The sequence below is a fragment of the Choloepus didactylus genome, chromosome 2, assembly GCF_015220235.1.
Source record: "Choloepus didactylus isolate mChoDid1 chromosome 2, mChoDid1.pri, whole genome shotgun sequence".
Lineage (NCBI taxonomy): Eukaryota > Metazoa > Chordata > Mammalia > Pilosa > Megalonychidae > Choloepus > Choloepus didactylus.
The window spans coordinates 108,270,078-108,342,166 of NC_051308.1; the positions used below are offsets into that span (position 1 = coordinate 108,270,078).

At 43.2% G+C, this 72,089-nt stretch overlaps 1 long non-coding RNA gene and 2 pseudogenes across 1 annotated transcript; 1 reads left to right on the plus strand and 2 right to left on the minus strand.

The window, feature by feature from the left end:
• Window positions 1–11,225: 11,225 nt before the first annotated feature.
• On the minus strand, window positions 11,226–37,020 carry LOC119526518. The gene is made up of 3 exons (XR_005215198.1): window positions 36,340–37,020; window positions 17,230–17,324; window positions 11,226–11,253 (listed from the first exon to the last, which is right to left on the minus strand). It is a non-coding gene; the product is annotated as an uncharacterized LOC119526518 (long non-coding RNA).
• LOC119526513 lies at window positions 24,432–25,571 on the plus strand (annotated as a pseudogene).
• Window positions 31,948–33,804, minus strand: LOC119526517 (annotated as a pseudogene).
• Window positions 37,021–72,089: the final 35,069 nt, after the last annotated feature.

Consider the following 72,089-nt stretch of genomic DNA (forward strand, 5'->3'; position numbering starts at 1 on the left):
TCAAATCTGGAATGAATCTACAGAGCAATAATTGAAGATATTTCAAACTAAGAGCTGCAATAACTGCAGGGTCCTGGTCTATCTTTTTATAACATGTAACCTTGTGACAGTTTACATTGACTTTCCTCAAACTTCATGTACAATACCCCCAGCAAAGGTGGATTTAATTGTGCAGAATTGACATATATGTGTATTCCAGTCACTAAAGTGTTTAGAATATTTTAATATATGATTTTTGTAAAGAACTGGGATTTTTATACTAAGTGTTTGTAATTAATGTGTCTCACTAATTTAAGTTTCTCTTAAAGAAAATATGCAAACTGTTAGACACATGATGAATGGTTTCTGAACTCTAAAGGTAAAATAAAGCACTACTATGGTGTTGCTAGAATACTTCTTGGTGGCTGTATGAATTCTTAATCTTTAAATGCATATTTTACAAACAATTTACAAGGAGCTTCTTTCATTTGTTATCCCAGCAACTCCCTTGGTGCAGCTTCATTCTGCATTTGTTTAATTCATATGCTTTGCTTTGGGCATGTACTTGCTTTTCGTACTTGTAGAAATTTAACTTACCTCATTATTATGTTTGCAATCATTTGTATAGTTTCTATAAAGTGTCTGATATAGGCTTAACAAATACTTAACCAAAGTTAAAATTACAATAAATAGTAAGCAGTTTTGTATATATTAAATTCTAGGGTTTGTTGTATATATGTGTGTGTTTAGTTTTTTTGTTTTTTTTTTAAAAAAGGAAGAATAGAAAGTTATAGTAAGTGTATGTCTCAAGCCTAATTATTTTAATGCTTTATTTGTTTTATTACAAAAGTTTGGCTTATAAACCCTTCCTTTCCACATTAATTAGAAATTTGCATCTTGAAGTACTTCTTTTAATGACAAGGAATAAGTTGGTATTAAGCAAAGAATAGATATCTGTTTGAATGTGCACATTCATACATATTTAATATTTTCAAGTCTTTGATCCGCTTTTCTTAAATGTCTCTAGCATTCAAGACCAGGAGGTGAATATGGACATGTGGTTCTAACATGACTGACTTTCCAGAGGGAAAGGCAGTCTTTCTATACCAAGGGATTTGTTAAAATAATAAATGTTTTCACTTTGAGAATCAGTCCAGATTCTGTTTTCATTTTTTGGCATTTGTACGTAAAGCACCAATCACATTTATTCCTCTGATAAATGATTGGTGACTGAAAGATGCCAGTGAGAAACTGCTGTGGCTTTGACCACAGTTGATAGATCTTAGAGCTTGTATTCCTGAATAGAATCGATTGGGATAGAGAGAGGTGTTTAGCTTCTTATGATTTGCACATTTTTCAAGTAAAGATCCCATTACATAGGAGTGGGCCATATCATGCAGATATTTTCCATGAAAGAATTTACATTGAGTTAAATTTCTTTATTCATCCCACTTGGATAAGCAATTCAGATGTAGCAAGCTTTTATGCCACAGTCCTCTTCCTGTGCTCTGCAATTTGGGTTCATATGGTGGTAAAAATATTTTGATATTGCATGCTCTTAGAATTATGTTTTCTAGAATATGTTATATGGGCTTTATTTTAGTTTAATAAACTGTTTTGGCAGTTAAACTGGAAATAAGGCAAATATACACTCCATTTTATCCATATTTTTTAAAAATTGAAATAATGTGACTGCCTATATGAGGTCTTCCTTCATAACCAAATTACATAAATGTAATCATCTATAGGAAGGTGAAACTGTTGTTTCAAAGATTTGTAGACTAGCAAAGATTTATTCTGATTAGAGATATGATCTGCTATCATTAAAGATACTTTCATTTTTTTAAAACTACAACATTTTTAACATTGGATATAAAGAGAGCATTAGTATTTAAAATAATTGTAGTCATCTGATCATAAATTAAGTTGATTGCAAAATAGATTTGGTCTTTGACCATTTAAGTTGTAGCTTACTGTTGTGTTTTCCAAGACTGATTTTAGGTAGTTTTATATATTATGACCAATGATACATAAAATAAAGCATCTTTTCTACTATTAAAAAACAAACAACAAAATAACAAAACCATATAATTATCCCTTTCCTTTCTCTTTCCCAAATGATTTAAGGTTAATGCCATTAAATGGGGCCAAGTCAGGCAGATGCTTGTACCAAAGAGGGAGTAGCCTAGATTGGGGTGTTGGAAGCTAATTGAGATAAAGAAGGTGTCTGCACTGGGGGAGCAGCCCAGCACTGGGGGTTGGAGACTGTGAATAGAAAAGAGCACACCACAGTAGTCAGAGCCCAAGCAGGCATCCTCCAAGGAGGAAAGCCAAGCACAGGTTATCAGATCCTCAGCAAGGTGGAGAGGACATCACAAGGACAGGATGGCAGACTGGTGAGGAGGACGTCTGTATAGTGGGGTGGCCCAGTGCAGAGTATTGGAGCCAAAGCAGGGTGAAGAAGGCATCCCCTTGGAGGGCCAGCAACCAAGATGTCCTTAAAGAGATGAGTGGATAAACAAACAGTGGTAAATACATTAAATGGTATACTATCTAGTGATAAAAAGAAATGAACTACCTTAGGGAAATGCAAATCAAAACTACAGTGAGATACCACTTCACACCCAGTAGAATAGCTACTATTTTTTAAAAAAAATAAAAGTAAATGCTGGAAAGGATGTAGAGAAATAAGATCACTTGCATATTGTTGGGAGGAAAGTAAAATGGTGCAACTGCTGTGGAAAACAGTTTGGTGGTTCGTGAAAAAGTCAAGTATAGAATTACCATATGACCCAGCAATCCTGCTTCTAAGTATACACCCAAAAGAATTGAAAGCAGGGACTCAAACAGATATTTACATACTGATTTCATTATGGCATTGTTCACAATTGCCAAAAGGTAGAAGCAACTCTAGTGTCCATCAACAAATGAATGGATAAACAAAATGTAGTGTATATATATATATATATATACAATGAAATATTATTTCACCATAAAAAGGAATGAAGTTCTGGAATGGAGGTCCAATGGATGGACCTTGAAGACATCATGTTGAGTGAAATAAGCCAGACAAATATTATATGATCTCACTTACATGAAATCATAATGCAAATTCATGGAGTCAGGAAACAAGAATATAGGTTACCAGGGGCCAGGGTGGGGGTAAGGAATGGGAGTTGATGCTTGGTTGGTGCAGAGTTTTTGTTTGGGCTGATGGAAAACTTTTGGTAATGGATGGTGGTGACGAAGGCACAACACTGAATGTTATTAATACCACTGAGCTGTATATATGAAAGTGAATAAAATGGGACATTTTAGGTTATATGTATGTTACCAGAATGAAAATAAAAATAAAAACATAGAACTATTTTTTAAAAAAATAAAAGAAATGAGTTATCAAGCCATGAAAAGATAGGAAGGAACCTTCAATGCTTATTACTAAATGAAAGAAGCCAGTCTATAAAGCCTACATACGGTGTAATTCCAACTGTGTAACATTCTGAAAAAGGCAAAATTATAGAGAGAGAAAAAAAAAATCAGTGGTTGCCAGGGTTTGGTGGTTCTAGGGGAGGAGGGATGAAAAGTTGGAGCCCAGAGGAATTTTAAGGCAGTAAAACTGTTCTGTATGACACTGTAATGGGCAAACATGACTTTCTAGATTTGTCAAAACCCATAGAACTATACAACACAAAGAATAAACTGTAATTTAAACTATGGACTTTACTTAGTAATGTATCAATATCAGTTCATCAATTGTTACAATGATGTGTAACAATGTACCACAATAATACAAGATGTTAATAATAGGGGAAACTGTGTGTAGTGAGTGGGGGAGGGTGTATAATGGAATTTTATGTCCTTCTGCTCAATTTTTCTGTGAACCTAAAGCGCTCTAAAAATTAAAGTCTATTAATTTTAAAAAAACTTAAGTAAAACAAATATAAAAAGTAAATGATTTTAATTACAGAGGAAAATAAAAACTATAGTATTTTAATAATAGCAAAAAAGCATTTGATTAAATTCAACATTCATTGATAATATTAAAATATATGACTCTTAGCAAACAAAAAGGGAACATCTTTAACATTATAGAGTTTTAGCAAAAACCTACTATAAATATATACAGAATTGTGAAAATATAGAAGTATTCCCTCTAAAGTCAACAATTTTTTTAATACTTGCTCTCATTACTTCTATTCACCATTGTACTAGAGGTCTCAGCCAATGTAATAAGACAAAAAAAATACATGAGAATTTAAAAGGCTGGAAAGAGAACTGTCCTTATCTGTAGATGATAAGATTATTGTGGTGGTTTGAAATTGTATGACCCCAGAAAAATCATGTTCTTGAAGCTAATCCATTCCTGTGGGTATAAACCTATTGTAAGTTGGAACTTCTGATGAGGTTACTTCAATTAAGGCATGGCCCAGAATGGGTCTTAATCCTCTTACTGGAGTCCTTTATAATGGAATGTAATTCAGGCAAAGAGAAAGCCACAGAAGCAAGAAGCTGAAATCAACAAAACCTGGAAGAGAAGGGAGAGACCAGCAGATGCTGTCATGTCCCTCTCCATGTGGCAAAGGGGCCAAGGATTGCCAGCAGCTGGTTTTTGGGAATAAAGCATTACCTGATGATGCCTTTATGTGAACATTTTTCTCAGCCTCAAAACAGTAAGCTTATAAGCAAATAATTTTCCATTGTTAAAGCCAGTACATTTCATGGTATCTGCTTTCAGCAGCCTAGGAACCTAAAACAATTACATTCAGAGATAACCAAATAAATTCCAGAGACAAACTCTAAAAATTAATAATAAAGAATTCAATTAAGTGTGCCGAACATATCAAAATTAATAGTCCAGTAATACATCAATTACAATCAAATAGAAAATGTGACTGAGGGAGAAAAGATCAAATTCACAAGAGAAAAAATGGTTTTTAGGAATAAATATAATAAAAAATTTGCCTTAACTGAAACCTGGCTCTCCAACCCTGCAGAGCCTGCCTGCCCTGCATCCCTCAAGGGAGGCTGATCATTGTATCATGCCCACACATGTGAGCATGGAAAGGGGGCCATGCCCTCCTTGCTCTTCACTTGTGTCCAGATCATTTTTTCTCTACCACAACGTTAAATCCCCAATCCTTTGTAATATATCTGGCTATATTACACTATGCTTCCTCATCATAGTTATCTATCTGCCAACCTCCTGATCACTTCTCATCAAAGACAGGCTCAGACCTTTTCTCCAGTCAACTACCTGCTCTCACCCTGCATAGCATCACCACCCACAAAGTGTGTCAAATAAGATGGTGGGCTGCAAATAACACAAAGATTTAATGTGACCCAAAGGTTACAAAGTCACCACCAGCACTGTTGGCTTTAGAGCCATGCCACACCTGCTAGACACACAATGGCAAAAAACCAATGCCCATTTGAATAGGATGTGAGATACGGTAGGTTAGTATAGGTTAGAGTGAAATAGTGACACATCCCAAACTAATTTGGGAGAGAATAAAAATATATCTGCAGGGCCCCCCTGAGGAGCTGGGGGAAAATGCGGAAGCGTTGGACTTCCTCACCTGGACTGATGCTGATGTCGTCACACACATTGAGGACTCGTGGTTTGATGTGCCGAGACTTCTATCATGGGACTTGCCCTTATGAAGCTCATTACTGCAAAGGAGAGGCTAAACTTACATATGATTGTACCTAAGAGTCTCCCCCTGAGTACCTCTCTGTTGCTCAGATGTGGCCCTCTCTCTCTCTCTAACTAAGCCAACTCGGCAGGTCTACTACTGCCCTCCCCCCTACGTGGGACCTGATTCCCAGGGATGCAAATCTCCCTGGCAATGCAGGATATGACTCCCAGGGAAGAATCTGGACCCAACATCATGGGATTAAGAATATCTTCTTGACCAAAAGGGGGATGCAAAATGAAATGAATTAAAGTTTCAGTGGCTGAGTTGAGAGGTCACTCTGGTGGACATTCTTATGTGCTATATAGGTAACACCTCTTAGATTTTAATGTATTGGAATAGCTAGAAGTAAATACCTGAAACTATCAAACTCCAAAACAGTAGTCTGGTCTCCTGAAGATGATTGTATAACAATGTAGATTACAAGGGGTGACAGTGTGATTGTGAAAACCTTATGGATCACACTCCCTTCATCTAGTGTATGGATGGATGCGTAGAAAAATGGCGACAAAAATTAAACGAAAAATAGGGTGGGATGGGGGGGATGATTTGTATATTCTTTTTTATTTTTATTTGTTATTCTTATTCTGATTCTTTCTGGTGTAAGGAAAATGTTCAAAAATAGATTTGGGGTGATGAATATATACCTATATGATGGTACTGTGAACAGTTGATTGTACACCATGGATGACTGTATGGTATGTGAATATATTTCAATAAAACTGAACTTAATTAAAAAAAAAAAAAAAACAATGCCCAATACCTTGTCTCCCAGTACCCATAGATATGGTGAGGACACACTGGGGCCTCTGCTGCTGCAAAAAAAATCCAGTGACTCCATGATTGTCCCTTTACAGAAACAGCAGGAAAAGCAAAGGGGCTGCCTCTACCTCTCTTTCACTTTCCAAGCCTCTCTGAAAATCAAACTTAAATCATGTCCAGAACTGTAGCTTCAAGGGAGTCTGGAAATTTGGTCTTAGCTTTCCCTCCTCTGTAGTATAGGAATCCTTTGAGTGCCTGCTCACGATATCTACTACATTTCCTTCAATACCCTTGTGCTATTTTGAAACTGTGTTGTACCCCAGGAAAGACTATGTTCTTTAATGCAATCCTGTGAGAGCAGACTTATGATGGGTGCAATTTTTTTGGTTAGGTTGTTTCCATGGAGATGTGACCCACCCAACTACAGGTGAGATCTTTTAATTAGATTATTTCCAGGGAAGTGTGACCCCACCCATTCAAGATGGGTCTTGATTAGTTTACTGGAGTCCTTAAGAGAGCTAAGAAAGCTGACACAGACCCAAATGTTTAGAGATGCAAACAGAAAGACATTTGGAGATGCTAAGCTAAGATATGAAGCCCAGAGTTTGCACTGGAGAAGTTAAGAGAGGACCCCCAGATGCTTAGAGAGAAATGCCCTGGGAGAACAAGCAAGGATGCAAAGGAACTGAAAGAGAGAAACTAAGAGAGACAAAAGCCCAGGATATTTTGGAGAAAGACATTTTTAAACTGGGACCCAGATGCAAAGAATAAGCAGGCACCAGCCATATGCCTTCCCAGCTGACAGAGGTGTTACAGATGCCATTGGCTTTTCTTCAGTGAAGGTATCCTCTTGTTTGGACACTTTTATGGACTTAGAACTGTAAATTTGTGACCTAATAAATCCCCTTTATAAAAGCCTATCCATTTGTGGTATTTTGCATGACAGCAGCTTTAGCAAACCACAACAACCCTGCTAGCAACCCATGGGTTATCTCATTGAGCACTCTGGCCAGTCTCCTAAATGCCCTTGTTCCTCTGTCCTTGGTCACACCTACTTAGCAAATCAAAAACCTTGGATTGATTCAACTGTCTTCCATCTCTGCACAACACCCAAGCTGCCTGAACCAATGTTTAAGGCCACTCAGTAATCAGATCATGTGTATGACCACTATTTAATAATAATATAAATTAATAATAGCTAACACTTATTGGGTAGTTGCTATGTGCCATGGGTTGTTCTAAGCATTCTGCATGTTTTGACTCCTTTAATCCTCATAAACTCTCTGTGAAATAGGTATCACTCTCCCCTTTCAAGAGATTAGGAAACTGAGACAGAGAAAGTCTAAGAAACTTGCTCGAGTTCACACAGCCGGGAAGTATCAGAACCAGGATTCAAACCCACATAGTTGGGCTCCAGGCCAAGCTTTTCATTACTCTGCTGCCTTTCTCTCACATTCTCCCATACCTTCCTCTTACCTTTACACTCTTGGCAAATGTCAGAGCCTCCTATTTCTCGGGAAAAAACAGAAGTCTAAAAAAGGTGCCTTCAAGTTCCTGCCACCAAACTTAAACTGACCTGCATTTATTTCTAGCTGTCCTAAATTTCTCTCCAGTCTCCACAGAAGCATTATGCTTCCACTGTCAAAGGGTGGTACCTTCACCTGTGTTTCAAGTCCCTTCTGCTCCCACCTTTTCAGGAACCTTACTCTCTAATGTATTTCCACTCCCTCTGGTCTATTCAACTGAGTGGTCCCAACTTACTCTCCCTGCGGCACATAAACTTTCTTAACACTCTCCCTTCTTAACACCCCCAAATCTCATACCCCCAACTATCACCCTATTTCTTCCTCATCCACCTCACAGCCACACTTACACCTGCTCCAAAACACTCACTCCTCAGCCTTCCTCCACCAGCCCTCCTAGGATGGTGGAAAGTTCCCCAGGTTACCAGTACCTCCCCAGCATTTGAACCTGTTGACTCCCTTTCTTGAAACACACTCTCCTTCCCTTTCCTTGTCTCCTGGATCTCCTCCTTCCCCTCTGCCATCCTGCTCAGGCTCCTCAGCTGGCTCCTCTTGCTTAGTCTGTACCATTTCCTCAAATGTTGGTGCTTCTAAGCATTTGTCTTGGACCCCTTTTCTTTTCAATCTTCATTTTCTCACTAGGACATCTACTCCCCTGGTTGCAATTAACATTCACGTGTTGCTGATGCCCAACATTCTATTTCTACCCAGGATCTCCATGCTTGGCATCAGATCCTACATTCAACTGTCCACTAGGCATCTCTGCTAGCACCACACACACTCATGTGCCCAATGCTTCATTCATTGTTTTTAACTTCTAACCTATTTTCGCATTCCCAGTCTCAGTCAGTGGCACAATCCAGGAACCTGGGCCTTATCTTTGGCTCCTTTCTCTCCCCCACTCCCTACAGTGGTCCTTCAAGTGCCTCTAACAAGCCAGGTCCTGTGCTAAGCACTTCACATGCCGTTTGTCACAATCTTAAGAGATAAGAAAGAAATGTTGATACTTTAGCTATTTCTAGTATTCATTGGTGAAGAAATTGAAGCAGCATTCCCTAAACACATTTTTCTTTTTCTCAGCTTTCCCACCCATTTTGCAGCTGTCTGGACCAGAATCCCCTAATCCCCACCTTCCCTACCACAGACCATTTGAGATGCTGCTTTGATGCCCTCCCACAGTCCTTCTATCACACCATAATGTAACATGTGAGATTCTCTTTTAATATTATATGGAATTTCTGGAGAATTCCATTTGTGTCCCACAGGAAATGAAAGCAGAGCAAATTGTTGTATAACTATAGGTTTTTTGTATATATCTTTATCAGATTTATCAGTTTAATTGATTTCTGCTCTTATCTTTATTATTTCCTTCCTTCTGCTTGCTCTGGGTTTATTTTGCTCTTATTTTTCTCATTTCTTAAGGTGAAAGCTTAAATTATTAATTTGAGACAATTCTTCCTTTCTAATATAAGGCTTTAATCCTATAAATCTCCCTGTAAGCACTGCTTTAGGTTTATCCCACAAATTTTAGTACACTGTATTTTCATTTACATTTGATTCAAATATTTTCTAATCTCCTTTGAGACTTCCTCATTGTCTTATGGATTATTTAGAAATGGGTTGTTAAATTTCTAAGTGTTTGGAGATTTTTCTGTTATATTTCTGTTATTAATTTCTAGACTTACTCCATTGTGGTCAGAGACCATACTGCATATTTCTTCAAATATTTTAAATGTGTTAAGCTTTGTTTTATGACCCAGGAGAGAACATATCTTGATGAATTTTCCATGTGCACTTGAACAAAATGTATATTCTGCGGTTGTGGGGTGGGCTGTTCTGTAAATGTCAGGTCAAGTTGGTTGATGGTGGTTTTCAGTTCTATATTCTTGGTGATTTTCTATCTACTCGTTGAATTACTGGGAGAGAAGTGCTCAAGTCTCTAGCTATAATTGTGGGTTTTTCTATTTTTTCTGTTTTTCCTTTCTGTCAGTTGTATCAGTTTTTGTTTCATGTATTTTGAAGCTCTGTTGTTATGTGCATACACATTTAGAATTGTTTTGTTTTGTTTTGTTTTCTTGGTGAATTGACTCTTTTATGACTATGTGGCTTCCCTCTTTGTCCCTGGCCATTTTCTTTGCTCTGAAGTCTACTTTCACTGCTATCAATTAGCCCACCTAGCTCTGCCAAAGAGCAGCTGTTGGTGTCTCCTATGAATGCACTCCAAGACTCCTGCTTTCCTTATTTCATTTCCAAGAAGGAAATAGACAAGATGTGTATTAGAGAACATCTCCCCTCTTTTCATTTCTCTCTCATACTTGATCCTAATGCTTTTCACAAGTGCTAGTTGTACTTATAATTATTAGTTTAGTATTATTTCTCCTTCACTAGACTGTAGAAAAATTGAGATCAGAAGCTTCATCTTGTTCACTGCTATATCACCTGTAGCAAGTAAAAGGCTTGCCACATTGTAGTTGTTCAATAATTGTTGGTGGAAGAAATGAAGCATTTACTCAAAATTAAGTTGCCCATTTGGCCAGACTCCGGGTCACTCTGGGATCCCATCCAAGCATGATACCAGATCACCTAAAGTTGAGGGTAATTGTCCCTGGAGATGAACTGCTCAGCATTGCCCACTGAGCGCTGCCAGAGAGCAGCTTCCAGGTCTTGTTTGAATGGACCTGTTCAGTATATAGCCAGCTGTGGGAACAAAGTTGTTTTTGCTTCATATACTGCTAGAATGGGGAGCACTCCTGGCCCTTCTTGGAGATACAGAAAGGAGCCCTGTGGCAGCCACAGAAGTGCCCATTTAGATCTCCCTTCAAGAGAGAACCTGCCCCGAGGAACAGGCCACCAACGGAGAGAAGCTCACAGAATAGGAGAGGGCCTTGCATCTAGCTGCCACACCATCTGTGCTTGTCCCACACCTGCATGGCTCAAAAGTCATTCCTCCTTTATATCCCTGAGTAAGCTTCTCTGTTAAAGCTACAATGGTAACTTCAAGGTGGATTGATAAAGCCTTCTGAAGTTTCATGGCTAGACGTATAGTTTAAATTAGCATTTGATGAGAATTTCGCTTCTGGGAAGATGGAGTAGATATGCTTTTCCCCATTCCTCTAGCTAAGTACAACTAAAAGCCCTGGACATTATATACAAAACAAACATAAGAAGACTCTGAAAGGTGGAGAGAAGAAGAAAGGCCAGCTAGAGAATTCTGGGTCTAAAGAACACAGTGGTGAGTTGCCTGGGTTTTCTTTTGTCTCATATATCCCAGACTTGGAGCTGAAGAAGCTGGCAACCTGGAAATGAAAATGGCCACACACAAATAAAACACTTTTGGTTAAGACCTCTGTTTCTTTCTACTTTGACTTTCCTTCCATCATTCTTTCCCTCATGTCAGGTAGCTAAGGGAATTTTGGAGGTATAGGTAAGAGGCAGTTGAGCTGGGGATAGATTTAATTTGGGAATGGAATAATGGGATATATGCCATGGTTTGCAGTCACCTCTGTGGATAAATTATTGCTGGCTGTTCCCATGTAGGAATGGCTTCCAGGAGCACTGTCCGCTCACCATATTGGTGTCACAACATAATTGCTCAGGGCCAGAGATTGTGTTGGGATGTGAATGTGTGCTTTACTGCCAACACCAAAAGTACACGGCTGTGTTAGTTCAGTCCTCCAAGAAGCAGATGCCAAGATGAGACTAAATATGCAAGAGATTTTTAGGGAAAACTCCTGTGAAAGTTAAAGGAGAGGGGCCAGGAGGAAGCAGGGAGAATTTTCAGACCCTGACTCAGATGTTGTGCCCTTGAAAGGAGAGTGGGAAAGAAGGAGGACTGGGCAAGAAGAGTCTCCAGCTGTTGTGCAGGACTAAGAAAGCTTCAGCCAGGCTGTTGAGGAGTCCTTGAGCCAAAGTGCCCAATAAAGGAGCCCCACATCCCATAGAAATGGGCCAGCACTTTTGTTTAATTTGACCAACCATGCTAAAGGAAAGACCACATTATCTTTTTTTTTTTTTTTTTTTGAAAAGGCAATTAAATAGCACACAGCCAAAAATAAAAGTAGAAAACAAATGTTATAGCAGTGTATCAGGGAATTGAGTAATTAAAATATTACATGATTTTCCTTAATTTTGTGGTGTTTGTGGTACGTCTTAGTTTTTTTTAAGCTTTGACTTAGTGTAATTTATTTTCCCATTTTAGATACACACTCTCATGCCTTATTTTCTGTTCCCAAACATAAAAGTTTGTACAAGTTTTAAATCCCACAAAATCCAGATCTGCTCCTGCCTCTCACTTCCTCGGGGAACTTGTCTCTCAATTATCCTCTCCCCAGTCCTTTGTCTTCAACTTCTCCCTCTCTTCTGAATTCTTCTCTTGTCATACAACAATAACTGAAACGCTTCCACTAAAAATATAACAATAAACCTTTTAAAATCCTGTGACCTCCCTCTAGTTCCTGATCCATCTCTTTCTGCTCATCTCAAACAACTCCTTAGAAGAAGCACCAACATTATTTTGTTTCTGCTTCTTCATTCACCTCCATCCAAGGCTCTCACTGTGCTCACTGATGTGGGATGGGAAAGCCTCACTTACAGAATTCCCCAGGGGGTGCTGAGGAAGGCTAAAAGCCTGACAAGGCTGTTCTATAGGAGCAGTAATTACAACAAGGGGCACTGGACTATCAATCTCAGAGGGCTTTACAGGGCAGGAGGGGGTCATGTGTCAGGATCTCAGGCTCTAGAATTAGGCAGAGTGATAAAAGTCTCCACCTATGTGCTACCAATGAGATCTGATACCCCACTGTGATACAGCCAAATCTACAGTAATGTCAATAAACTAACAGGATTCTTGGCTCAACTGGGACTTTTATGGAAGCCAGAGCATGACAGAGCCAAGAGAGCAGGCATGGATGCAGGTGGAAAGGGGCTAGGCAGGAACAGAAAGGAGGTGGGGGGACAATGAGACAGTAAAGTTGGATAGTAACAGAAAGCATAAGGGGAAATTGTGCTGTGACAAACCCTGGAAAGGGGTCAAGCCAAGTTCAAGCAGAACTCTGAGGAGAAGGTTGGGAGATGCCCTGAACTGCCCCTCCAACACCCTCTGCACCCCTGGTCTGGGATTCCTTCCTGTACTGTAGTGGATGAAAAGCTAAAAACATTTTCTAGATTCCTTATGGGAGTCCCATATTGTCAAATCCAGCAAGAGAAGGCTTCATAGCAAATGACTTGGAAGATTTTCTTAATTTGTGTTGCAAACACCTGGAAAATACTAGTGGGAATAGAATGTCAAGGGAGAGAAAAATGTAATTTTCCAATGGGTGGAATTTATCAACATGGATGCTCTTAGCAAGGATTCTCAATTCAATATGTTAGTTATGCTAATTACTCTATTAACTGATTAAAGTCTGGACTCACTGGTAGCTATACTGTAGGAAGTTGAGATAGCACAAATTCATTAATATACAGTGGAATAAGTAATCCCAAAACTTAGGAAGTGTATCAGTCAGGGATCAGTAAGGAAACCAGAGCAACTATGAGTGTAAGAGATGAGTGATTTCTTATAGGAAATGGGCCTTGCACAACTGAGGGAAGAGCTAGAGATGTAAAGGTCCAGAAGGGTAGATAGAGAGTCACAGTAAAAGTTACACACACATCTTCCTGAGCACTGATGTAGGTGGACAAGTCAGAACTTACAGGGGCATCCGAGAGCCCAAGCACACAGTCACCAACTGCTGGAGTGTTCTATGGGAAGCTGTTGTCCCTATGTAGCCACCAGCTAAGAGGGCTCATTGCCAAACCTCTGCTGGTGAACATGTGGTGTCCGTTGTTCATCAGGGCCAGGAGTAAAGAAGAAGAACTGGACACGGGGTGGAGGAGAGCAAGGACAAGTGGAAAGCTGCCAGACTGCTGCATTTTTCTGTTTCCGTATGACTGCAAACAGACTTGCAGCAAGTAATGGATGCTGTTTCATTTCTGCCTTCCAAATCATGCACAAGTCCCTCTTTTGCCCACCTCTAACCTGGAACCATAAGTTGAAGGGAATTCTTGGAAAATTAGTTCCAAGATTAACCAAGTTGACACAGCACAGTCTACCACAGGTTGATGGAATATTGGAGGGGGCAGGGTGTGACTGGGAGAAAAGGGAAGAGTCTTTTCCCTTAACAGATCCCTATTTGGCCTTAAAGTCAAAACCAACAGATTAACAGGTTAACTTGTAAAAAGAGGCTCAAATATGCTAATCATTAGGGAAATAAAAAATGAAGCAATAAGATGCCATTTTTCATATATCAAATTGACAATCAGATTAATAACAACTAGTATTGGCAAGGCCATGCAAAAACGGGAACCCTCCTACATTGTTAGTGGGTTTGTCAACATGCATAGCCTTCTTGGACAGCAATTTCACAGTTTAGCAATATTGTAAATGTACAACACACTTTGATCTTGAAATTCTATTTCCAGGGATATATCTTGGAAGAAGTAAAGCCACGGATATGATCATATGTTTAAGGGTATTGTGGCTGAAAATGCTAACTGCCTACTCGCTATCTATCCCCCCACTTCCTAACTACATGTGTGGTGTTAATGATAAGCCTAACTAGAAACTAACATTTCGCAAACTCCCAGTAAGATAGAGAGGGCCGATGAAAAATAACCAGAAGTCATTAGGTGGGACTTGAAGGAAAACTCTCTTGTCTTTCCCTTTTTTCTCCTTCCTGGTGTCTGGAACCTGTACATGATGTCTAGAGCTCCAGCAGCTATTTTGTGACCTTCAGGATGGCAAATATGCACACACTCACACAAATATTGATAGATAGATAGATAGATAGATAGATAGATGATAGATAGACAGATCCTGAGACCCTGTTGCTTCAAACAGTCACCATTCCTGCCCTGCACTGCCTCCCTCCTGATTTTTTTGACACAAGAAAACCATAGCCCATAATAGCCAAATGTACTTTCTAACTGATACAGATGTTTGTTGTAACATTGTTTCAAAATGAAGGAAAAATGTTAACAGTCTAAATGTTCCTAGCATCCAGCTGCCTGATATTTTCCAGATCCAATTCCAGTTCCAGTACACGTGAGCCTCTTTTTGTCTTAAGGAAACTTGAGCTTGGCCCCATGTCCACACATTCCCCACTCCTTTCAAGCTGCTGGAAAGCCACATTTATACTGCAAATATTTTTTAAACTCTGAAAAAGAATACATGAAGTAAACAAAATTTAATAATTATAAAACCCCAAATTATATTAACAAATACTGGGAAATGGTAGCGAAAGAGAGAGAGAAAAACATGCTCAATTGTCATCTAACATGGGAAAGTAAAAGTCATTAATAATTACAGGGAAATAGGTTCAAGTTTTTTTTTTTTTAATTTAAAGGAAACCACAAATAAAGTTTAAAACAGGGTGTTTACATTCAAAATCAATAGGAGGTAGAGAAGGCAAAGAAAATAGACTATCAGTGGTCTATAAACTTTTGTCAGGGAAATAAGCTAAAATATGTTAAGCAGACAATCCCACCATATGTATAATTAGTTTGTAAGTTAGGCATTTTAAAGCATATGCAAAAATAAGCAAAATCTTTAAAAGATGAGATGAAAAATATTTTAATATCTTGCACTTCGTGATGGCTTCAATGTTAGGTAACCCCAAGGCTCAATATGCGTTTAGGCTAAGGGTTAACAATAGCGAAAGCAGCTCCATAGTTCATATGGGCTTCTTGACAGTGTTGAATTGCGGGCTGGTTTCTAGTCCAATTTAGTTGGATCATATGTTTCCCCTCATAATGTGCTGACAAAGAGGAACAGTAGGAGCTACACAGGTGAGCCAGATGGAGTCCCCCAGGTATGGGATAAGGGTCAGCTCTGACTGTTTCTTCTGTCTGCATTATGTGAATGATTTTCAATCTATTAAAGTTGGGAGGAAACCTTTTTACACAAATCAACCACTCTGTGCGAGATATTCCAGCCGTCAGGACGTGATCCAGCCAGTGAGAGGCCACCCTCAGCCCTGGGCCTCAGGGGCTCCCATTCTTCTCTTGGGGGGAGTAACACAGGCACCAGGGTCTGACAAACAGACCAAGTCAGGATGCAAGGGGAAGTCCAAATATTAAACATTAGAAAGGGATTCTTTCTACTTGCAAATAAAAATATAAATAGACACTTGTGCTTGTTTGAATCTATTATGTACTCCAGAAAAGTGATGTTCTTTTAATCCAATCTTGTGGGTATAGACTTATTGTGGGTGGGACCTTTTGATTAGATTATTTCCATGGAGATATGACCCCGCCTATCCAAGGTGGGTCTTAATTGGTTTACAGGAGTCCTTAAGAGAGCTCAGGGAGAGGGAGAGGGGGAGAGAGAGAGAGAGAGAGACAGAGCTCAGAGCTGACACAGACCCATATGCTTGGAGATGCAGACAGAAAGACATTTGGAGATGCTAAGCTAAGAGATGAAGCCCCGACTTTGCCCTGGAGAAGCTAAGTGAGAACCCACAGACTCTCAAAGAGAAAGCCACTGGAATCAGCTGAAAGCAACACAACCCAGGAGCAAAGGACCCCAAATACCAGCCACGTGCTAACAGAGGTGTTCTGGAAACCATCGGCCTTTTTTCAGTGAAGGTATCCTCTTGTCAATGCCTTAGTTTGGACACTTTCTTACCACAATGTACCATCTCCCTTAGCCCACTTTGGAGACTACCATTTTATAGAGGAAAATAACTATTTATTGTATTTTTAAATGCACAGCAACCATAACCAGAAGAATGATACAAGAATGTTTATGGTGGTCACCATTGTAAGGTGCAAATACAAGTAATTTTCTTCTGTATAATTTTTGGGTTTTCCAGATTTTGTATATAATAAATTTGGATTATTTTTATCATCAGAAAAAAAATCCTTATCTTTTGTTACTTGTGTTTCATTTGGGCAATGGGAGGAAACTATGTCTATTGGATAAGGAAAGGATTCAAGGGGAGGAAAGCAGTGCTGACGGGGTGGGGTGAGGGATCTGCTAGTGACCCTCTGTGGTTAGCAGCCGCTTCTATGCTGGGTGGGGATGGGGTGTATGGGGTATATGGAGAATGCTGCCTCGTGTGAACCAGGTGCTGGCTCTGTGTCCTGGCCCCTGACCTTGTCCACAAATTCCCACTATGGTCAAAGGGAAGGCTGCACTCTGCAGCCACACCCACTAGGTCACAAATACTGGTTCTCACACAGTCTGCCAAAAATTCTTGGGCAAATTTCATTTAATCTGTGGCAAGTTCCTTTACCTTTCTGTGCTTCAGTTTCTCACCAGTAAAATGGATGAAATAGGATCACTTTCAGGATGACGGTGTGACTCGCTCCCTAGAGTAACTGGTGAAAACTATTAAAAAAAAAAAAGTCAGTTAAAACCTCTAAAAATGGTCCTAAAAACAAACAGCAAAAGAAGAAAATCTATTCAAGAAAGGCTACATTGCAAGGCAAGCTCTAGTAGGATCTCTATCAGACAAAAGAGTCAAATGACTGCTGTCTGGGCAGATGGGAACTGGGACTAGATGGAGGGGCCAGGATTCCACGGTCCCATGCAGAGAGCTTGGCCCACAGAGACCCTTGAATGACCGTGGGTTGGAGCACCTGTCTGTGTGGTGTAGACCTAGGAGAGCCTGCTGAGCTCCTCCAGAGGAATTGTAGGGATTACACAGGGGAGCCAGACTGAGGCCCACCCATGAAGCTAGAGGCTCGCTCCTGGGGGACAGGAGAGCGTAGCCCCCCAGTGCACAGAGATGGTATCACGTGGGCTCTGGGAGCAGAAACTGCCACACCTCCCATCCCTCCTTCTTTGCTGTTGTTCAACCATGAAAGGTTGATTTGACTACTGAGGGTAAATGAGCTGTAACTGGGTGCCTGGAAAGGAAACACACCTTAGGGGTCTCAGGAACTAGAAGAAAAGGAGACACATCAGGACACCTGGAACACACAGTCCCTGAACCCATGCTTCTCAGCTCCTCTGTGCCTGGGACTCCTCGGGGGATCTTGTTAAAAGGCAGCTCCGACTCAGCAGGTCCGGGTGAGACCTGAGACTGTGCATTTCTAACAATCTCCTAGATGATGCTGATGTTGCTGGCCCTTGGTCCACACTTTGAGTAGAAAGTCCTAGTGAAATCCAATGGAAGCCTGACTCTCAACCCTGCTGCACTTCAGAAGCATCAGAAGAGATCTTCAGAAAGTCTGATAACTAAGGTCCAAAAGACACAGCTAAATTGGAATATCTGGTGTGACGCTGGGCCACTGTATCTCTTAAAAGTTTCTAAGGGGCGCAGGCAGGGTTGAGAAATACTCAATGTCAATGACAACAACAAAAATAAACCAAAGACTTTCTGGAACAAAAAAGCATGTTTTCCATGTTTTAAAAAGTCTACAGATATATTTTTAATATATTTATTGTCAAATATCAAATTGGTGGCCTGGAATATCAGAAAAAAATATCTCAAAAACAGACCCAAACACAAAGAGACAGAAAAAATAAGGGGGGTGGGGTGGGTATAAGACACTCATAAGACAGAACTGGGAAATCTGACATGGGAATAATGGAAATTACAGAAGGACAGCAAATTACAGAAATAGCAGAACATTTCCCTGACCTGAAGAAAGATTTCCAGGAGACAACTAAAAGGACTCACCAAGTCCCAAATAGATTTAAAAGACATGAACTAACACATATCCTGGTATAATTCCTGAAATACAACAGAAAGAAAAAGGAAAAGAAAAAAAAACTTAGAAAGCTTCCAAAGGAAAAATACCTTGAAAGGAAAAATAATCAGATCAGACTTCTCATCTGCAATACTGGAAGCTTGAAGAAAGTGAAATGGCATCTATATATTACCAGGAAAAAAGGACAGCAACCCACAAATGCTTGCAAATCAGCCTAGGTGTCACTATCAGGGTAAGAGAAAGATATTAGCAGATTAGTAAGGAATTGGAGAATATATCACCTACAGAGTCCATTAGAGGGAAAGCCTCAAGAAAGTGCTCCATCAAAGAACAAATTAACCATAACAGAGATCTCAAAAGTAGTGAAAAATAAAGAGTAAACAGTGGTAGGCAGTGAACCACATAACAAATGTAATTAAACCACAATAGATGATGGTTATATGACTAGGAGCTTCTAATTTAAGTGATACATTTGAAATAAAGGAGTCATATTTTCAGGGAAAATCTAACAATGGTCTGGAATTAGAAGACTTAACTATCTCAGCAAAACCTCCAAGGGGGAAGGAAATTGCAGGGAGGGGGTAAGAGTTCACAAAAGACTCTGGGACGGGCAGAAAAGTGGGCTAGTAAAGGTTTGTTCCAGTTTGCTAGTGCTGCCATTATGCAAAATACCAGAAATGGATTGACTTTTATAAAGGGGTTTTATTTGGTTACAAATTTACAGTCTGAAGGCCATGAAAATATCCAAATTAAGGCATCAACAACAGTATACCTTCACTGAAGAATGGCCAATGGCATCTGGAAAACCTCTGTTAACTGGGAAGGCACGTGGCTGACAGCTGCTGATCTTTGCTCTGGGGTTCTGGTTTCAAAACGGCTTTCTCTAAAATATCGCTGGGTTTGTCTCTCTTAGCTTCTCCAGAGCAAACTCTGGGCTAGCATCTCTTAGCTAAGCATCTCCAAACATCCTTCTGTCCGTGTCTCCAAGCATCTCTAAGTGTCAGCATTAGTGCACATTTGGGCCTGTATGGCTCTTTTTAAAGGACTCCAGTAAACTAATCAAGTCCCACACTGAACGGGCGGGGCCACAACCCCATGGAAATAATTCAGAGATATCACCTACAGTTGGGTGAGTCACATCTCCATGGAAACAACCTAATCCAAATATCCCACAAGATTGGATTAAAAGATCATGGCTCTTCCTCCCCCTCCCCAGCCCCAAGGACCTAGGGGAAGGTGCAGATGTGTTGGACATCCTCACCTGGACTGGTGTTGATGTTGTCACAAACATTGGGACTGGCGGTTTGATGTGCTGAGCCCTCGATCATGGGACTTGCCCTTATGAAGCTCATTACCACAAAGGAGAGTCTAAAGTTGTATGTAATGGTGCCTAAGAGTCTCCCCCTGAGTACCTCTTTGTTGCTCAGATGTGGCCCTCTCTCTCTAACTGAGCCATCTCGACAGGTGAACTCGCTGCCCTCCCCTCTACGTGGGACCCAACTCCCAAGGGTGTAAATCTCCCTGGCAATGCAGAGTATGACTCCCGGGGATGAATGTGGACCCAGCATCGTGGGACTGAGAGTATCTTCTTGACCAAAAGGGGGATGCAAAATGAGACAAAATAGTTTCAGTGGCTGAGAGATTCCAAATGGAGTCAAGAGGTCACTCTGGTGGACATTCTTATGCACTATATAGATAACACCTCTTAGGCTTTAATGTATTGGAATAGCTAGAAGTAAATACCTGAAACTACCAAACTCCAGCCCAGCAGTCTGGACTCCTGAAGACAATTATGTAATAATGTAGATTACAAGGGGTGACTGTGTGATTGTGAAGACCTTGTGGATCACACCCCCTTTATCTAGTGTATGGATGAGTGGAGGAATGGGGATAAAAACTAAAGGACAAATGGGGTGGGATGGGGGGATGATTTGGGTGTTCTTTTTTCACTTTTATTTTTTATTCTTGTTCTGGTTCTTTCTGATGTAAGGAAAATGTTCAGAGATAGACTGTGGTGATGAACGCATAACTATGTTATGCTGTGGACAGTGGATTGTATATCATGGATGATTGTATGGTATGTGAATGTATTTCAATAAAACTGAATTTAATAAAAAAAAAATCATGGCTCTTCAAAATTTTGAAGAATGCACAGGAGCTGAGAGAGGAGCTGGAACACAACGTGGGATCAGCAAATGCCAGTCATGTGCCTTCCCAGCTAAAAGAGGTTTTCTGGACTCCACTGGCCTTCCTTAGATGAAGGTATACTTGTGTTGATGCCTTAATTTGCACATTTTCATGACCTTCAGACTGTAAATTTGTAACCAAATAAACCCCCTTTATAAAAGCCAAAAAAAAAAAAAAGAGCATGGCTCTTTTTGGGGGACAAGGTTCTACATTTTCATCCTACTTGGGGTGGTGGTGAGCAGTGGGAAATAGACTGAGGGGTGAGGGGTTATTTGAATCTTTTAATGCAATAGTAGAGAAATATATGTGTTAGGAAGGTAAGTACTAATGGAATGGAGAAGCACAAAGATTTTCCAAACTACCAAGAAGGAAAACAAGAGAATGGAAGATCACCTGCCCTCACCTCTCAGCAATCTGACACAGTTGACCACCCTTCCTTCTAGAAACACTCTCCTGTGGTATTCTCAACACCACACTTGCCTGGTTTCCATCTATATTAGTCAGGGTTCTCTAGGGAAACAGAACCAACAGGAGAGACCTGTAAGTAGTATGCGATTTTATAAAGGCATCTCATGCAACTGTGGGGATGCATGAGTCCAAATTCTGTAGGGCAGGCTGTGAGCTGGCACTCCGATGAAGGTCTTCAATGAATTCCCCAGGAGAGGCTGACTGAAGCAGAGACAGAAGTTCTCTCTTCTGACTGCTGAAGCTATCACTGCCCCCTTAAAAGCCTTCAACTGATTAAACACCTCTCACTACAGAAGACACTCCCTTTGGCCTACTGCAGATGTAATTAGCCACAGATGCAATCAACATACTGATAATTTAAGTCCACAAAATGTCCTCATGTCCTCGCACTACTGATAGGCCAGTGCTTGCTTAACCAGACGGCTGGGCACCATCACCTGGCCAAGTTGACACTTGAACCTATCCACCACACCCTCCTATGCCACTGGCTGCTCCTTCTCATTCTCTCTTGGTCAATCATCTGATGGCCATTGCTGGCCCCTGTCTCTTCTCAAACTAAAATCTCCTCCCAGGTGATTTTAGCCAATCCCACGCCTTTAAATAGCATGCCTGTCCTCTGAGCTTCAGGCCCCTACCATATTGCCTATTTCACAGCTGCTTTTGGAAGCCAGAATTTAATGTTTCAAACCCTATTCCTTGCCTACCTTCATCCCAATCCTGCTCTTCCTCCAGGCTTTACCAATGTAATAAATGTCACCACTGTTCACCCTGAAAGTCATCCTTGATCCCTCTTTTGCTTCTCTTTGACATCCAATCCATTAAGTATCTTTGTCAGCTTTACCTCCAAAATTTATCCTGAATCTCTCCACTTCTCCCCATCCCGTGTGCCCGTTTGAATATATTGTGTCCCCCAAATGCCATTATCTTTGACGTAATCTTGTATGGGCAGACATTATCAGCATTGATTAGATTAATTCTTTGAGTGTTTCTTTCAACACCAGCTGCGGGTGATGACTCTGATTGGATAATTTCCATGGAGGTGTTGCTCCACCCATTCGGGGTGGGTCTAAGTTGATCAGTGGAGCCATATAAATGAGCTGACATAACAGAAGGAACTCAGTGCAGCTGTGAGTGACGTTTTGAAGAGCTACAGCCAAGAGGGACACTTTGAAGAAAGCACAGAAGCTGCAGATGAGAGACAGTTTGAAGATGGCCACTGAAAGCAGACTCCTGCTCCGGAGAAGGTGAGAAAGAACAAATATCCCAAGTGCAACTAAGAGTGACATTTTTGAGAAACTGCAGCCTAGAGAGGAACATCCTGGGAGAAAGCCATTTTGAAACCAGAATTTTGAAGCAAACGCCAGCCGTGTGCCTTCGCAGCCAACAGAGGTTTTCCGGACACCATTGGCCATCTTCCAGTGAAGGTACTCGATTGCTGATGTGTTACCTTGGACACTTTATAGCCTTAAGACTGTAACTGTGTAACCAAATAAACCCCCTTTATAAAAGCCAGTCCATTTCTGGTGTTTTGCATTCCGGCAGCATTAGCAAACTAGAACACCCTGCCAGCATTCTTCACTCACTTACCCTAATGCAAGGGACTCCTAACTGGAATCCTTTTCCACTCTTGCCCTCCTACAAACCATTCTCCACAAGGTATCTACTCTAAAGTGATCAATAAAAAGGTAAATCATATGATATCACTCCTCTTCCTGATGCACTAGAGTAAATCCAAACTCCCACACACCTACAAAGCCTTCCCTGCTTCTCAATCTTCTGTTGACAAATCTCCTCACTCATTCTGCTCCAGTCATGGAACTTCCTTCTGTCCTTCAAGTAGGCCAAGCTCATTTTTGCATCAGAACTTTTTCATATGGTGTTTTAAAACACTCTCCATCATCATTCAGGACTCAACTTAATTGTCACCCCTTGTTCTAGTTTGCTAATGCTGCCAGAATGCAAAACACCAGAAACGGATTGGCTTTTATAAAAGGGGGGTTATTTGTTTACACAGTTACAGTCTTAAGGCCATAAAGTGTCCAAGGTAATGCACCAACAATCGGGTACCTTCACTGGAGGATGGCCAATGGCATCCGGAAAACCTCTGTTAGCTGGGAAGGCATGTGGCTGGCATCTGCTCCAAGTTCTGGTTTCAAAATGGCTTTCTCCCAGGACATCCCTCTCTAGGCTTCAGCTTCTCTCCAAAATGTCACTCTCAGTTGCTCTTAGGGTGTTTGTCCTCTCTTAGCTTCTCTGGAGCAAAAGTCTGCTTTCAAAGGCCGTCTCCAAAATGTCTCTGTAAACTGCAGTTCCTCTCTCAGCCCCTGTGCATTCTTCAAAATGTCCCTCTTGGCTGTAACAAGCTTGTGCCTTCTGTCTGAGCTTATATAGTGCTCCAGTAAACTAATCAAGGCCCATGCCGAATGGACGGGGCCACACCTCCATGGAAATTATCCAATGAAAGATCTCGCCCACAGTTGAGTGATCACATCTCCACAGAAACATCCAATCAAAAGTCTGCAACCCAATCAACACCAATATTTTTCCTGCCCACACACAACTGCATCAAAGATAATGGCGTTTGGGGGACATAGTACATCCAAACCAGCACAGCCCTCCTAAGGACGTTTTTTAACAAACCATCTCCATCTCACACCTCCACCAAAACACCACTCTTATATCATGCTACCCTAAGTATTAGCCAGGATTCTTGGGTACAAGGAACAGAAATCAACTAATTCAAGCAGAAAATATATATGTCGGCCAGGGGCGCCATGGCAGGGCTGCAAGCCAGGCCCTCAGCACTCTGGCTATTGCTGAAAACATCTAGCTCCACTTGGTAACTTAACTTCTGAAAGACGACTGCTGGAATCTTCTGATACTTAAGAAGACATAGGAATAGTCACCTTTATCATCAAAAAGTTCCAGTAGTAAGGAGTCCTTTCCAAATATAAGAGGAATAAAGCAATCACTTCCCCACCTGTCATCATCTTCTAACAGACTGAGCAAGAATATTTCAAGCACCATAGAAAAGGCAGTCCATGACATCCTAGATGATGATCAGCCGTGTGGTTTTTTCAAGAAAGGGAATAGAGTGAATGAACCTCATCAGAAAATCAGTAATATGAGTGCTGGGCCATCTTGGAATAAAGTGCAGCGTTTAAAGACTTCTTCAGGAAAAGGCAGAGTAAATCTCAAGTACCCCTCATTTCTTCCCAGCTGAAAAGCAAGCTCGTATCCCAACAGACTGAGGATAAGCTTAAAGAAAGCATTTGCCCGGAAGGAAATCTCGAAAGGAGTTCCTTTGGATCCAGGGGGCCTCAGGAAACAACTTGTTTCTTAACTTTCAGTCAATGAAAATTATTAAAGAAGATGCTGATGAAGACACTGAAAGTGATCTGTCTGATTCAGAAAGAATTCCCATTCTTCCTTCTCCCCTCACACCTCCAGATCTTAATCTGAGAGCCAAAGAAATTGATCCAGTTTATTTCGATCTTCACCCAGATCAGGACCATGCACAGCCTGAATACTATTACCCTGATCTCCTTCCACTCCCTTTTAACTCCTGGGACCTCCAGAAGATGGCCCTGCTCCTGAACTCAGAGAGCAAATCCGAGGCCATGCCACAAACAGGAGGACTTCTTGCGAAGTACCTTGATAGGCTTATTCAGCTCGAGTGGCTGCAGGCACAGACCATAAAGAGTGAAAAAGGAAAGGGAGCCAAAGCCAGACCTCCAACTGTCCCTGCAACCTTCTGGACTCTGAAAAGCCCTGGGAAAAGTAAGCTAACTGCTACTGCTTTGTCCAAGCCTCTGTCTCACCAGGAAGGGGCTTCCAAGTCAGCACCTTCACAAAAGAAAGACTCACCATGCCAAAGCCCAACCATCATATTACACATTCCAGACTTCTCCTAGACTTGTCAATGTGCTGGGTAGTAGCAGGTTATGTTCTCAGAAGCAACCCCTAGAAATTAAGACTGAGGAGAAAAAAAAAAAAAATGAAATAAGAGTACGAGGCTGCAAGGTGAGGATTTTGCCTACAGTGACAACAGTTTGAAGATTCAGACCAATGGTAACCTTCAACTTCCCAAACAGTCAGAGACTATTCTTGACAGAGTGGACTCTTGTAAGACCTCCAAAACACAAGCACATGCAAATCTTTAAAAAAAAGGGGAAATATAAATAACTGTGGTCATTCCAATATAGTGGTGAGAAAAAAACTCAAAACAAATGGAGTAAAGCAAAACACTTATAAATTCAAATGATTTTAGAAAGATCATTTGCAAAGACCTATAGATACCTAAATATCCATAGCTACAATAATATGAATTTTAAGAAATTTTATGCATACTGACATTTAAGTAGTTGATTAGTTCTTCAGTTTACCCCATCCCACCCCAACTCCAGCTGGGTTTTTTTCAAAGGGAGGTAACTTGCATTGAGTCTTTCTATGTATTAATAGTCCCAAGCAAATGAGAGCCCTTTAGATAGAAATTCACCAAAGTTAAGTGCCATATAAAGAAGTAAAATGACAGCTCTGTAGGGGAAGAGTCAACTAAACTTCTGAAATAGCAGCCAGCCTATGTGGGACAGACATATTCATTCCTGCCTCCCAGTTTTCACTTGTGCATAAGTATATCAAATAGTACATGCTGGTTTAAATGGTGTAGAATCCTAAACGTTTGAAATAATTAGGGTCCTTGGCCATCCGTGCCAGCCTCGTGCTTTTGCATAAACTATTTGAGCTGAAGTTCTTTCTGTTCATCTTCTCTCAGACAAGCTTCTCCTCTTTCTCAGGTCAGGGAGCATGGCTGTTTCAATTTTAAGCCAAATCATTTATCACTAAACTGCTTGCTCTTCAGAGACAATGGAATCTAGTGCTGTAATGTATTTCCCATGACATGGTGTTCTGGTTTGCTAATGCTGCCAGAATGCAAAACACCAGAAATGGATTGGCTTTTATGAAAGGGTTTTATTTGGTTACACAGTTACAGTCTTAAGACCATAAAATGTCCAAGGTAACACATCAGCAATCGGGTACCTTCACTGGAGGATGGCCAATGGTGTCCGAAAAACCTGTTAGCTGGGAAGGCATGTGGCTGGTGTCTGCTCCAAAATTCTGGTTTCAAAATGGCTTTCTCCCAGGATGTTCCTCTCTAGGTTGCAGTTCCTCAAAAATGTCACTCTTAGTTGCACTTGGGATATTTGTTCTCTCTCAGCTTCTCCAGAGCAAGAGTCTGCTTTTAACGGCTGTGTTCAAAATGTCTCTCATCTGCAGCTTCTGTGCTTTCTTCAAAGTGTCCCTCTTAGCTGTAGCTCCTCTTCAAAACATCACTCACAGCTGCACTGAGTTCCCTCTGCCTGTCAGCTCATTTATATGGCTCCACTGATCAAGGCCCACCCTGAATGGGTGGGACCACTCCTCCATGGAAATATCCAATCAGAGTCATCACCCACAGCTGGGTGGGGCACATCTCCAAAGAAACACTCAAAGAAATCTAATCAACACTGGTAACGTCTGCCCACACAAGATTACATCAAAGATAATGGCGTTTGGGGGACACAATATATTTAAACTGGCACACATGGGTTAAAAAACAAAAAGTCATTTCACATTTAGAGGTGGTAGTCCTGTCCATTTTTGAGTTCTCTAAACTGGGGTTAAAATAATTTGCAGACTTTCCAGCTGGGAAGTCAGTGGGTCTAAGCACTATTATTACTGTTTGGTGGGGGTGAGAATGAAATATTTGGCACACTAGAATTTCTGGTATGTCAGATTTCTCCAAAGAGGTGCCACAGGAAAACCACCTTTTAGAATTCAACGTGAAGGGTCTATGACAGGATAAAAACACATGGAACACTTGGAATGCAGCAGTTATTAAGTTACTGATTTGGGACCTGGATCTTGCTGTCCTTAGAAATAATTAACTGTTTAGTTTGCAAGAGCAGGATTTTATAATCCTGTGAGGGTTTCTTGAAGGATAAGGGTGGGGGGATGAGATTGTCAGGAGACAGATCATGATGGAAGGAACAGTGTGACATAAATAAAGTCCCTGAATATATTCTTAACATCCTTAAAAAAAAAGAAAAGAAAATATATATGTCTATCAGAGGATAGTAGGTTGCTCACACACCTTTGAAGGGTAAAGATGACCAGGCTTCAACAGAATTTATCAATAAGACACCTTAAATCATACCACCAGAGCTGGTCCAATAGAAGCTCATCTATCATCCTGCCACTGGCACCAGTGTTCCAGCTCACACCACAGAACTGCTGCCACCACTGACTCTGGCAACTGGATGTGGCTGCTACCACGACTGCCAGCATCAATAACACAGCTCCTGTGGTCCTTCTTTCTTCATGTCCCTAGCATGTGTTCAAAAGTCTGGGGTAGGTACGTCTTATTGTGCTGCCTCAGCTGCAAATGAAGTTGGAAAAGTGAGTCTCTGGCATTTGCAGCTTCTATAAGGAGAGGTGGGCTCTGTCTCACAAAAAGAGAAAATGCCATAAATATGAGAAGGAAGTTCAGATGCCAGGCAACAGAAATGAAATTTGTGCCACATCCTATTTTATTTTCTTCATAGTAGTTATAATTCTTTAAAATCACTTTTTTATTTTTTTTTCAACAGTATCACTCATTAGAATAGAAACTCCAAGAAAGTAGAGATCTTCTCTGCTTGCCCACCACTGTGGCCCCAACAACCTTATCATGCCTAGCTCATTAAATACTTATTGAATTATGGCAGACTGAGGGTCCCAGAGAAGTGAAATTTGTATCAAAGGAGTAGAGTTTCAAGAAAGAGAAATTAGTCACATGTCAAATCCATAAGCTGATCCAGTGACATAGGACTGAGCACTGATGATTGGATTTGATGACTGGGGAACTGGCAATGACCAAAGCAAGAGCAGTTTCAGAAGAGTGATAAGCCAGAAACCATGCTGCAATTGGGCTGAGAGAAAACCAGAGGCAGCAGAGAAAGCTGGAATGAATTTCTTCCAGTGTGTACAAACAAGTGGGAAAATTGGATTATTAAATATCAACTTTAATATTTTTAGTTTATTTTTTGTGCAATTTAACCAAGGGTCATCTTGTGTGCAAGTGCCAAGGAAAGGAAAGAGCATGAGTCTGGGAGGGTAAAAAACACGGGTTTGAATTAAGATTGCCATGTTCTAGGCAAGATCAAAGCATTGAGTTGCCTCTGCTCCTCCATTTCCTTGTCTATAAAAATGGAGATAATTCTCTTTTGTAAGTATCAAATTGATGTGATGTGAAAGCATATAATAGATATGACATACATAGTTGCTCAGCTCCTTTTTTTCCTCCCATAATAGCTCTCCCTTTCCCAGATGTCTAGATTGTCAAAGACCCCAGCTTCCCCTGAACAGTGGAGAGCACTGAGGGGGATCTGTTCAGCTGCAACTGAACTCTTCCTTGAATGCAACTGGGATTCTGTGGGTGAGATAAAACATGCCCCAACCAAGCATTCTGATTCCCACACTATCCAAATTAAGTTACCCTACAACCAGGTCAAAGAAACAATCCCTCCTCGGAGTTTTTACATTGCTTCTGATGTCCTAAAAATAAAAACTAAAATTTAAAGATTGTTTTAGAAATAAGTAGCTAAAATTTCTTAAATGTATAAAATGTGCAAGAAATAATAGAAGCCCACCAAAACAAAAAAATATTTCTTCAGTCATAAAAGGCACTGTAAAATTTATTAGAAACAAAAAATTATACAGTATCTGAAGTGTCTTTAATAATTGGTTCAAAATCTGATTTAAAAAGTTTTTAATGATCAAAAAACATGGCAAAAAAAAAAAAAAACTGGACATCACAAAAGATGGGAAAACTCACCTAAAAGGAGGTTGAAGTTAGAATTGGTTATTAGGTAAAATAGATTTAGACAAATTCACATAAAGCCCAACTAAAGAGTAACTCAGGACAAAGCTCTGTCCTTGACATGAGATGAAGATGTGGGAGACTCGGTCCCTGCTCAATGAGGAGACAAATACCCTCCCCCTGGAAACGGAGAGCCCTGGCAGACAGCTCAACTGGAAAAGCTGGAGCAAAGCAGAAGAGGGAGCAGAGCCTGGGGGTCCCAGCCTGCCAGAGCTCTACCACAGTCCTTCTGCCTCCATCCTTCCTCCATCACCTGTTTGAATGAGCCCTGCAGCCTTCTACTTGGCCTCCCTATCACTTCCCTCCAAACCACCCTCCACACAGCTGCCACACTGATCTTTTTAAATGAAATATTTTTCCTCTCATTCCTCTTTCATCTCCCCATTCCCCACAAGACAAATGGCCCTCCGGAAAAGAAGTTCAAGCCCGACACACACACACACACACACACACACACACACACACACACTCAGGATCAGGTCCCTGGTTGCCCCTCCAGTCTCAATTCCTGACTCTTTCCCGTATGTTCCATGCTCTAAAGTCCTTCCCCTTCCCTTCACCCATCTGACCCTTTCTTTCCCCCTTGGCATATATTAGTGGCTGTCCAGGGGATATCCATCTTCCTCTCCTCCCCTGAATAACTGACAAAACCTCATATGGGAAGCCGGAAGGGGTTGGGGATCCTAACCCTGAGATGGAAAAGCTGATAAGAAGAGAGGACTGACTAGGTTGAGTGTCCAAGCCGGGGTTTCGAGTAGGTGAGGGGCAGAGAACACACCAGCTGCCTTCCGGCCTCCAGCTCCCGAGTCCTCATCTTGTCTCTCTCTCCTCCTTGACCGATAAATCCCTTAGATTTATCAGAGTAACAGCATACAAATAAGGTCTCATCCTATGATTTGTTTGTTCATTTGGAGTGGAGGTGGTCTTTAAACTTTTTATTTTGAAATAATTTCAAAATTACAAGACAGTTGCAAAAAATTACAAACCCTACAGAGAGAAATCCAACTTAGATCTACAATTAAACATTTTGACACATTTGCCATATTCATTCTATCTATCCATCTACCTGTCTATCAATCTATTTCCTGAATATCTGAGAGTAGGTTGTATACATCATGTCCCTTGAACACTTAATACTGCCATGTACATTTCCTAAGAACAAGGATATTCACTTATGTAACCACCTTAAGCACAGTTATCAAGTTCAAAAAATTTAACACTGATACAAAGCTTACAGTATATATTCCAGTTTTTTTCATATACCCCAATAGCATCCTTTTGAGCTTTCTCTCCTCCTTTATCAGATCCTGTCCAGGATATCATATCATATTTAGTTGTTATTGTGTCTTAAGTTGTTCTTTCTTCTTCTATCTCTTTGGGTAGCAAGAAATTGAAACCTGTTCAGCATAGGTTGATAAAGAGGGTTTTCATTGTAAAGATACATAAAGCTTACAGGATCTAAGATTGAAAAGGGCATATAATAAAAATTCATAAAAGCAATTGCTGAGTGATACTTAAAATGCCTAAGAGAATAAGTTGTGCTTCAGAATACTTTATAATAGATAGTCCAGGTGGTCTTATATTTAAATTATTATCTATTCACTAAATAAAAGAAGCTATTTGAAAATATCAATTTCCCCAGCAGCTAGTTCCATGAGTCTTGAGAAGAGCCCAAGAATTCATATTTTTGATAATTGCCCTTGATCAAAAATTGGCAAACTACTGCTGCAGCCCAAATCCAGCCCAGCAGATGTCTGTTTTTGTAAATAAAGTTTCATTGGAACATGGCCATGCCCATTCATTTACAGGTTGTCTTTGGCTGCTTTGGCACTAGATCAGCAAAGTTCTATGATTACAATATAGACCATGTGGTCTGCAAAACCTAAAATATTTACTTTCTGGCCCTTTACAGAAAAAGTTTGCTAATCCCTGTCCTCAGTGATTCTGCTGACACAGCTGATCTATGTAACTCCTTACAGTTATTATGAGGGTTAAATGAGTTCATGGAAAACCCTTGGAGCAACACCTGGAAAGCCATATCTGCTCAACAAATGCTAGCTAGTTTCCTCTTTTCATCTGCTAATGGAGTAAATTACATTAATAAACTTGCTAAATACATCATCCTTGCATCCTTATAACAAATCCTATTTAATCATTATGTTCTGTTAGATTATATTTGCTAATACTAAATTTAGGAATTTTAAATTCTATGTTTAACTGACATTAACCCATGGATTTTTTAGTGTTTCATCTTGTTTTGCTTTGTTGGTTTTTAGGTACTTTCCTTGACTGATGTACTAAAGTGAAAGGATCCTTTCAGAGTGATCTAAGAAACATTTTGCCTTTTTCTAAGCATGAAACAGTTTATATAAGAATTACGTAACAAGAATTATATTTTCTTTGGTAGTACTCACCCCTAAAACCAAATGTGCATCATACCCTTTATAAGAGCAGATCTTTGGCTACCTTTCCAATATTTCCTAAGGAAATGGGTGCATTCAGGTTTTCTACCTTTTCTAAAGTGAATTTTGATCATTTGCATTTTCTTAGAAAGCATTATTTCATTTACATTTTGAAATTTATTGATATGTAATTGTACATATTTCCTTGCAAATATGAATATCTTCTAAATCAATAGTTATGCTCTGATTCTCATTCCTAATGTCATTTACATATACCTTTATTTTTTTAATTAGACATCAATTTTGTTTAAACTGGTCTTTTTGTTTTACATCAAATCTCCTTTTATGGTTTTTGTTGTTTTATTGTTTTCCAAACACAGACTATGTTTGACTGCAGTTAACAAAAAACTTGATTTTCAAAGGCTTAAGCAAGTTGGGTTTATTTTTCTCACATCACAAGAAGTTACGAGATAGCATTTGCTGGCATTGATTCGGCAGTTCAGCAATGTCATCCTAGGCCCACTCTGTCATTCTGTTCTGCCATCCTTGGGACACAGACTTTTGTCCTTGTGCTTGTTACCTCATGGTCCCAAGAGGGCTGCCACTCCATAACCCACTCCACGGGGAGGACAGCAAAAGACAGGACAAGTAGAAGGCTTTCTCTACGTGTGGTTTTGTCTTTTCTGGATTGAAAACCCTTCCTCCCACCATGCAGACTTCCCCTTCCTTCATGACCAGTGAAGAACTGTAACCACAGGAGAGGCTGAGAAACTGAGAATTTAGTTTTCCAGACTCCACAGTAGATGAAGGCAGGACAGAGAAGGAGACTGGGATGGGTGTGGCCTGAGGTCACGATGTGTTCGTCCTGTGTTACATCCTCCCTTCCAAGTCTGCGTAGGTCTATTTGCCTGCCTGATTTTTTTTTTTTTTTTTGTAAAGACAACCTTTATTATAAATGCTAAAAGTTAATATAACTGAAAAAAATAGACAAAAACTCTCTGTAAACAAAAAATAACATAACTGACCAAAATAACACAATGGCCAATAGTTATACTCTCTGTTTAAAAGATTAGAAGTACATACATAAGACCTTCAACTTGGTAACTTCTACAGTATTTCATTTTCCTAAGCATAGAAAATTTACATTAACCACAATATGTTTAAATTAATGCTTAAGTTACATTTATAATAACCATCTCCTAAATATTTAAATATCATTAGAATACAACTTTGATCATCTGAGGAAATTTCCATTCTGGCTCAATAAAAAATATCCAGATATTTAAATACTTGATTCTTTTCAGAATAGGTCACCTCCAGACCTCAGAACATTTTACCGTTCTCTACGCAAGTGTATGCAACTCTTAAGTTCTCTGAACTTCAGTATTAAGGAGTAGTTATTCATATTGTCTTTCTGTGTTTGTAAGTCCTTTTAAATCTGTCATAATATCTTTCTTTATTCAAGTCAAAATCTGATCCAGTTTTTATTAAATAACTGTCTTTTTTCAATATTTCTCTGCAGGTACTTCTGAATTTTTGCAAATAACTTTTTTTTTTTCAGATTCTTCCCTCCATATTCTTTCTCCTTTTTTTAAAATCTATTAATTCAGTTCCAAGTAAGTTTCTGTGAATTGTCCAAAAGATTTCAGAATCATCCAGACTCTTAACAAGAACAGTCTTCCAAGGCCTCTTCTCAAAATTTCTTCATTCAGATTTACATTAAAATATTTATCCTTTTAGGAAGGTAAAGATAAGGTGAGTGTGGGCTCGGGAGCCAGAAAGAGTTGGGCTTCAATACTCTTCTACTTGAGTATCCTGGTCAAGGCACTTACTTCACTAAAAGGTATCAAAAAAATGATGACTTCTCCTTTCCAAGAAGTTGCAACCACAGTAGTTGGGAAGGTTGTAACTCCTTTTATAACCATACCTTCCCACTTTCAATGAGTTCTACTCCAGCCAACTTAACCAGCAAAACACCATGTGGCTCATTTCTCCATGAAGATATAATAGGTAAAATAATAGAAGAATGTTCAGTTTCTAAGCCATTCTCTGTTATTCGGTGTAATTGTCCACGTAGCTTAACATTCCTTTTTATAAATTCTACTGGAATACCTGAAAAACTTGTGGATTTCAATGTCAATTGAACTTCTTGGAAGTAACATTCTTCCAACTACGGCCATTCCAATGCTGATGTTCCAGATGAGGAGCAGGTGGCCCTCTGCTCACTGTGAGATCCTCGCCACCGCCAGGGGCTGCCCCCCCATGTTCACGGCCTCCCAGGAGCCCACCCTGCCTGACTTTTTGAGTTGAACATTTAGTTCGTTTATTTTCAGTCTTATTTGCTTTCTAATAAACGCGTTTGAGGCAATACATTTTTCCTTAGAGAATCGTTTTGGTCGCAGCGCCAAACTTGTATTTTGTTTCATTAATAGATTGTGGTCTCCTTTTCAATTTCTTCTTTGTCCGAAGAGTCATTTAGAAGGGAATTTTAAATTTCCAAGCAGATAGGAATTTTGCATTTATTGCTAATTTTCCATTTCATTGCACTTATTTTCAGAGAAATATAGCATATGGCTTTCTACTTTATGGAATTTAAGATTTTCATTATAGCCTAATACACAGTCCATGTTTTATAACTATTCCATGAGTGCCTGACAAAAAATATATTTTTTAGTTTTTTGGGTACAAGAATCCTTTTTTTTTCTTTTTGGGATTTTAATTACTTCATCTAAATTCTGAAAGAACTTCTTAAAAATCCACCATGGTAAGAGTGGAATTGTTCATTTATCTTTGAATTCTCAATCTTTTTGGGGGGAAGGGGCAGTCATTTGGTTTTGTTTTGCTTTATACATTTCCAAATCATGGTAATATGTAGCTAGTAACGTTTTTATCTTAAATTTTATTTGTTCTGTGTGACTATTGCCATACCTGCAATCATTTTAATGTATGTATCTGATATAGCTTTTTCCATTTATTTACAATCTTTCTGTGTCATTAGGTAGTATAAACAGCAAAGAGCTGGATTTACTCAACTTGAATGTCTTCTTCTTTTAATATGGGGATATAATGCACTCAAGTATATTTCAGTTTTTTATATAGACAAACCTAATCCTGAAATCTTATTTAATGTATCCTAGTTACTATATTTTTTTTGTTGTTCATTTTTTCTCTTGTCTTATGATGGGTTAATAGAGTTTTCTTTGATCTGAACTTCTCTAGTAGTTTGGTAGTTCTACAACCTCATTTCTTTCACTTTACTTTTTACAAAACTTAACTTTTTATTTCAGCATTTAAAGATAACCAATATTCTTTTTTTGCCCTTACCAAACAAGAAATTTAATGTTTCTCCAGACCCTCCCTTGTTAAATCCCTTATAAATATGATAAATACAAATAAGTATGGTAATACATGATGATTACCATACACATGGTGGTGATTTGATTACCTAGATTTAACTGTAAGTTTCACTGGATTCTTTGATCACTGTTATATTTTTCTTCCTAGTTTTTTAATTCATTTGTCCTTTTTCTTCCACATAACTTGAATTATTATTTAGAGAGGATGATTAACTTCCTAAGCACTTGCACATCCTGAAGTCTTTGTTTTGCTCGTCTAGTTTAACGCTCATTCAGAAGGGTATAAATTCTAGGTTCAAATCCGTTTCCCCCCAGAGGTCATGGAAAATCTCTGAGCAGGGTGTCCTGAAGGAGCGGAGGACTCGTGGGAGAGCAGAGAGGCGCCGGGGCAGCCTGGGAGAGCGCAGGAAGGGATCCCGGCCTTGCTCCTTGGAGGGGATGGACATCCAGGTGGTTCACCAGGGGTGAGGTGACCCAGGTCCCTTCCTGAGCATGGAAGGGCCTCACCCATCTGCCCCTGGGCTGGAATCAGAGACCCTTTGGCCAGAGAGAGCAGGTTTTTCCCCAAGCCTTAGTTTACACAAGGGGCTCCCTCCTGGGGCTGATCACAGGGTGAGAGGTGGATCCATTTGGTGGGCCTCCAATCCTGAGCTCAGTTTCTCTTTTGTCCCCTCTTCCCACAGAGCCCATCCCTCACCCCCAGATACTGATTCATTCATCATCCAAGGCATCAGACTGGTGCAACGTCACCCTGGAGTGTGCCACCCCAGGGGCTACAGAGAACCTGACAGTGACCTGGCTGGGCAAGGGGCTTCCCAGGGAGCTGGAGCAGAGAGGGACCCTGGGGCCAGCCTCCAACTCCCGGAATCTAAGCCTGAGACTGCCCCTGGGCCAGGTGAACATCCGCCTCACCTGTGTGGTCAGCAGCCCTGTGGACTAGAAAAATGCCACCTTTTACCTGGGGAGCAGCTGTCCATGGAGGGGTGAACATGACGAAAATGGACCAAAAAGAATGAGGGAGGGGAACAGGCAGGCAGAAGAGGAAGCAAAGTTACACCAATGAGCTAAATCCCAGCCTGGAATAACAGGAAGTTATTAGGTGATGTTTCACTTTGAAAAATCCAGAAATAATAGCCTTACTAGCATTAACTAGGGACTGAAAACAACCATAGAAGAATTAAAACCAGAAATAATAATAAAGGTGTTTGCCTCTAGGTAGAGAGACTGGGGACAACAAGGGACTGAGACATTCAGGATATTTTTTTAAACCATAGGCATACATCACTCCAACTATATCGATTTAATTATATACATAGTAAAAACTTTTAAAGCCAAGTCTCCCTAAACTTCAATGCGTGGCATTCACGCGACTACCTTGTTAAAAAGGAGACTCTAAGCAGAGCGTCTGGTGGGGAGCTGTGATTCTGCGGTGCCACTGGCCTGAGGACCCCACTCTGCGGAGACGCGAGCGCCCGGCTGAGGCTCTGAAATAACTTCTGTGGAAAATCGGAAATCACGAAGCTTTTTGGCCCCGGAGAGGCATCCTGGAAGATGAGTCAGGGCGGTGTGGCTTGTTGGGAGACGCTCGGGGCCTCCAGGCCAGTCGAGAGACGTCAAAATCCAGGCAGGAGAAGGGGGCCAGGCCGGGGCCGGGATGGAGCGCGGGGGGTGAGGCGCTGCCGCAGCGGGATCACTGGGCGGAGGGCTGGAGGCAGGAAGGGCCCCACGCTGCGGCGGGAGGGGCTGGGCTGTGAGCAGACCCCGGGAGGAGGGTGAGCCCCGGCTGGGCTGAGTGTGCGCGGCCTGAGGACTCCCGATGGTTGGCGACGCCGAGCAGGAGCTCGGAAGAGGCGGAAGTCGGTGCGGAAGCGACCCCGAGGCGGGAGCTGTCCATCATCGCCGACGCCGGAAGAACGTCCTGGGTGAGGGGCGCACCCACGGCCTGCACCCGACGTGGGTCCCAGCTGGGGGTCGCAGTGAGGCCGGTGGGGCAGCCTCTTTCCTGCACACGCTCTGGCTCTTCCAGTGCTAACATGGTGTTTGCACGTCCATGACCTGAGCCTCCCCTCAGCGTCCCCCCCCTGGGTCAGGGTGAAGCAGAGCAGCAGGGAAGATGGAGACACTCCCTTGGGAGGCATTTTTTTTAATTGGGAAATTAAAATATACTTATGCATTTTCTTAAGTAAAACTAATGCATGTGTGTGGTAAACTAATGAACAAGTATTACAATAGATTTAAAGTTAAAATTGAATTCTCTCCTACTCCATCACCCGGCAATCTCCAAAAGTAAGCATCCTCAATATATTCTCACCATCTGGCTCTTACAATACACTTGAGTTTCTACAATTTCTTTTATAACTTCTCAAAAGAGAAAATAAAGACAGCTGCACCATCCTGTGTGAGATGACAGTTGGGAAGGCTGTCTGTTTCAGAGGCTGGGCAGCCTGAGAGAAGCCATTCTGGGGGGAGGGTCCCCAAAGGTGGGCAATGGGAGGTCCTGAAATGTGTCCCTGTGCCCCCTGGCAATGCGACGGGGGCCCGCCCTGGGCTACGTGCTAAGGGCTGAGGACAGGAAACGTCTGAGCCATGCCTAGTGGCGGCACTGCTTCATCTGTTCTCGTGACTCAACTGGCATTTCCCAGGCATCTCCAGTCAGAGGCAGCCAGAGATTGACCATCATCAGCACTTTCCAGTTCACAAAGCACCTTCTCGTGTGAGAGGCAGGATCGCATCCTTATGATTACCTTCCATTTCACAGGGGAGGACAGTGAGGTTCCAGAGAGGTAAATTGAGAAACCCAAGGTCTCGAATGTGAGCAAGTGGCAGAGCCTGACTAGGGCCAGGTGTCCAGCTCCCAGACCAGTGACCTTTCCAGAAACCCACAGCCAAGCCACCCCTTCAGGTGCAGTGAATGTCCCACACTCAGATGGCTTCAAGCCTAGAGAAGCCACACGAAGGGGGTGGAGGCCAGATGGGTCCCAGGGCTGCATCTCGCCCCCTCACACCACTCCCAGGGCAGAGGAACCCAAGCCTGCGGCTGCCTCTCACAGTCCCTGGGCCCTGAGGCAGCCTCCGCTGACCGCAGCGGTTCCCTCTGCAGTCAGCGTCACCAACAGGTCTGGCCACCAGCCCTGGCCCAAGCCTGCACCGGCAGCTGGCCTGAGAAGAAGCAGCTGCTGGTCTCCAGCCTGGGTACGGGGGCCTCAGGGGTGTGCACTGGAGGCAGGTCAAGCCTGCCTCTCCTTCCCTGGGGGAGTGACACTGTCTCCCGGGCATGTCCCCAACCAGCTTTCTTAGTGTCTTTCCACCATAGTGTAAACTACCCTCCCATTAGCCATACAAGCTAAAACAGCTTTTAAAAACTGGAGAAGACCTCACTGTGGAGAGAAGGCTTCCCACGCCCCATGCTCAGAGCAGGCTCACAGCCTGGGGCTCCTGCCCACCTCACACCCCAACCTCAGTCTGGTGGCTTTCTGGCTGGGTTTCCTTTATCACAAGTTTTCTCAAGCAGTTCTAATGCGTTCTCAGCATCTGTCTCCCTACAGGCTGGGAAGGACAGACGGCAGCACCCAGGGCTCGGGCTGCAGCTACTCTCCACTCCCACAAGGAAGAGGGTCGCTCCACAGGTCTTTGAGGCCCCTCTGATCATGGGAGCACGGAGGGGAGGGAGAGCCCAGCAGGAGCTGTTACTTGGGAAAATAACTCCCCATTTATGGACCTTGGAAGGACACCCCCATCAGCCTCCAGCCCAGCCACCTGCTCCAGCTCGCTCCTTCCCCACCCTCTGTCAGATGTCTGCTGACCCTTCCAGATGCTGCTCAAATGGCCCCCTGGGAAGCCTGCCCTGCCCCCAACAGTGCTGGGTGCTCTGTGCTGGGCTCTCATGCCTCTCTTAGCGAGTTGAGTGGACTTGGGAGATGTAGCCGGACTTCACTGGCTCGTGCCCTCCCCTTGTTGAAGCAAGACCCCATCCCTGCGGCCAGGGCCAGGGCTGAGGTGAAACACAGAGCCCCTGCTCTCAGGCTGTCAAGTGCAGCATCAGCACCAAGAGAGGGGCAGGTCTTGTTGACCTTACTGCAGCCCCAGCCCTGCCTGTGAAGACCCAGAGAGTGTCACACATGCTTACAAAGAAGACAAGCAGCTCTGCTAAGCTACAGATGGCATCCTGTGTTGATTTTCACCCAGCAAATATTTACTTAGCACACCTGTGCCATGGTAACAACAGGCCATGCAAACTTCCCATCCTGGTCACCATCTGCTACAGTCCCTGAGCCCCGAGGTGGTTTCACTGACAGGACTGCTTCACCCAGAACCCCCTCCTCTGATGGACACCACGGCCCCCAGAGGGCCCAAGCCACAGCGTTCCGTGGGTGAATGAAGACCCTCCTCCTGGTTGACCACAGGGGACCAGAGCAGACTTGTGTGCTTTGTCATTCCATCGCCAACACCACAGCCCCCCTGTCCTGAGAACCCTCCTTAGGACCAGGCATGTCCCCATCACAGAGCTGGACCCAGAGACAGATTCTTCTGCCAGCCATCTTGCTTTCCAGCAGAGATACCTCATGGGTATGTTTAACTTGTCAAAGTAAGTTATCTGCCATCAACAATATAATACAGGAGAGAGAGAAAAATAATAATAATTTCAGTGTGCAGCAATTGATTCCCTTCAAAGACTGAAGACCCCAGAGTGAGCCTGAGAGGAGAGCTGTAAACCCATGGGTTCCCTTGGTCCATCTCTGCTCCCACTTGGCTCTCGGGTGTGCACCTTCTGCTGCCCAGTGGACAGCTGGCTTTTCAGAAGTTGAAAGTCCTGGTTTCTAGCATTTGCCAATGTCTGCATTGTAAATACTCCGTCTCTTGCTGTTGACACTGAACAGAGCTGGGAACAGAAGTGCAAAACCAGTTCTCACAGCTGCTACCAGATGGCTCCAGGGCACCCCTGTCTGTGGGTACATCTAAGGCTCACATGGGCAGGATACACTTTTCCTGAGCACGGCTCCTGAACATAGGCCACTAATCCACATACAGGATAAGGCTGTCTTTTCCCAAAAACTTGCTGAGGGATGGTGTGTAGGTCTCCAATACAGCAATGTCCTAAGGGACTCACAAGAGCACTTTCAAGCATACCTGATTTTCAGCTTAAAACCAACTCTCCCTTCGATAACCAAAGCTAAGGCTCGGTTACTCCTCACCCACCTTCGCCCTTCACTAGACAGTCCCAGCACCTGTTCAAGGGGGAACCCCCATTTACCCCCCACCAGACTGTGTATACTTGAAAGCTTGGAATGACTTTTCTCTGGGAGCTCAGCATGCTTGGAGGCAGGACTTTGGGGCTAGACAGTTGCAGATTCCTGCTTCTACCACTAAGCTCTGTAATTGTGGACAGAGCTCCATAGCACCATCTGTAAAATGGGTTAAGTTTGTTGGGAAAGTGAAATTAAATACAGTGCCAAAAGCCTCTAGCACTGGGCAACACCCAACAGGCACACCCCCTACTACTTCCTTTCTGTTGGTCCTGGCAGGAGACGGGGCTGAGCCATGGTCATACAATGTTGCCACTTGGTGGCTGCACTCAGAATTGCCCAAGGCTTACAGCGTCCCAGGAGACCACTTAGAGAATAGAAAGGCTGTCTGGTTTCTGGTGAGATTCAAGTCCATGATTCCAGAGAGGCCTTCGGGCATTTTGGATAACCTAGTCGGGCACCGGCATCTGACAGACCCGGGTTCAGCTTTGCCAAATATTAGCCTCCATTTCTTCATCTGTACAAGGGAGATAATGAATTCTACCCACTTAAATAAACACTCAATAACTTACGCCTTTCTCTTTGCTTTTGATGCCTTTCCTGGCCACCCTTTCTCAGATCTTAATAAACGTCAACTGTCTGCCTCCTGCCCCCCCACATTGGTGGTTCTCCCATGGTCACATCTTCTCAACTCTGTTTTCAGGGACACTGACAATATCCCCCAAGACCCTTCACCCCCTCAGAGGGAGAATCTCAAAGTCACAGTCTTATCCTCAGTACTTCTGATCCAAATGCTCTAAATTCTTATAATATTCAGTGACAGACTCTTAGCGATATACTCAGGCTGACAAAGCTAAGTCAAGTAAAATGCCAAAGTGATCAATTTATAATAAAAGGCAGCCCAGCCTCGGGACAGGTGCCAAACCAGCAACCCCAGAGACCCCCTTCCCATGAACGTGGTCTCTTCCCAATAACAAGGGGGCTTGCTGGGCACAGGCCCTGAGATGCTCCGGGTGAAGGGAATATTTCACCTTCAGGAGCATCCTGAAACATCCTGGTGCCAGCAGGAAACTCCCCTCTGGATGGGAGATTGCTCATGACCCCAGACCTGAGGACGCACTCATGACCCCTGCCCTTCAGTTTATAAAGCCCCCACTTAGAGGTGCCAGGGCCACAACCTGCTCTCATGGGAAGAGCCTGGGCTGTGGAATAAGATGTAATTAGGCTTGAATCTCATCTTTTTCACTTATTACCTGACAGACTCTGAGCAAACTGCTAAACTTTTCTGAGCCTGCTAGTTTATCCCCAAAATGGGAAATATTTACCCACTTCATGGAGTCAGTTGATTAAATGAGGCCCTGTTCAAGTATGCAGTAAGGTCACTGGTAGATGATCAAAAAATACACCTATTTTATTCCAAATCCCATATGTGGGAAGCACAGCCTCTGGCGTGAATATGTTGGTTTTACTAGAACAGAATTTCAGGAGTGCCCCCTGGTGGCAATGTATTGTCCTAATTTTCTTTAAAAAATAAAATCGTCCTTGGGGATAGAGATGTCTGAGCATAGATACCTGCTAATTCCTTCTGCCAATTCATTTCTACATTTTACAGTATGAGCCATTGACACCCATTTACAATGAAAGAAAAAATGTAAATCTATAACACACTTACCCACAAACACACTGGATTCTTCACTCACCAGAAAGAAATGCCATTAAAACTAAGCAAATAGATAAGCAGAGTAAATTACACATTTGTGAACAGAGGATGGGAACAAACAAGCCCCAAAACAAGAAATGTGATTATTTCATGTATGCTGTGGAAACAAGTGTGCGGTAATTGCCAGTTTGCCCCTAGGGTTTGCCGTCTCTGGGCATGCTTCCAATCAAAAGTAAGACCAGTCTACTCATTAGGCAGAGACCCCTCCATCCCATTTGGGGATTCTTTTAGAGAAAGCATCTCTGTTCTTGGCATGATCATCATTTGAGATCACCAGCTCCATCAAGAGGCAATGCTTTCTTGCTCACTGGCCAACACCTTTAAAAGAGAACTTCACCCAAAAAAAGCCCCAGAGAAGCTGAGAGGAAGCCACTCAAGCCAGAAGCTGAAAGCAATGAAACCCAGGAGAGAAGGACCAGCAGACTTTGCCAGGTGCCTTCCCATGTGACAGAGGTATCCCAGATGCCAGCAGCCTTTCTTCAGGAAGAAGGTGTCTTCTTGTTGATGCCTTAATTTGGACATTTTCCCAGCCTTAGGTCCATAAACCTGTAAACTAATAAATCCCCATTGTTAAAATCCAGTCCATTTCCGGTATATTACATTCCGGCAGCTTTAGCAACCCAAAACAGCATCTACTGCCGAATTCCTCAAAACCTCTCAACACAGGTGGTGGAAGAAACTCTCCCTCCCAGAGATGGCCACAAGCCAAAACCTGCCATCTACCAGGATCTGCCTCCATCTCTGCTCCATCTCTCTCCCCCTGTCTCTACCCCCCAAACTCCCCCTTTCAGGAATCAAGGGCACTGTAATGCTACAACATCACCGTCAACAAATCCTGCCTACTCTTCAAAATATTTCATGAACCCACCCACTTCTCCACCCCTTCCACTCTAGGCCAAGCCACCAGCATCTCTCCCCAGACTCCTGCCGTGGCCTCCCAGGCTCTACCTTTGCTCCACTGCAGTCTATTCTCCACACAGCGCCACAGTAGACCTTTAAATCAATGTCAGATCCTGTCCATCTGCTGCTGTTTTGACCCACCATCCCACATAGAATACAATCCAAGTCCTTACCGTGCTCTTCCAGGCCCTTCGTGATCAGTCTCAGGCCACCTCTCCCACCTCATCTTTCCTGGTTTTGTCCATCACTCCGCTCTAGCCACACAAACCTCATGGACATTCCTCCAGCCCTTCAGCCAGGCTCCCAGCTCAGGACATTTGCACATGCCATTCCCCCTGCCTAGAATATCCCTCTCCACTTACTGAAATAATTCATGCTCAGACTTAAGTCAGCTATCCAGCAAAAATGTCACCTCCACAAAGAGGCCTACCTTGACCAACCATCTAAAATAGCAGCTTTCCCACTCTACTCTGCTTGTTTTTACTTCTTCCACATACCACTATCTGACCTTATACATCTACTTGGTCATTTGTTTACTTCCAGTGTCCTCCCTAGAGTGTAAGTTCCATGGAAGCTGGAAGCTCACCTATCTTGGTCATGTGCATATCCCTAGCACTGAGAACAATAGTAAAGCACCCAATACGTATGTTTCGGAGGTTAGAAGCTCTTAAATGCGTGGATTCTGGAGCCAGATCATCTGGAGTCACACCCCAGCTCTGACACTTAATGGCTTCATGACTTTGGATAAGTCACTTGACCTCTGTGAGATTCAGTTTCCTCAACTGTAAAATGGAGAGATAATTATAGTATCTATGTAATAGGATTGTTTGCATATTTAATGAGTAAATATATATAAGAGCCTTAGAACAGTGTCTGACCAAAAGTAAGTACTAAATAGTTTTAGCTATTTACAGAATTGTAGGCTATAGCTACTATTGACTTAAGCAAAAAATGTCATATATCTGTGTTAGGCAGGTGGAAGAAAGGTAAGGAGAAGCATGAAAGAGAGGAAAATCATCATGGCCATAGTAGAAAATCAATAGTTGTGGCCAAAAATTGATAAATCTTGAAAAAGTAATACAAGCACACTATTTAGAAACATGAAGATGAAGGGCAAAAGAAATAGTTAAAAGAGTTGAAGGTGATCGTCTTTGGAGAGTAGGTCTGCATTGTGAAGAAAGGTTGGCCAGGGGGTTGGTGTTTTGTATCATTTTACTGTTTTTAAAATGTGCAACTATTACTTCAATAAAACTTAAAATAAGGAAAGAAAAACTGGTTCAGAGGTAAAACTGGAAAAAGACTACACCACCCTAGTGGCAATTATGTGGTTTAAATGTACCCCAATTACGAAATGCCCCATGGGATATCCTTCAGATAATAGAAACAAAACTCATCAACATAGAAAAACATAGCCATAAGATCAAGCTCTCCCAGCGATGAACCACAGCCAGCCATGTCCAGGGAAGGGGAAGGTCAGACAATAGAGCAGGGCGGGTCGGGACAGGGGCCTTTACCCTCCGAGTGGATTTCCAGGTGGTAAATTCTGCTCTCAGGCCCCAATGAGATATTCTGCATTCGAGCTCAGCAGACATTCTGAGTGCTATGCAGAGCATGGCCAGAGCTCTGAGGCATTCCCAGGGTCTAGGAAAGGGACAGGGCACTGCAGGTTGATCTGCTTTCCGATATCACACGTCTCTGTCCCACCCCAAACCTCCACCCTCAGCCCTCACCCCTAACCTCTTCCACACATCCTCTGATTTGGGATGCAGAAAAGCTGTACTTCCCCCAGGCTTGACACAACCCTCCCACCATGCCATGTTGCTGATGCTTTATCCAAAGTGGTGGCTCCATTTTACTGTTATCAGAACATCACCCACAAACTGCGGTGTCCCGTCCATTCTCTCGGACTTCCCTCTTCAGCATCTCCCAAACATCGGTGAAGGTTGGAGGAACAGGTGGTGTCCCCAGATCTCAGAGCACCCCATTCCAACAGCACTGAAGGTCTTCAAATCCAAACATGGGGAGTCAGGTGGGAAAGAGCCCCAGTTAACATCTGTGCGAGCTCATGTATAGAAAATGGTTCTTGTGGGTCTTGGAGACGATTTCTCTGAAGATCCCTGGTTATTCCTTGTCTAAAGGATGCAGAGCCCTTAGACTCATTCACTCCATAAATAAGGCCCCTAACATGTATGTGCTGGGTGGTGGGCTCAGGAGGGGTAACTAGCTGGAACGGAGCAAGCTTCTGTGAATCGACACTTCCTTGGCATGTGGGTAGATATTCTCCCCTCTCCCCCCACCATGGCCTTCCCAAACTCTGGGACTGACTCTGGGGCTTCTCTTCCTGGGTTCCAGGTGGGAAATCATAGAGTGTGAGCAATAGCCACTGATGCCTGTGTCCTTCGTGCCCAGAGTAAGGTGCTCACAGCTTCTCAGTGATGAGGGAATTGATTTAACAAACAAGCCATGGGTTAACACTCTCAAAGCCTGTGGCTTCTTGACATTGTGCCTCTAACCACTTGTGGTTTGCCAGCTCCAGGAAACTTTGACAAGCTCTTGAATACTCAGTTCCAACTCACTTTCCAACTCCCTCCCTCGGGAGGAAAGCTGCAGGAGCTGGAGCTTTTACTGTTATCACACATGGGTGGCCTGGCTGCTTCCACTGCAGGGGCCTCCCCACATGGGCCAACTTTGTGGCTCCCCAAGTTCTCCATTCTGCTTCATGTTCTGGGGGCCTTTCAAGGTCCAGAAGTCGTAGTTCCCTGGTTCTGAATCCGTGGTCAGCAGAACAGGTGGAGTCAGGATGACATCATCCTGGTTTGGAAAATTGGCCCAGATGTCAGCTGACTCAGCAGAACCACTCCAGGATGGGTCTCTGCTGCGTCAGCCTGCCCAGGGTCATTCACAGTCTTTCAGTTCTGGTCACACGTGACAACTGAGCCAGGCAATGGCTGAATAAATGCTGAGGGTGCACAGATGGATGAGATCATCTTCAACCTATGGGAACTCACAAAAAAAAAAAAAAAAAAAATGACTATACAAATTCCTAAAAGCTTACTCCCAATTTCTGTCCCATGTGTCCACGCTGGTCTGTGGTCTGTCCTTCGGGCAGCACCATGCTACACAATTTTGAGAAGGGGGTCCACAGAAAGGCACTTCTCAGCAAATGAACCAATTGATTGATTTTGCATTTTAGATCCCTCTGGAGGTCAGGGATAGGGTGGATAAAACAGACATAGACAAGGTCAGAGAGGCAGCCACTTCAACCATTCATATGTGAGATGAAAGGGAATTGAACTAAGGTAATGGGGGGGAGGGATATGAATAGAGCAACCAATGTTTTCAGTAAATATTTTGGAAACAAAATAGGTGGGATTTGGTCATTGTGGGAAAAGAAGGAGGAAACAGGATGTCCCCCAAGGAGAACTGTTGTCTAAAGAACTTCCAGATGTCTCACTGGTGATCAGAAAAGGTGGTAGCCATTGAGATAAAAGGGGAAAAGGTTTGAAAAGTAAACTAGTTCAATTCTGCACACATTGGGTTAAAGGTGAGTGTGAAGAAGCATTCACCTGGGTGAGGTTCAGGAAGCAGAGTCTGAAATACAAGTCAAAATTGCAGATAGAGATTTGGAAATCATCAGAATGTGGATGGGTGGTGGTAAATGCCAGGAGAATGCAGGGATTTTTTTTTAAACAAGGACAGACAGCAGTATGGATACTCCCCTGCATCCACCACACACACACACATACACACGTATACACACAGAATTCCGGGTCCTGTTGTGCAGCAAGTGTAGAAGGATGAGCAGCCCCCATCTTTCAGAATGTCCCAGAGTCAGCTCAATGACCCCACTGGCCAGGGCAGCCATTTTGAGCCCACCTGCCTGGGGACAGGGCAGGAAGCCACTGAGTCCAGCAGGCAACACAGCCCCTCCATGAGCAGGAGCTCTTCCTCCCCATAGGTGCCTGGATGCTATGAGGGAGGGCCAGGTGATAAGTCAGGTGGGCCTCAGCTCCTGGCCTTCTTCAGGCCTTGCTCCAGGCTCAGCAAACCTGTGGAGCTACCTGCACTAGTTTACCTGCTAGCTCCCAGCCTGAGTTTGCACCCCACTCAGTCCTTGATTCAGGTGCTCTCCTCCAGGCTCTCTCTGCCAACCTGATGACCTCACATCTGGGCCTGGCCTTCCAGCCTCACTAGCAGTGACGGAGGTGGGGGGTAGATTCATGACTCATTGAATATGTGAGGACATCTCTCCAGACCCATCCTTCACTAGCCCCAAGTCCCAGAGGTCTGGAATCCAGCCCCAAGACACAAATCCTGGAGACATGCCCTGTTTAATTCTGACCGGAGATGCATGCTTCTGCAGGGCTGCTTCCCCTTCCTCCCCCTCACTGCCCTATTGTCAGACCCTCCTCAAGAAAAGATCCCTCAGGTGTTTGAGTCTCTCCTTTCCTGACCACTTCCCTGATTTACAACTGCAATACCTCCTTCCAGCTCCCACCTGACACTCCACTAGCCCCCAAACAGCTGGCCCAATAGATCCACTGCCTCATCTCCACAGATTTCCTCACCACCACTCACTGCTTTCCTCCGTGCCAAACATGACATTTCAACAGAACCATAGTTTCCTCTCTAATATTTCCTCCATACAATTGAGCACCACAGAAACTACAGGGGCCCCTAGTCCTACTGGAGAATAACAGATGCTTAAGATGGATGGCCTTCCAACAAATCTTTATCACCTGTCTGTGCCCTAAACTCAAAGATGACTTGCTAGAGCAATTCAAAGCTCCTGGGGTGGTGGGGGAGAATAAACAAAGCAGAAGGGTATATCTGGAAATGTGTATTTCCAGTATATCGAGCAGACAGCTAATTTCCATAATATGTAAAGAACCATTACAAACAAACAAGAAAAATTCTAACAGTCCAATAGAAAAATGGAGACAGACTACGAAAAGTCAGAAGACAAAATGTAAGTGGCCATTTAATAAATGATAGAATTTTTAAATTTTTAAACTTGCTAATATCTAAAGTCATACAAATTAAAACAATGAACTATTTTCACATAGATTGTTAGGTTTAAAAAAGTTAATAATATCCAGAGTTGTTTAGGAAAAGAACTGGAAGAAAACTGGCACTCTCATACACTGCTGCTGAGTTTAAAACAATACAAATTAGAGGATAATTTGGCAATATGTGTTAAAATACATAATGCACATACTATTTGCCCCAGCAATTTATCATTTAAGAAAACTCATGAAAGAACACAGAAATATATGCACAAATAAGTTCAATGTAGCATTTTTTTGCAATAAGAAAGAACACAAATGTCCATCAATAGGTAATTGTTTAAAGTAAGGAAGAACATTATTGCCAAACAAATGAGTAAACTAGATATATTATCAAGGTAAAGTATCCAAGATACATTTGTTACAGGAAAAAACTGCAAAACTATGCATGGTATGATCTTAATTTTGTAAAATTATTATATATATATGTAGACATATTCACAAAAATATAGAATATATTACAGATTACTAACAGTGGTTCAGTTCGAGAAGAGGAATTGCTCAGGGTTTGCTTCTTTTCACTTTCTACAAAGTACATTACTACATTATGTGAATGCATTTTAATGCTCAGTCACTTTTGTGGTCAAAGAAAATTAACTTTCAGAGGAATATCACTTAGACAACACCCATCTTCACAGGCAAACCCCTGACTGGGACGCAGAGTAAAGACCAGACCCTATTCTATCCTACACAAACATCATACATACCTTACAAGTTGCCAAGAACAAATTAGTTAACTAATTTAAAGCAAAGGGAATCACTAGTTTATACATATATTAGAGGGACAGCAGTGCCAGTAAAAGTCATCTCTCAGAATAAAGGAAAGGGTGGGACTTACTAAAGGAAAAGCCACAACATTTCAGCAGGAAGTTATTGCCTGGTTTAAACAAATGCTCAGCCTGTGAAGAGGATTGGTGGCTTGTTTAGAGCTCAGCCTGAGCCATTGTTGAGCACCAAGTCCCTTTGTTTAAATAGTTATGTTCTGATTCTCCTTCAAACTTGGTTTCTTGCTGGTTCTCACACTTCCTGAGGAGCAGGTGCTCTGTCTCCTTCTCAGGGCCCTGTCTGCTTCCATCTTCACCCTCCAGATTGGGCTTGAGCAGCGGACAAATCCCCAGAACTTCACTCAAGTCTCAGCGACAATTTCCTTCATTAGACCAAGTAGTCGATGCCCACACCCGCTTTCTTAGCTCTGCCTTAGCTGCTAGCACAAAGTTCCACCAGATAGGTGGCCTAAACAACAGAAATCTATTGTCTCACAGTCTGGAGCCTACAAGTCTGAACCAAAAATTTGGCAGGGCCATGCTCCGTCTGAAGTCTATCGGGCCCTGGTGGTGGACAGCAGTCCATAATGCTCCTTGGCGTGTGGAATAACTCCTTCTCTGCATCTATCATTTAACCATCTCACTCTCTGACTCTCTGTCTCTGTCCAAATTTCCTCTCCTTGTAGGAACATGAGTGAAACTGGATTAGGGCCCACACTAACCCAGTTTGACCTCATCTTAACTAATAACAATAACATCTTTCAAGGTCTCATCTGTGGCAAGTCCTTCTGGGGCCTCCATCCACCAAGGTCATGCTGGAGGATGGGTGCTACAGAATGAGCAAAGAGGTGGCAGGAGTTCTATTTGGCATTTTTTTTTTTTATTTGCCTCAAAAATAGATGAGGCCTATTGCATCCACTCCCTGAGGAACATCCCAAAGCTATATTTCAGCACCCACAATGCCAGTCCTGCTTGTTACTCTGGGGATGCACCGAGAAACCCAGCTCCAACGGTGGCCCTCACCTTTTTAGTCTCTGGAAGACAATTATTCCAGATGATCTTTTAGGGAACTTGAAGAGTTATTGCCATGGGGATTTCAATGATGCTAATCAATTCTCTGGTCATCTCATCCAGGCTACTGTCTGAGGGCTTCACAACACAAGGAGCCAGGACTCTTATCACTTGGAAAATATTGTCACCAGGCTGCAGGACCTGGTGGTTAAAGTGGAATCTGGACAGCATGGGAGGCCTCCATCTGAGAGAACTTCAGAAGTTCCCTGTTCTAGTTTGCTAATGCTGCGGAATGCAAAACACTAGAGATGAATAGGCTTTTATAAAACAGGGGTTTATTTCACTACACAGTTACAGTCTTAAGGCCACAAAATGTCCAAGGTAACACCTCAGCAATCGGGTACCTTCACCGGAGGATGGCCAATGGCGTCCGGAAAACCTCTATTAGCTAGGAAGGCAGCTGGCGTCTGCTCCAAAGCTCCGGCCTCAAAACGGCTTTCTCCCAGGACGTTCCTCTATAGCAAGCTTGCTCCTCTTCAAAATATCACTCCCACCTGCACTCCGTTAGTTTTCTCTCTCTGAGTCAGCTCATTTATATAGCTCCACTGATCAAGGCCCACCCCGAATGGGCGGGGCCACGCCTCCATGGGAACATCTCATCAAAATGATCACAGCTGAGTGGGGCACATTCCAAGCAAATCTAACCAGCACCAAAAACGTGTGCCCCACACAAGACCACAAAGATAATGGCATTTGGGGGACACAATACATTCAAACCGGCACATTTCCTAATGCTAAACCCAGACTGGATGTGTCCCATGAGATTGGATGTCCCCCGTGGCTGTGGCAGAGAAGGGGGTATAGAATTGTGCCTTCCGAGAGATTTGTTTCAAATGTAAATTTCCAGGATTATAGAGATGGTGCTGATCAGCAACCCCCTTTCAAGACCCACTTATAATCTTCCAACATCCCAGAAGAACAAAATAAAAACACTTTGAAATGAAAGCAGTCTACAACGACCATCTCGAGGAGCCACTTCAAAGGTATCTGACACTTTTCCTGAGAATGGAACCACTTCTGGCCTGAGAGGCCTGACTCACATCATATCTCAAGTGTCTGTGGTCTACTGGAGCTTCCCTGGATCCAGGCAAGGTAAATATTCTTACAATCTGAATTCAACTTTGAAGACCTCTGCTTATAGCAAATAATATGGTAGGACATGTTGACTGGGTGAGGGGAGGAGGGGAAGGGGTATGGGAGGAGGGAGACCTAAAGGAAGTTGCCTTCTCTCAGCAGGGATCTCCCCTGGTTTGCTATAAATTCCACCCAGGCTGAACACACCCGAGGACAGTGAGCAGCTCTGCCACACAGGCCAGCTCTGCCAATGCTGCTGTCCCCAGCCCGGCCTACCCAAAGGGTTGGAAACCTCTGCTGTCCAGGGTTCCACTCAGACCTCAGGATAGGTTTCTTTTTCTCCTTTTCTTTCATTTTATAGAAGTATTTTTCAACATTATTCTTTCAAACCCTTCATTTTTATTGTTGTTTTTTAATAGATTTTAATTTTTAGAGGTTTTAGATTTACAGAAACATTGTGAATTTAATCTAGAGAGATCCCACATACCCAACCCCGGTTTCTTCTGTTATCAGCATCTTACATTAGTGTGGTACATTTGATACAATTAAGGAACCAATATTGATTTATTATATTAACTAAAGTCCATACTGTATTCAGATTTTCAGGATATTATATTGTTAGTTGTCATATCCCCTTAGGCTCCTCTTGGCTGTGACAGTTGTTCAGCCTTTCCTTGTTTTTGATGGTCTTGATAGTTTGAGGAGTATTGATTAGGGATTTTTGTAAAATATCCCTCTATTGGGATCCGTTTGATGTTTTTCTCATGATTAGACTGTGGCTACAGGCTTTGGGGGAGGACTATCACAAGGGGTAACGTGCCATTTTCATCACATTATATCAAGGATATACCCTGTCAATGTGACTTATCACTGTCGGTGCTGACCTTCATCACCTGGTTGATGCAGTGCCTTTCAGTAATTTTTCATTCCTACTTTGAGTTCTTTTGTTCTACTTCTAAGAGAACTTTCTCATTTTCTGATTGTTTCTTTCTTGTATGGCTTTTGTAAGTGTATGCATTTTTCCAGGAAGAAGTTCCTAAGCTTTCGTTAGATTCTCCAAAGAATCCATGACCCAAAAGAAAAGAGTCAAGACCCTAACAAGGCCAGCCAGGAGCTATGGGGCCACTTCCAGCTCAGACAACACTCATCCAATATGGACTAACTAAGGTCTCCTGGGAGTTACAGAGGAGGGAACTGGGAGCCCTCTCCTCAGGGAAGTTACCGTCCAGCAGGGAAAGTATACAGCACAGAGCACACTGTCAGGGGTCTGTGATAACACTATTAACCATGAGGGCAGGGACAGGTCAAGGGAAGGATCTGCAAAACTTCACAAGTGTGGACAGGAGTTAGACCTTAAATCACGAGCATGGTTTCAACAAGCAGATTTAGGAGAGGGAGCAGAAAGACCCCTCCAGGGGAGAAAACAGCTTGAATTAAGGCACTCAGAAAAAAGAGTCAAAAGGCACCATTCAGGAGGAATCTGTAGGCCAGTATGGTTCGGGGACATGGAATGATGGTGTCCTGCATATCAAGAACTCTTAGGCATATTTTTTCTCACATCTAACATTTCAGAAATTTCTCTGAATCATTGTTACTTAGTGGTACATAAAATACTGATGCATGTAAAACTCCATAGCAATGTAGATCAGATAAAATGCAAAAGCTATAGTAATTATAAGAAAATAAGAGTGGTTGCCCTTGAGGAGAGAAGCTATGGAAGACAAAGGGGGAAGGCAAACTACATATTTTTTTCCTGTAAGCATGTTTGAAGTTTTTTAATCATATATATATTACATGATTCATGTCATTGGGAATTATATGCCAGAGAGAACATGGTGTGATTTGTTTTGTATCGCTAATGTTTTGAAAACTAAACCAATAAATATAAGAGTAGGTTATTTTTAATAGGTACTATTTGTTTAATATGCTAGGCACTGAGTCATATATTATTTCATTTATTTCTTACAACAGCATAATGAGGCCTGTCTTGTTAATATCCTCACTTGACAAAAGAAGTGGGAGGTACAGAGATGTTAGGTGGCTTGCCCAAGGTCTCACAGTCCATGAGGAGAAAGCCAGGCTTCCCACCCCAGGCAGGCAGGCACCCAGGGCTGCTCTCTTAACCCTGGCACCCGTGCCATGAATGCTCAGGATGAGCACCAGGCAGGGAGCACCTCATGGGGAGCACCTCACAGGTTCCAAAGCACTGGCCATCCATCATCTCAGGCTATCTCCAAACTGATCCACTTTACAGAAAAGAAAACTAGCTCAGAGAGATCAACAGGTGAGGATGGAAAGGGAAAGTGAGACCAAATTGGGGGAGCCGAGAATACCAGGTTGCTGTCAACCTGATGCCTCTTCTGAATTCCTCAGAATAGTCTCCACTTCCAGGAAACTGAAAACTCCTCTCCAGGGCTGGGCATTTGTCTCTAGAATACAAAGGCTGCTCATGACGCCCCAGCCCCAGGAAAACACCCGCCTCCCATCTCCCCTCCCCTAGGCAATCTGCTTTCACTTCTCAGAGTCTGCCTCAAGGCGGGGCCCGGGCTCCCCCACTCTCTTTTTTGAAGCTGTTTCACCTGGGTCAAGGTCTCTGGGTCAAGGGCTCGAGTCTGAGACACAGAATCCTCAAGGATCCTCTAGTCCCCAGGGGAGAACCATACCTGGACTGCCTCCCACAGACCTCAAGAGTCTCCACCCTAATCCCAAACCAAGACCTCTCTCTCCCATGTTGGACCCTCACCGTTGACTTTTCACCTGGGCTCCTCTGGTCCAGGGCTGGGCTGGCTCCTCAACTCTGAGTCCCGGGCCACACATTTGAATCAGCACTGCCACCCCAGCAATCGACCTGCTACTCCCAGTTTCTCTGTCTCCGAGCACTCCTTTCCACCATGTGGTCAGTCTGAGAGCGGAACCCCTCCCTGCCCCAGTACTACCCGAGACCCGCACACAATCTCCCTCAGTCACCGCCTCTGCACCTGCGGGTCGAGCCTAGGCACTAGTGCCATCTGGTGGCTGAAAACTGAATTGCCACTAATTTCCTGAAAGGAGGGAGCCGGGAGAATCCTGCTCCAGCACGGGCGCTGGCCCCTCATCCAGCCACAGAGGGAAGAACAGAATAGAACTTGTTTTAAGTGCCCACCATGTGCCGGCCACTGTGCTTAGGATTTATATACATGACCTCATTTAATCCCTGTGACTCAGCAATTCCACTCCTCCTCTACAGAAATGCACATACCTGTACTCCAGGAGGCATATAAAAAAAGGCTCACATAATGCTAAGTGAAGGAAAACAGACACAAAAGAATATATATGTAATTCATTTGTGTAAATTCCAAAAACAGGCAAAACTAAATGTGGTGTTTTGAAAATGTATGTACCCCAGAAAAACATGTGCTTAAGTGTAATCCTTTCCTATGGATGTGAACCCATTGTAAGTAGGAATTTTAATGAGGCTACTTCCATTAAGGTGTGTCCCACCTCAGTCAGGTTGGGTCTTCATCCTATTACTGGAGTCCTTTATAAGAGAATGAAATTCACACAAGGAGAGAGAGAAAGCCACAGGAAGCAAGAAGCTGAAATCGACAGAATCTAGAAGAAAAGGGAGAGACCAGGAGACACCGCCATGTGCCTTGCCATGTGACAAACTAAGAGCCAAGGCTCACCGGTAGCCAACCCCAGAACGCTACAGTCTTCGGGGAGAAAGCATCGTCTTGATGACGCCTTGATTTGCACTCTCTTTTAACCATAAGCTAATAAATTCCCATTGTTTAAGCCAACCCAATTCATGCTATTTGCTTGAGCAGACACTAAACTGTCATATGAGGTGGTCAAACTTTGGAGAAAAGCAAAGAAGAGGTTATCTTTAAGGAGAGGCAGGGCTTGTGATTTGCAAAGGACTGTCAGACTTCTAGAGAGCTGGCATATTCTATTTCTTGACCCAGTAGTGATCATATTGGGTGTTTGCTTTATAATAATTCATGAAGCTATACATTTATTTCTATGTACTTTTCCATGTATTGTTTTCCACAATTAAAAAGATCTTTTAAAGAAAGAATATTGTGGGAAAATTTGGGGTATAAAGTATTTCCAACATTTTTCCCCCCTTAGGATTTTTTCACAGACCTGGGTAATGAGGCACATGGTATGAAAACTTTTACAAGTTTGATGTGCATTGCAGAAGTTACTGTTTCTCACTGTTTTAATTTGCATTTCTATAACTACTAGTAAGAGAAAACATTTTCCCAAATGTTTGTTATATTTTCTATTTTGTGACTTACCTATACATTCCTTTAAGTATCAGGGGAGCCCAGTCTTGTTTAGGATGGTTCTCCCCAGCATTTTGAAGAAGAGAAGCCTCCATGGAGAGGAAGATGCTGAAGACAATAAGGGGGTCAGTGGGCAATGGGAGGGCACCCAGTTCCCCCTCTTCTGGAATGCCGTGAGGAGCTAGTGCCTCTTCCCCACTCTGCAGTCACAGAGCCCCGTGGATGGTTTCAGTTCACCTGACACAACTTGTGGGGCAGGCCCCTGGAGGAGCAGAGTCCAGAGAGGCAGCAGACAGTGAAAAAGCAGCTCTGATACAGGGCAGGATGAAACAAGCACAGTGGCTGGGGTGGGGACGATATTACACAGACAGGGTTGCAGAAACGGATGCTTGGGCTGGCCTAAGAATGAATTTTGGAGAGGGTGGGGGGAGCTGAAAGAGTCCCAGTGAATAGAGAAGGGCATGGTACATGTGAGACATGGGGCATGTTTGAGAGACCAGTCTGGGAAGATTGGGAGAGATCATGAAGCCCTTGAATATTAGGCTTAGGAGCTAAGCCTTATCTTGGAAGTTGGCATCACCAAAGTATCTGAGGATTCAGAAGACTAGCTCACTAGGAGCTCATGGGGGCTTTTGCTTAAAAAACAAAAGAAGGAACGTGAAATTCCTGGGTTGTCTACATTGTGAAATACCAGATTAAAAAACTTAAACTGATATTCCTACTGGAGTAGGGGCAATGATGATCTCAGAAGGGATCTGGTCTGTAACATTTCCCAACTTTATCTGGCCTTTGCTCACTTTTTTGATGAGCATCTCTCATTATTGATGTTCCATTGATCACACTCAGAATTTCTGAGTGAGAATTTCTGATGTAGGTAAATTGGGTACCAGTTTACTGATAAAGTGTAAGAGGAACCAAGTTATGTTCTGCTCCCCTTGAAGGGCCCTCACCTTCTTCTCACCCTACCCTCATCTATGACAGTCATCAGCAATATGGTCACTTTCAATGAAATCCTCTTTTGTTCACAGAAGCACAACAACATCTATGCTCCACTAGGAGCTATTCAAAGTGGACCCCCAACTCAGACCCTCTTCAATGCTATACATGTTCCTTCAACAAATAGTTCATGAGCTCCTACTACATGCCAACCACTGTTTCAGGTGCTTAGAATACATTCACTTAGCATAGCGAGTCAGGACTGGAATCACTGAGTCACGGGGATTAAATGAGATCATGTAAATAAGCTGTAAACACAGTGGCCGGCACACGGTGGGCACTTAATACAAGATCTTTTCTGTTCCTTCCCTCTGTGGATGAGGGGCCCAGCGCCAATGCTGGAGCAGGATTCTCCCGGCTCCCACCCCAGGGACTGACCTCCCTGTTTCCCTTCCTGCTTCCTCCACTTCTTACCAAACCTGAATCTGACTCCTGGACTCCCTGGGTCCCCAAGGACAGAGCTCAGTCGCAGCAGCTCATCTTTTCTCATGCCCATGTGGCCTGCCCCACACCTGTGAGGGCTCCTTAGGACTGACTGATGCTTAACCTGCCCCTCTGCCTCCCACCCCTCATCCTTCCCTAGGTTCCTTCATTGAAAAGAGAACAGCTACTTAAAATTTCAGTAGGGGCATCTCTGTACAAGTGAATGAGAGAGATGTGACTTGTATTTCAGAGGAAAATAAATGTTCGGGCTTTTCTGGGTAGTTTTTCAAAAACGTTGAGACGAGGGCATGAAACATGGCAAGCGGAGTCCAGATGGCTCTCCAGGGGCGAGAGGCTTGAGGAGACGAGGAAGCCGGGAACCTGCCTGGCTCAGAGACGAGCGATGATGAGCAGGGAGGAGGGCCTGGAGAAACAGCCATATGCCTTAATGCCCCTTCCTATTTATGCTCCTTATGCTCTCTCTGAGACCTGATACGCACCTGTGGCACACAAAAAGACCCGTCTTGCAAAACAGTGGAAGACCCTGGAAACTGAGCAAGAGGAGGTAAGGGGGAGACAGAACAGGTTCATCCTGACCTATGACCTCAGGGTGCCAGAGCCGGAAGGGGGCCTCGGCGACTGTGCAATAACCCACCCCTTGTTTGACAGATAAGGAAACTGAGGTGGACAGTATTAACAGGAGACTTCTCCAAGGAGCATTGGACTGTAACACCTGGTTTCTGGAGAGACTGTCTCAAACCCAAATGTTGCTAGAGCTGCTGACCTTGCCTGGCCTCTGTGCCAGGCCCTACTCTCCACCCCATCAAATCCAAGCTCCAGGGAAAGACTGCAGCAAACAGGGAGCCGGGAGACTGAGCTCAGGGCAGCTGCCCTTGTCACTACAACACTTTCCACCAGGGGGCAGTGGTTCAGCGCATAGCTTCTCTCTCCAACTCCAGAAACTATTCTTGGCTCCCAGTGCTATTCCCTGACCCCATCCCACCTTGACCCTGACTCCAATCCACTCAGTGTTTCCTTCCCACCCACGCTGCCCCCATTTGCCTCAACTTCCCTCTCCTCCCTCTGCCCCCAGAGTATGGAGTGGGAGAGCCCAGCCCCTAAGAAGAGGCCTGAAAAAGAGACCCCAAGCCTGGATTTTGAGTAGAAAAGGGAGAGGGGATGGGGAAGGATGGCTGGCTGGGCTCGGTGTGGTACAAGGGTATGGAATGTGCACAGTCACCAGTGTTGTCTGCCCCGTCCTCCCCAGGGCTGACTCTTGCTCCTTCCCTGTTGAGCTGGCAGCTTAAGGGTCCCTGGGGGCTCATTTGGAGCCAGGGAACAGGGCACCCAGGAGGTAAGGGCAGAGGAGAGATTCAGAGAGGAGGGAGAAGAGGTGTGACTGAGCGTCATTCAAGGGGCCAGAGCCACTGGAGAAGAAGGCCATTCCCCCAAAGCTCCAGTCACAGGTCTTATCACCATCCAACGGCAACAACCCCAGAGAAGGGGAAACTGAGGCACCAGAGAAAAAGTCTGGCTTCCAGATTCCCTCCTTTCCTGCCTCCAACTCCTGAATGTCTTGGGATGAGGCCACGTGGGGACTATCTATGCCCACAAACACACTCTTCTCTAGGGCTACAATTGGGGTTGCCATGAGGGCTGGGGAGGGTGGTGCTGCTACAGACCCCTTATCAGCCCTGAGGATGCAGACACTCTCCCCACCCAGGCCACACCCGCCTGGCACACACACCCAGCTCAGGAGAGGAGACACGGTCCAGAGAACCCCCACCCCACTGCCCAACAGCTTTTAGGGACAGGAAAAGCCAGGACTGGGGGAGGCAGGCAAGGGAATCAGCAGAGGTTCTCTCACTCCCAATCCACCAGCTCCCACCTTATTCTTCTCTCTTTCCCCCCAACCCCTGACCTTGCTATTTGGGCCCCTGAGGCCTAAACCCCCAAATCATGTCAAGTAGAGGTCTGTGGGAGTCCCCAAATGACCAGGAAAAAAGGCTCCTCCCCTGAACTTTGATCTTCCTTAGTAGATGGACAGGGGCCAAGAATAAGGTCACACTTCCTGCTGTCCATAGACTGGGGAAATCCAACAAGCTGAGCTGCTGAGGGCAGAGGGGTTGCTGGGGCAAGGGCCAGGACTGAGGGTCACTTGGGGGAAGGGGCAAACCAAGGAGAAAGAACTGGGAGGTGAGGGGATGAGCCAGGCAGACAACAGGAGGTCTGAGGATCAGAAGCCAAAGAGGCTGAGAGAGTGATCTCATTCACCCCTTTCACTTCTTTCCTGAGTATGAGTTTTATCACTGTCAGCCAACTCAGGGGAGAGGGTGAGGGCTTGAAGGAAGAGTAGAGGGAGAGAGGGGTTGGGGCTGGGGGGGATACTCGATTTGTCTGTCAAAACCAGAGTCTGGGACCCCTGCCAGGCCAGGAGGAAGGGATCGTGATGGGGCAGAGGGAGGAGACAGGTGGCAAGACCCACTCTCCCCCACAAGCTGGGAAACAGTGGTCCTCTCATCTCCACAGTCTGCTGGGGTGGGAAGGAGGGGAATGGAGGAACGAGAGGGTGGGAGTGAGGGGTGTCCACATGGCAGAAAGCAAAAGCCCCCGCAGGGAGAGAAGAAGGCAGCTGAGCTCTGGAATGGTCCTGGGCATTAGAATGGTTATTCTTGTCCTCGTTTCCCTAGAGATCTCATTCCGGGCCCCCTCACGACAGCTGTGATCTGTTCTTCCTCCAGCACTCCCACTGATTTATTAGGGGACCATTCCCAGAATCCCAACCAAGGGTAGGGAGCCTCCACCTTCCCTGCACTGAGCAAACCATCTCCCCACTCCTTAATTTCTTTCCCCCTCCTTTACAGGTAACTGCTCCCCTCCTGGCCAAAGCTGAGCCTCCTCCTCCACCTCCAAGAAGCTTTCCTAGGCTGACCCCACCCATCACCACTCCAGGACTCCCTATCCTCACCACAAGGACCAAACACTCTTTCCATTTCTGGGTGTCAATAGGTGGCTGGTGTAAGTGTGCTAAGTGCTGTGGTTTCCTGGGCAGGTCTCAGGTTTCTCCCATTAGGGGCAACTCTAGGGCAGGGACCTCGCTGTCAGGTGGAAAGCCAGCCCAAAGGGAGGGGTGGGGGAACAGCAGGGGTGGGCTTTCACAGTATGGAATCCCAATGAAATGGCCCCTGTCTCCCCAATGCAATCCGAAACCATTGGCTTCTCCCGCCGTCCCATTCTCTGCCAACAGTTCCACCATTCTCCCACTCACCCAGACTTGAAACCTCGGAGTCGTCTTTGACTCTTTCCTCTGACACCCCAAATATGGGCTCATAACAAGCCTTTGCCAAAACTCTGACCCCACTCACCTCATTTCACTTCAAGGCAACCAACTTCCTCCCAAGTGCCCTCCAGGGGCTGGCAGTGCTGGCTGGTGTCAGGTGCCCGCACACAAAGGATGAGTAAGACGCCAGCCTTGCCCTCCAGGAAGTCACCGCAGTGTAAGTCAGACTCTAGTAAGTATCACACTAGAAACACAGAGTGCTTTAGGAAATCAAAGGGACAGATTTCCTCTTGCAGGGCGAGTACAGCTGTCTGGACAGTTTCTGTATTTTCCTCATAGAAAGGACGAAGCTCTGGCTCTGCACTGATAGCTGGGTGACCGGGGAGCAAGTTACTTAACCTCTGAGCCTATTTCCTCAACAACAATATGGAAAGAATAACAAAAAAAAAAAAAAAAAAAAAACTGGCAAGATTTGGGAAGGATTATCTTTAATAATGGCTAACATTTATTATTAGCTCTCATTATGTGCCAATCCCTATCCTAGGTGTTGTGTGTATATTATGTCATTTAATCCTTGCATCTCCCCTACAAGGTAGACGACATTATCAATCCTATTTTCAGATGAAGAAACTGAGGCTCAGGGAGTTTAAGAAAATTGTCCAAGTCAGCCCAACTAATAAGGGTTGGAGCCAGAAATTGATGCGAGGCAAGTTTCATCATCCAACCTCACTCACTTTATCTTCAAAACAATCGTGATAATTGCTAACATTTTTGAAGCGCTGCTCTGTGCCTACTCAGATTCTATGCTAATCGCTTTACTTGCACTTCATCCTTAAAACAACCCTAAACAGGCAGATAATGTTATATGATACTATGAGAAAATCGAGGCCCAAGGTCATGCAGCCAGACTTCAACCTGACTGTGACTCTGGAACTCTCTCTTCTCTCCGGCACCCAGCATGGATCAGCTGCTCTGGTCACCTCCCAGGATCACAGGATCACCAGGCTCAATCTCCCTTCTTGCTTTTCACATTCTCACCTACTCAGCACACCACCTATGAATTGTCCCCTCTGGTTCCTGCCCATCCTTCAAGTTGGGTCTTGAATGCCACCTCCTCACAAAGCCCTCCATATGCATTCACTCAAGTCAACCCTGGCTTCTCTTTCAGACAGCATATAACAGGCAATATTTGTGACATATATTTTGGCACCTGATCCTATATAATTGGCCATGTAATTATGTATTATTTGGCATTGTGTTCTAATTATTTAATGTTTAGAAATATCCCCAACCAGAATTTGCCTGCAAATTCCTTGAGGGCAAGAATCTTAACTTTCCCTTTATTTATTCTGTCTTCTACCCTCATCACCTAGCTGAGTGCTAGGCACATGCATTCATTAAATTATTAGGGATTTACAGGGCATTGAAAAGCCATGAATTTCCGGATGATCAACCACATCCTTATCTTATTGTATGGATTTATATCCACAAAGTATGATACCCTGGAAGCAGCAGGCACCTCACGTGGAGGCAGGGAGGGAGGCTGAATGGTCCTTTGAGGACAGATCAGCCCAAGAGCAGCTTTAGCCCACCCCACCCCCACTGACAGTGCCAATTCCTTCTGCCTTTCCCTGCCCTTCTCTCCCTCCCTGTCCTCTCTAAATGGGAGATTTACCCCAAGAGGAATCTGCAAGAGGATGTGGTGAGGCAGGCAGGGCACACAGGGGCTGCTGACAACATTGAAGCCCAGTGTGTCTGAGCCTTCTGCATCTCTACAGGGACCCACGCAATCAAGGCCAGCTTTGTGGGTATGCAACCTGTGCAGTCACCCAAGGTCCTTCACCTAGGAGGACCCCATGCTTAGCTTAGCACTCTGCTAGCACCATCTTGAAATTCCTAACAACTTTTTACCCAAGGGGCCCCGCACTCTCATTTTGCGGTGGGCGTCACAAAGATTGTACAAAGCCGATCCTGCATAACATCCCATCCACCAGGAAGGTGAAAGCACAGCTTGACGTCCAACAGCCTGGGCTCCTCCCCAGCTCTGCTGTCCAGGAGTGGTGAGGGATTCACAGGGCAAGTTGCCAGACCTCTCTCCACCTGCTCCCTGCTCTGTTTTTACCATTTCACAGTTTTCTGTGAGACTGCAAAGTGCAGACTACCCTCTTTGTGTTACCAAGAGGGTCAAAAGAGAAAATGCACATAAAGACCTTCATTCAGTGCCTGGCACGTAGTAAGCACTCAACAAACAGTAGCTCTTATGAGTGCTAATGTGACTGTTGCTGAAGCAGGAGAAGCAAGTGGGAGACGGAACTGGGAGGAGCTGGAGGCTTGTCCTCCGCATCAGAGGGCTAAGACTCAGGGTAAAGAAACAGTCCCTGAGTGTCCAGACCCCCTCTCCGTTACTAATTACCCTTCCCACGCCCCTCCATTTTCTTAATCATACTTCTCCTGCCTCCTCAGCAAGGGCCTGCACTCTATCTCAGGCAATTTTCTTATCACATCTTGAACATGACTTGCTCGTCTCTGCCTCTGAAATTTTGCACTGAGACATTTGCTCCTAGAATATCCTCTCGCACTCTTCCTTCTCAATTCATGACTTCCACCTATTCCAAGAGGCCTTCTTTGCCGAATGCCCCCTCTACTCATTCTCTCCTTGATTCCTTGAGCAGGATTATACTACAATTCCTCAGACCTTGTTTGGTCATTGCTTCCTGTCTGCCCCCACCCACTCAGAAGAAGCAGATGCCATGTCCCACCTGGAAAGTACACGCCTGAAGACAGACAGCAGACTCCTTTGAAACTCTCCCAACCACAGCAATTCCGCTTTCAGTTGTGAGTTCTGTGTGAGCCCATTTCTCTGTGCTGTTTTCATCTTTGTCAAAGTGAGTGGTAGAAAGTAACCACTCAGAAAATAAGCCTACCCTCCTAGGAATCAGTGTTCCAGAAAACTGTATGATAATCATTTCTTCAATGTTCTGTTTTAGAAAAAGAAAAGTGAAGGAAACATCACAGTGCTTTAGAAAAATCCTTCTGAAAAAGAGCCCAGGAGAGCCAGGATCTGCATTCCAGCTTCACACTGACATGTTGGAAGACCTGAGCAAGTAACTTAACTTCTCCAAGACTTAGTTATCCTGATTTTTGGTTCTGAGTACTGAGGCTAGTGTGTGCACATTGCAGGCTGTATATATAACCGGCCTCTCCAAAATACCCTGGGCAGAGCTTGTATTTGTCCACTTATTATTAAAGGAAAATAGCACAGGTCCCAAGCAAAACCATCAAGTTCTGGAAACTGTGATTTGCAGTCCTTTTCCCAATTCTTTCAGCCCTAGTCCCTTCCACTCTCTTCTAATACTCACTGGCCTCCCGTCCAAAACACGTCCCTAAATTTTTCCATCTCACATGATATAATTTGATTAGTAGAGTACGTTCTTTTAGGAGTGAAATGAGTTTTAGTCAATTGCCTTTACCAGGTCAATTGAACTTTAAGCCTATAATCAGTGACAATGACATGATTGACTGTATTCCCTGTTTCAATAATTACCTCTAAGAATATTTTGATGGGTCATAGGGAGCCCTCCTTCCCTGAAGTTCCCTTGTGCCTGTGCAAAATATTCCAAGTAAACCTTATTTTGTCCTTTGAGGGTATTTTGTTATCTATTGCTATGTAATAAACCACCCCAAAATTTGACTACTTAAAACAAGAAGCATTTTATTATATTTCATGATTTTGTGGGTCAAGAACTTGGACAGGACTCAGCTGGGTGATTCTTCTGCTCCACACAGTGTTGACTGGAGTCACCCGGTGCTGTTTAGCTGGTGGTTCGGCGGGGCTGGGTGCTCTGCCTGGCTCCTCGGCTGAGAGGACAGGAAGCCTGGACCCAGCTGGGTGCCTTTCCCTCTCTACCCAGTTTCTCTGGTGGGATGACTGGACTTCTTACCTGACAGCTCAGGGTTACAAGAGAAGCTGCAAGTCCACTTCAAGACTAGGCCCAGAACTTGCACCCTGTCACTTCCACCTACTCTTTTGGTCAAAGCAGTGAAAGGTCAGCCCAGATTCAGGAAAAGGGGAAAGAGATCCCACCTCTCCAGGGAGGATTATCAAAGAATTTGTGACCATCTTCAATTCACAACACAGTGTAAACCTGATGGGGACTCAGAAATAAAGCTATGGAGAGGAAGGAAAAGACCTGGGAGGAAGTAGACTGGAAAGAGTTCCTTATTGTGAAGGTTGAAGTTTCAGGCTTGGTTGAGGTTCCTGGAGAAGGTAGAAAACACCTCAGCCTCCCAGATGTCTCCCCTCTCTAGACCCCAAACTTAGCCCAGTCTGGTCAGATCTCAGGAGTTTCTCTCATCGAATAATTCAAAATCCAGCCTGTGGTCCAAACCCAGTCTAGCTGAATGCCAATCCTCTTCTAGGATCCTCTCTCCATCTCCTAACAACTCCTGTCTTCTCCTCTTGTACTAAGGAATCCAGACTCTGCTCTCCCTAGCCTTATAATCTTCCAGGACTGATTCTTCTAAATAGTATCATCCTCTTCAATTTAATGGGCACTTGCTTTGTACCAGGATCCCTGCTAAGTGTCTTATACACATTATTAGATTGACTCCTTGCAACAAGGAATTACTCTTATTTTAGAGATGAGGAAATTAAAATCAAGAAAGAATACTTTACATTCCCAAGTTCTAGTGGACCAACTTGAAAGTCCAGGCTTTAAGGACTATGCTATATTCTCATCTAATTATCTATTATTATTTAGATGAATGATCCATATCCTTATGCCACAAGGTCAGTGAGGGGTAGGGAGCTGGAAACCCCTCTACATGCTAGTCAAGGAACCCTTCAGATGGCAGGGGAGGGGTAGGGGAAGCTCAGGGACCCTAAATCCTTAAGAGAGGGAATGCAAGAAATCTCCTCTGTTGAAAAGTTACAGTCAAGGTTTTTGGCTTAATTTATGACATACTGTGTGGGTTGGTGGTGAGGATAAATCTGCATATGATACCATACAAAACCGATTACAGAGAGAGAACTAACTAAGCAAGAGGAGTGAAAACTGAACAGCTCATTTGCCAGTATAAAAGCACCGTACTTACACCCCACTTAACTGGAAGTCAGACTTCTGACAACCTCAATTCTGTGGAATGCAACACCAAATCTGGAAGTGAAAAAGGTCTTTGAGCACCTAAAAATAGCTGATACAAATGTCTTGAAACAAAGTCTGATCCTTAAACCTCCACACAGAGTCTTATCGGGTTATACTGAACAAAGTATTTGAGAGGTTTGACTTCTGGCTTCCCAACCCATGGCCCGTGGAAAGTGAAGTAGGGTGTGGGTGAAAGGCCTTCTAGCGAGGGAATCATTTAGAGAGCAAAGAGAAAGCAAACAACCTAGCAGCAAGAGTTCAGAAGACAATAGGACACAAAATTAGACCCGGAATCATGTCGTATGTTACTTCACTTTAGAAAAAGGATTATGATACCTTGTTGTATGGTGTTTTGTGGTTTGCCAAGCCCTTTCACGCACAATATCTTATTTAGTCTCCACAGTAAGCCTGTGAAGTAGGCAGCAGAGGAGAAATCAAATGCTCAGAGAGGCTTAGTGAATTTTCTGTGGTCACACAGATTAGCAAGTAGTTAAACTGAGAATAAACCCTCATCTTCTGATTTCTGACAAGGTCCTTTTCCTCTACACCATGACTTGGCCCTTTCCCCTACACCATGACGCCTCCCTTTTCCATAATGATGACCATGAGTCATCAAGAAAACATTAGTTCACATCGGGTAAGCTCAGTTGAAGAAGACAGGGAAGTAGGTAGTACATTTTTTTAATTTTTCATAAAAAAATAAAAATAGACAAAGTTTTGACATTTAGCATAGGTTCAGCTTTCTGTTCTCAGCTGCATTACAAATTATAGTCATTTACCTTTCACGTCTGATTGCCAGACAGCACAATAATGATGTGCCGTATCACCCAAGTCTGCCTCCCGAATTTTCTGGCATCAGACTGTTCTTCATCTCTATTATACAACCTTAATTCTGTTCCATCCTGTCTCTCCTGAACTCTCATAAAACTCCTAATTGGGATCCCTGCATCCAGCTTTTGTTCCCCTCAAATCCACCTTCCATATATCATTCTGTCCAAGCCAGGAGAAAAAGGTCACAGCTCCTTAGAAGCAATCGAGACCTCACTTTGCAATCCTGCCAACCTCCACAGTTTCATATGTTGCCACTAGTGGCCCCACGCTTAGACTCCACAACACCAAAGGCTTGTACCTACTAAGTTTCTCCCACATATCTGTCCCACATGGTGGCTTTTGCCCTTGTTAAGATCCTCTCTGTCTGCAATTCCCTTTTTCTGACCCTTTACTTGATTAATTTCTGCTCATCTTTAAAGACCCAAGTTTAGTTGTCATCTAGACACCTCTTCTTGGTGTCCCTGCAATACCCTATCTCCACACCAAAATGCCTCTGTCACTGAAGGTAACAATTAGGATGATTTTAGTTGTAAGTAACAGAAATCCCACACCTAAAGCAGCTTAAACGATAGAGGCTTCACAAGAAGTCTGCAAGGAGATAGTTCCAGAGTTGGCTCAGTAATGTCAGGGTTCTAAGTTAGCATCTCTGCAGCTCTTTCAGCCCTTCCGCAAAATGGCTATAGCAGCTCCAAACTCATAAAAACATCCCCATTCAGGGAGAAGAAGCAGGGATAGGAGTTCCCCTCTGGGAATCTCTCTCTCTTTTCAGATGGAAAATCTACTGGCCGGGAGACTTACAGGCCAGGATTTGGTAACATGCCGTTTTCCTAGCTGCAAGGATGACTGGGAAAGCAGAAAGAAAGGGTTGAGAATGACTATTGGATAGGTTACTGAAAGTGTCTGCTGCTTGTGCTCCCACATTGTGTCATAGTTGTCTACTTATGTGTCTTCCTCTCCCATTTGATTCTCAGCTCCTTGAAGCAGAGACCTGTGTTTCAATCAGCTGTGATTAGTGATTAGTATAGTGCTTGGCTTATAGAAGGTTCTCAGTCAATATCTGTTGAATGAATAGAATTTCATGAACTAGATAAACTGTTGATGCTATATTTGATTACAACATTAAACTCTGTTCATATATTTGGCTTGCATATTCTGTAGTTCACATCTTTAAATAATTGTAGAGGGCCTTGCTAATGGAACTGTAATTCCCATCAAAGTCTTGTACAGTGCATGGCATATAATAGCAGCTGCATGAATTTTTGTCAAAAGAATAAATTAACAATGAATGAATGAATAATTAAAATGTAAAAATGCTTTGGAAAAAATATCATCGTACAACTCTTAAGGAGTTACTGCATTTTCTAATGAAATGTCTTCCAGCGCTGGGCATCCATTCTACTCTGTTGGTACTTATAAAAGTGGTATATCATCAGGTATTTACATCACCAGGCCATTTCTATTCTAATAAAGAATGACCCTGACGAACTTGGCCAAAGGGCTCATGATGCTCTGTTACGCTCAGAGCATTTTCCTCTGAGAAGTAAACATATACTGATTGTTATAATATTGAGCTACATTTCACTCTGTTTAAAACAATGCATGAATTTGGTTCTGTAGAGCTGCAGGAAGCAACTGCTGGATTCTAGCATGTGTTACTTTTGTTCCAGAAAACCCTATTTACCTGACCTTCTATGTTCTATGGAATGGGAAAGAACCAAGCCCCTAACTAATGAACACCATTAGTTGCAGGGGTAGGTGACTAGTTTGGTGGTTGTGTCCCAAGTTCGGGCCATGGCCAATGTCAGCAACTCTCATGATTTCCATCTAATTCCTACTCCTGTCTCTCTGCATCAAGGTGAGAGGACTCGGGCAGCTAAGAAGTGAATTACTTGGAGTAAACAGGGAACAGGGGAAGCAAAGAATCAAAGTTGCCACAAGTAACAGGGTTCCCAGAGGCAGTGTATTTTGGCACCATGAGACAAACTGTGTAACCCAGAGTTGATTCTCCTCTCGCCCTATTTAGACCCAGGGGACCCACGCCTCCCTCACAAGGTTCAAGTAATGAGGTTCAATTAAAACATGCAGGTTCAATTAATGTTTCAGGGAAGTCTCAGGGCATAATATTTTCCACGAGGAACTAAAGAGAAACTAGCACTGTTCTGGACTGCACTGGCATGCAGGGGCAGGAGAGGACTTGGTCTGCAAACAATATCTGCATAATGGAGAAACTGAACAAGATGGCACTTGTGTGCTTATTTGTGCTTCTGCAGTGCCTGTTCTCTGTGCCCCAGGTGCTTTCCTAACAGCCAGAAGACAGAGGTGCATGCTAGGGTGTTTTCCTTCCAAGTTTCTAGTTTTTCTTCTTTCTTTAGAGGGAAACATTAGCAGCTCAGATTTTTGCAGCAAAATCATGACCTGTTATTATAATGATGGTGATTTTTTTAATTGTGCCAATGAACCTGGTCTTAACACATTATTGTAAGCACACTAGCCAAGCCCATTACAATAATCTATTGTTGGGAGAGAAATATTCTGGCAATACATGTATCTAGAAGTTCCGCCTTCTGAATTGATGCCAAAATATGATAGATTCCCAGTTCCTTATGATGTCCAACTACTGTACGTGAACTCCCACTCCCTTCTCCCTGCTGCCAACATAATGACTAGCTTTACTTTGATGTTCTCTGCTTTCCACAGCACCTTTAACTCTGCCAGAGCCTCATGCACTAAGCTCTCTGCTATTTGAAATCCCATTACCTGCAACCCTAAACAGCATCCCAAAGATCAAAGGTACAATAATTGACAAGATCCTGCAGTGACTTCTGAACCATTTAGAGAATATTTACTTGTGTTTAGAATAGTTTAACATAGTGTGTTCTGATGTATTCTACTGAAATTCTTTACATGCTTGCTCCAAGTAGAGCCTCTGTATAAATAAATTATACAATATTGTGCATTCTAATAAATCAAGATGATGTAGAACAGGCTGGAATCAATATCAGACCAAAACCAGTAAAATAAAATTGACAGGAATTAATGTAACTAAAGTAAAGTCTGGCATTTAGGTTTAAAAACTACTTAATAGAAGAAAGGTGGGTTAACAGTCCCTATGAGAACGCCGTGAGGATGCTGACTACTAGCTCAGCAGTGTACTGTGGCCTCTGACACAGTTAATCCTATCTGATGCGAGGCTATCTTTTTAAAGATACACTCTATACTTTACTAGTCAGACCACATCTGTAGAGCACTGTGTTTGGTTCTGGAAGCCACATTTGAGGAGGAAAGGAACCAAGGGTGGTTCTTCTGGCATACTACCTGCTTTCAAATAACCAGTGGGTTGTCATACAAAAGAAACATTACATTTAATCAGCATAGCTCTGCGCCCAGAACTAGGAGTCATTGGTAGAAGTGCCGAGGGAACAGATTTCAACTCCATATAAGGAAGAACTTTCTACAATTAGGGTGATCTAAACATTGAACTTGGATGAAATCAGGGAGGGGCAAAAAAAAAAAAGAGAAAAAAGAGAAAGAGAGAAAGACTTCTGGAATATGGTAATTTCTTTTCCTTGCCTGGGTCATAGGTATTTGGGTGTTTTGTTTTATTATTGTTCTTCAAAGGATACATATATGTTTTTATATATTCTTTTGTAGATACAATTTTTCACAATGCATAAACATTAAATAGGTTGTTGGGCAAAGTAGTGAACTCCCCATCATTCTTTGTGAAGTTTCAAGCAGAGGCTGGGTGACACTGGATGAAGGGTGGAATAGACTTCTGATATTCATTCCAGCTCTAAGACCTACAAGTCCATGAATACATAGGCAATTATTAAAGCAAAACTTTTCTAAAATATTCTTAAGGTGATAGACTTTCAATTAACTCAACTAGAGGCCTCACTCTATTGTTCACTACAACGATTACTGATGTTTGCTAGACTATGATCCCCAAGTCTCTGTTACAGTGATTATCATTTTTATTAGCCATTATATAATGAGAATTAGATAGACACAGTCTCTGCCCTCTTAAGATAACAAATGATGTGGGCAATCACAAAGAGAATACAGTGAGAGCCAGATATGAACAGTGAATAAATACAAAAGAAAGCAAAAAGGGTTATGTGGTACAACGGTCAAGGTTTTGGGTATTATAAGAGTAGGAAACAAATGCAGGCCCTTGGAAAACCCATCCTAGGTAGGTTAAGACCAGAAGAAGCTAGCCCTCTGCTCTAATTAACTTCAGCAGGCTTCCAGGAAAAAGTGGGCTTTCAGAAATAAATAGATTCTGGCAATCAAACATTTGGTTCAGGGAACCTTTCCCTTAGGCTGCCAGAGAGAAAAAACGAAGCCAAAATAGCTTAAGTGGCCATTTCCTCATGTTAATCCTTTTGTCCAGTTTCTTCCTTCGTGATCTCTTGCTACCCTCTCCACTGTGCCTATTTCAGAGGGGGGAACCAAGGCCTAAAAAGGGGAAATGAGAGGAAGGGGTATTTGTAGAATGTGGTAGACGTGGAATCGGGGAGAATCCTTGGGTCCCCAAGTCACTGCTAAGTAAACAACCAGGCTCTCTGCTCCTTCTGGCTGAGCTGTAACTTTGGGCAGAGTTACTTCTGCTTTGGACTCACTTAACCTTTAATCTGGGGATCCCCAATCATGTTACTGAAATTAATTCCTCTACTCTCACAACAACTTTAGGTTGATGGGAAAAATAAGCCAAAACACAAGATTTTATGAGCTACTTGAGTGGGAAAATGCAAATAATATTTAGTCAAGGTTTATTCTCTCATAACAATTTAACTTTACTGAAGGAGAAACAGAGTCACAAAGAGTAGAAATAAGTTGATTTCTCATACACCCTTTAGTCTTTGACTTTAATATAAATAATGCTTTAACATTATAGTACTGTCTTCTTGGAAGTTCTTATAATGGTCACTCTATGGATAGGGAAACCAAGGCACAGAGTGATTAAAACATTGCCTCAAAGCTAGGCCCCTTTAATAAGTACCTAGATGGGAAACCCAAGAACCATCATTTTCAGGGCAAAATCCTTTTTCCATTACATTCCTGCCCAAGTTTGAAACATTAAATCCATTAAAAGTTTGTGAAATTAGGTGACACCTGCCATAAAGCTGAGTTCTTGATACCAGAAGCAGTTTGGGATGGTAGTGAGGATAATCGTGATCCTTGACCTTTGTAAAGGGTTTCATAGTTTACAAGCTTGCCACAGCTGCTATTACACTCTGTCCTCATCAAGGACATCAATGTCGTTTTACAGATGAGGAGACTGGAACTCAGAGATGTTTAGCAGCTTGTCAGAAAGCACAGTTAGCAAAGGACAGAACTGGGACTGATACTCAGGTCTTCTGGATCCAAGTTCAATGAGAACAAACTTTGGAGAAAAGAGGCTACCTGTCTGTTATTGGAAGACTTAGAGGAGACTGAGGGAGGGTTTGAAAAAAAAAAGTCTCAGCAGCACATCAGCCCATATGTTAGGGAAATCAGAAAAGGAAATCATCATCATTTAGGCCTTTGAAATAATGACACGGAACTACTCTGGGCATTGTGGGGATCTACTGACTGCAGCTCTAACCTCTGAGGGCCTACAATCTAAGACAAACACACTAAAAAGAACAAATATGTACATGACATACAGATGGTAGAATAAAAACAGTACTCTACTACAAGAGTACAGAAGAAAGCATTTATATCATATACATATCCGGGTAAGTTTGGGGTGTGGAGAATGTAAATTCACAAACGAAAACCAGAGCAATAAAGAAGAAAGACCCAGGGAAGAAATACATGCATACACAATCCAGGAAGGGGTCTCTAGAAGAAAAAGAAATTTTAGGATTTCTTTCTTATCTCTCCGTCTCTCTTTTAATTTAAGAAGCAGTAGAGTAGCTGGGTTATGGTGGTAGTGAAGTTGAGGATGTGCAATTTAGAACAGAAACTTATCCTAGACACACAGAACAATTATAGAGATGGGTGGGAAGGGGGGTGGGCAGTGTCAGTGGACAAAAAGAGCTTTGAGCAAATCGAAATTCAAGAGAGATTACAACCTGTCTTGACTCCTAGGCTGTGTCTAAGTGTTTCCACCCCCATGCTTTCAGAAAGCTCATGCTCTCCGTATTTCAGGAACAAAAACAACCTTCAAGTTGTAAAAGCCTATTTGCAGCAGATGGAGAAGGCAGCAGTGCTGTGGGAAAGGAGATAGCGTATAGGGATTTTAGGTACACTGGGCAAGAAATCCCTAGCCATCTCAGTCTCCCCAAATTCTACCACCATGAGACGTTCCCAGTGCACAGCTCATTTATCCAGACCCACTAATTGTTAGGGAATTTCCA